Source organism: Pleurodeles waltl, chromosome 12 (genome assembly GCF_031143425.1).
Source record: "Pleurodeles waltl isolate 20211129_DDA chromosome 12, aPleWal1.hap1.20221129, whole genome shotgun sequence".
Lineage (NCBI taxonomy): Eukaryota > Metazoa > Chordata > Amphibia > Caudata > Salamandridae > Pleurodeles > Pleurodeles waltl.
Window position 1 is genome coordinate 27,357,689 of NC_090451.1, and position 72,089 is coordinate 27,429,777.

General features: G+C 47.4%; 1 protein-coding gene across 1 annotated transcript; it reads right to left on the reverse strand.

Annotated features, from left to right (window-relative positions):
- Nucleotides 1-25,777: 25,777 nt before the first annotated feature.
- CDC34 (cell division cycle 34, ubiqiutin conjugating enzyme) lies at nt 25,778-60,379 on the reverse strand. The gene is made up of 5 exons (XM_069215758.1): nt 59,995-60,379; nt 48,807-48,893; nt 41,323-41,420; nt 31,855-31,989; nt 25,778-26,946 (listed from the first exon to the last, which is right to left on the reverse strand). The coding sequence occupies exons 1-5, from the start codon at nt 60,172-60,174 to the stop codon at nt 26,730-26,732; spliced, it is 717 nt and encodes a 238-aa protein (XP_069071859.1). The 5' UTR covers nt 60,175-60,379; the 3' UTR covers nt 25,778-26,729.
- Nucleotides 60,380-72,089: the final 11,710 nt, after the last annotated feature.

A 72,089-nucleotide genomic window follows, 5' to 3' on the forward strand; every position in this document is an offset into this window, starting at 1 on the left:
TTGCACCAGAGCAGGGACTGGGGGTACCTGAACCGGTGTAGACTGGATTATGCAAGGAGGGCAAAGTTTGTGCTCTTCAAAGCATTTACAGAGGCTCTGGGAGGCAACCCCTCCCATGCCTGTAACACCTATTTCCAATGAGAGAGGGAGTAACACCCCTCTCCTAAAGGAAATGCATTGTTCTGCCTTCCTGGGATTGAGGTGCTCAATCTCCAGAAGGGCAGAAACCTGCCTTTGAGGTGGCAGCAGCTGGGGCTACAGTGGAAACTTCAGAGATCTAGTTTGGCAGTACTGAGGGTCCCTGGTGGAGCCCCCAGGGTGCATGAGATTGGCCCCCCAGTACCAGATCTGGACTGGGGGGTCGATTCCATGATCTTAGACACCTCACATGGCCATATTCAGAGTTACCATTGTGAAGCTACATATATGAATTGACATATATGTAGTGCACGCTTATAATGGTATCCCCGCACTCATGAAGTATGGGGAATTGGCCCTGGGTGATGTGGAGGTACCTTTGCTAGTGCACGGGTGCACTTACACACAGTAACTTTGCACCTACCCTTCGGTAGATGAAGGTGAGACATATAGGTGACTTATAAGTTACTTAGTGCAGTGAAAAATGGCTGTGAAATAGCATGTGCACTATTTCACTCAAGCTGCAGTGGCAGTCCTGTGTAAGAATTGTCTGAGCTCCTTATGAATGGCAAAAGAAATGCTGCAGCCCATAAGGGTCTCCTGGAACCCCCAATGCCCTGAGTACCTAGGTACCATATACTAAGGACTTATAAAGGGGGATCTGGTGTGCCAATCAGAATTGGAATATGGAGGCCCTAAAGTGTAGTGACAAATTTGGTAAGTAGAGAGAGCATAAGCAATGGAGTTCTGGTTAGAAGAACTTCAGTGACACAATCAAGCATACTGATAACTTACAAAGGCCACAAACTATGAGCACTAGGACAGTAAAAACACGCTGACAATCACTCACAAACAGGCCAAAAATGGGGGTAACCATGCTAGAAAGAGACTACTTTCTCACACTGCTCATGACTTGCTCATGTTTGGGCTAGTACACCAATGCACTTGACTGATTTCAGTGCCTGTAAGAAAGTCCGCAGGCCTTAAGCAGGAGGCCAGGGATCATGTCCTGTCCCAGCAGGGCTGGTATAGCGCTCCTGCCACCTCTGACCTCTTGAAGTGCTGTGGTGAAAAGGAGAGGGAGGCTGAAGCATGAGAAGAAGAGTGAAGACAATTTTATGGTGGATGGTTGTGTAGTTAAAGCTGATCTTGATGCACTTAAAGCCCTGAGCTGGAGCCCCAGAGGAAAGGGAAATGGGAACAGAATAGAGGCAGATGGGAGAAGGGAGCACGATAGGGAGGAGAGGGTAACTGGATGGAGGTAGAGGGGGGAAGGGAGCACAAGATGGAGGAGAGGTGCCAGAGAGGGTAACTGAATGGAGGTAGAGAGAACAGAACATGAGAGGGAGGAGAGGTGCAGAAGAGGGTAACCAAATGGAGGTAGAGGTGGGAAGGGAACACGAGAGGGAGGAGAGGTGCAGGAGAGGGTAACCAAATGGAGGTAGAGGGAGAGACAAGAAAAGATCATGCTGCTTTGACATCTAAGCCCCCACAAGTCATCTTCTATGATGAACAGCAAAACACCCCCTCGAGCTCCAGGGTGTCGCATTCCTAGGCCTCACTCGTGTTCTTGAATGAATGAATTAATGTCTTCACTCTCTTAAGTGAACTATCTCAAGCTGCCACTCCTAACTGTAGATGTTCAGACGAGCGGAAGGTGGGCACCCTTACTAGTGAGTTCCTTAAATGTGTCTGCGAATTTAAGATGCTTCAGCCCTCGCCTTGTGTGTGATGGAGGAAAGATGCAGAGTTTTGGAGTTCTGGAGCAGAACGCCCTCCTCTGGCAGAAAATCCAAGGGAACCAATCTCTCAGTAAGCTGTGATGGTGTGTTTAAAACCAGGGGTGGGCGGTCGAAGCCACAAACTCTTGCTTCCACCAAGTCCAGTGAGGATCGCCAAGGCGTTCCAACACATGGTCCTTTTCCCAGTCACGGGGGGGCATGTTTGCCTTCTAATAACTGGACTCGCCATTCCTTCCATAAACCAAGACAGGTGAGTCCCAGGCACCTCAGTCAGGACCTTCTGTTGTTAACCAACTGAGGTCACATGGACAAAGAATACCCCTTCCGGGGAGTTTTGACCCCAGCTCCTGCTTCCATAGTGCCAGTGCCTCTGAAGGACAGACCAGGGTCAATGGAGACATTGGGTATCTTGTCATTAGTCGCGAGAATAGCATGAGGCCATCTGGTCGCCCTCCCTTTAGCCAGTTTTCAATCTGATGTTGGAATTGAGTTTCAGTGAAGTGGATGACATCTCTATTGGTCAAGGCAAAGGCTTGACTATAAGTGCAGCATGTTAGTGGGAGAAAACAGTTCTAGATGCAGGTGTAAGCTGTCCCATTGCTATTAGAGGAGTGAGATTTCATTTGTGGATTTATATCGTGCTCCCTCGCGTGAGACATTGGCAGCGAAAATGTACAATTCACAACTGAAAAGAGTGAATGAAATTAGATAACATTATTAAACAGATAGATGCGTCTGGGAAAAGTGCATGTTGGAAATGCATGGCCTGTTAACAAAGTGTACATTGTGGTATGTTTTGAAGTATTCCAAAATGCTATTCTCAAACCTACGTGCGAGTTTACGCCTCAGTCTCTTCTGTCTTTTTCTCTGCTGAGTTCTCCACCCCACACGCTGAGTCTCAGCACAAGCAGGTATACGCTTTTGTAGTAAATGTGGGCAGGACAGACAGAAGTGGGTGGAAAATGAGGAATGCTTACTACTAAAGGGAACTAGGAAGGAGTAAGAAAGGGTTAAATGAGGCTCAGGGAGGGATTTCGGAAGAGACGCCTCCCTGTCCAGAAAAGAATAACTCCATTCCTACTTACAAACTGCACTTCTAAAGTTAATACAGCCAAAAAGGGACCCAAAATAGCAGCAAATGTACTGCAGCCTGGAGCTGGAGTAAGTCCAGTACTACACACTGCCATGCACTAGTACCCGCCACCCCCCTAGAAATCAGTTGTTAGGGACTTAATACTGTTAAATTAAATAATAATGTAATAATGTTAAATTAAATACATTGGAAATAATGTTAAATTAAATTATTAAAAATATAACTAATTGTAATTTAATGTCATTGGGGTGGAGATCTCTGCATGGTAAAATATGGTGAAAAGTTAAAAAAAAAAGTTTAACGTGCAAGACATTTGTTAACATATTTTTATGTTAAATATTAATGTAAATTATTTTAATATATCTTTTGAATGTAGAACTAAAGAAAAAATGATGTAGCACTTTTAACCACAGTAATTAGAAATTACATTATGTAAGCTATTACATTAAAATAATTTTTGCAGGGTTAAATTGAAAAGAAAACAAATTCTCACTTAAAGTAAGAAAACATTTTTTATTAAGCATTAATAAATATTAAGGGATCTATACAGTTATTTTTCCAAATGCAGAAGTTACTAAAAGATGTTATAATAAATGTAAAAATATGTACTATTTTTATATTCTTAACATGAAATGATATGCATTTATATTTTTAAATATTTAAATGAAGTTCTTACATTAGCTTTGTTCCCTGTGGATTTTACATTTAAGTCGCTACCATCATTATCTTCTGTGGGGAGGTGTGCACTTCCAGGGTGCTATGAATGGTGCCAGGCTTGCTACTGTTTTTAAGTTAGCCTTGTAAGTTAGGCTCCACGCCCTTCTTGGAGGGTAGAGATGTGTAAGTCTACACTTCTGACTAACTCCACACTCAGATTTTGTGACTAGTCTAAAGTAAGAAAGCTACTCAGGTGTAGGAGTCATTTATACATGTAAATTACTACAAGTGTATCTTAACCTCATGACTAGCTCCGGTGGTGTCTTCTTCAATATTCCATGTGCCGTACTGGGGGTCTCTGCAGTGACCAGTAGGTGGCGCTAAAGCGCTGCACAAAACACCTACATAAACTCATTGATTTAAAAGAGTGTATGAGATGTCAGGATGTGTGTGCGGTAACAGAAGGGGCTTCGTTAAAGGATGAATATCAAGGGGGCAATGAGGGTGCTTTGGGGGGGACAACTCATTTCTCTTGCTTTTTTTCTTTTTTCTTAAACGTATCAGTGTGCTACAGAGGAACACAGCCAGTCTTGGAGCCCACCTTTGTCTGCGGGCAGCAATGTGCCCCCTTTGCCTCTGCTAGCTTGTCTTGATTCCGGATTCTCTGGTCTGTCCCCCCCTTGTGGGTACCCCCGCGGAGGCTCTTGCGCGTGTCCGAGACACCCACCGGTGGAATCTGTGTTTCTGGTCCTCTGGGTTTGTGGCAGACATTCAGGGGGTGACCCTACATGCCACTGGGTGCAGTGGGATGCTGAGGAGGCCACATGGATGTGCTGGTGTGTGTTTGTGGGGGCTGTGTGTGATCTGGGTCTGAGGGTCAGCAGGGACACGATGTTCCAGGGTGTGAACGCCCAGGGGTCAGGAAGGTCCAGGAGGCAGGTGTCCCTGGTAGGTGAGGTTCCCCCTGGGGCTGCAGCCTCAGGGCTGGGCCAGCAGAGGCAGGTTACTGGGGCTTCACTGGCTCCTGCTGGGCACTGTGCACCGGTGTGGGGGGGCTACTGTGTGATAGGCTCAGGCCCAGGAGGGGGTGATAGGGTGGGACTTGGCAGGGGTCCATCGTCCCCCTTTTTGGGGGGGAAGCAGGTAGTTGATCTTTTCTCAGGGCTTCTGAGAAGTATCCAAGAGTGGAAGTGTTAATGACGTCACTCGAGGGAGAGAAGTTGGTGATGATGGGAGAGGAGTGATGGATCACGTGATGTCTTCCGAGTGCCACGTGCCACTGGTAATGGACCAGGCTAATGGGGAAGAGGGAAGATCTCGGGTGTGCCAGGGCGCTGGAGGGCAGTTATGGATGAGGAGGAGTCAGTCTCTGTCCGGAGCACCTCATTCAGGCCTGGGTGAGCGGGAGAGGCCTCGAGGAGCCCCTGGTCTATCGGGGGGATAATATGATTTCCTTTAGGTAGGGATATCCACCATTTGCATAATCTGCTTTTGCGCAATTCATGACATTTCAGGAAAATTATGCAAAATTACACATAATAATGCACAATGCAAACCTGTCACTCAGCGCTACATGTTAGCACGGAGTGCATCGTTGTTTCATACAAGCGCATTTTTCACTCAAAACAGCGCAGGGAACACAACTGCCGCAAACAACTGCTGCTCACATTCTGGTTGTTCGTTTTGTTCCCACCATAACACACTATAATTTTGGTGCATTCATTCTGCATAATTTATGGAATTTCACATAACAAGCGTGGTGCAAAATTCCCACAATTACGTCCTATTTCTGTCGGCTCCTGTCCGTGTGAAAGATGACCTTAAAAGCCCTTCTCATCGGAGGCCTGAATGAGGCGGTTCTGATGTCTCCTGCAGGGGGCAGTGCCCGCAGCCGGGCCCAGACTCCTCCTGCTGTCTAACACCCTGGCCCGGATGCTTTGTGTGCTCTGTTGTAGTAACCAAGGCATGGGGGGTGTTGGGTGGTGGACCTGTATTGCAAACGAGACTCTGTTTTCCTCATCAGCTTTCTGTCCTGTGTCCACAGGGGGATTCGGGTGACCCAGTGATCTGCAAGAACGGCGTGCTACAAGGCCTCATCTCGTTCAGCTTCAGAGGGTGCAATGACAAATCCAAGCCCCCTGTGGCAACAGCAGTTACCAAGTTCCTTCCCTGGATCAGGAACACAATGGCTTCACCTAAGGCGGACTACAGCAGCTCCAGTGAGAACACTGACTACTAGAGCAAAATCTGCAAATGCAGTCTGCAGAAGCAACACCTAGAACAGCAGTCTGCAGAAGCAACACCTAGAACAGCAGTCTGCAGAAGCAACACCTAGAACAAACATCTACGCAAGCAGCACCTAAAATAGCATCCTACACAAGCAAAACCTAGAACAGCAGCCTGCAGAAGCAACACCTAGAACAGCAGTCTGCAGAAGCAACACCTAGAACAAACATCTACGCAAGCAGCACCTAAAATAGCATCCTACACAAGCAAAACCTAGAACAGCAGTCTGCAGAAGCAACACCTAGAACAGACATCTGCACAAGCATCACCTAAAATAGTAGCCTACACAAGCAGCACCTAGAACAGCAGCCTGCAGAAGCAACACCTAAAACAGGCATCTTCACCAGCAACACCTAAAACAGACGTCTGCAGAAGCAACACCTAGAACAGATGTCTGCACAGGCAACATCTAGAACAGACGTCTGCACAAGCAACACCTAGAACAGACGTCTGCACAAGCAACACCTCAAACAGCAGTCTGCAGAAGCAACACCTAGAACAGACTTCTGCACAAGCAACACCTAGAACAGACATCTGCACAAGCAACACCTAGAACAGCAGCCCGCAGAAGCAACACCTAGAACTGGCATCTTCACCGGCAACACCTAGAACAGACATCTGCACCAGCAACACCTAGAACAGACGTCTGCAGAAGCAACACCTAGAACAGACGTCAGCACAAGCAACACCTAGAACAGACGTCTGCACAAGCAACACCTAGAACAGACGTCTGCACAAGCAACACCTAGAACAGACGTCTGCACAAGCAACACCTCGCACAGGGGTCTGCACAAGCAACACCTCGCACAGGGGTCTGCAGAAGCAACACCTAGAACAGATGTCTGCAGAAGCAACACCTAGAACAGATGTCTGCAGAAGCAACACCTAGAACAGACGTCTGCAAAGGCAACACCTAGAACAGACATCTGCAAAGGCAACACCTAGAACAGACATCTGCAAAGGCAACACCTAGAACAGACGTCTGCAGAAGCAACATCTAGAACATCTGCCTGCAGAAGCAACACCTAGAACAGACGTCTGCAGAAGCAACACCTAAACAGACGTCTGCACAAGCAACACCTAGAACAGACGTCTGCACAAGCAACACCTAGAACAGACGTCTGCACAAGCAACACCTAGAACAGACGTCTGCACAAGCAACACCTCGCACAGGGGTCTGCAGAAGCAACACCTCGCAAAGCGGTCTGCAGAAGCAACACCTAGAACAGATGTCTGCAGAAGCAACACCTAGAACAGATGTCTGCAGAAGCAACACCTAGAACAGATGTCTGCAGAAGCAACACCTAGAACAGATGTCTGCAGAAGCAACACCTAGAACAGACATCTGCAAAGGCAACACCTAGAACAGACGTCTGCAGAAGCAACATCTAGAACATCTGCCTGCAGAAGCAACACCTAGAACAGACGTCTGCAGAAGCAACACCTAAACTAACAGCCTACACAAGCAACACCTAGAACAGCAGCCTGCAGAAGCAACACCTAGAACAAACATCTTCACCAGCAACACCTAAAACAGATGTCTGCAGAAGTAACACCTAGAACAGCAGCCTGCAGAAGCAACACCTACAACTGACGCATGCAGAAGCAACACCTACAACTGACGCCAGCAGAAGCAACACCTATAACTGACGCCAGCAGAAGCAACACCTATAACTGACGCATGCAGAAGCAACACCTACAACTGACGCCAGCAGAAGCAACACCTACAACTCACGCCTGCAGAAGCAACACCTACAACTCACGCCAGCAAAAGCAACACCTACAACAGACGCCTGCAGAAGCAACACCTACAACTCACGCCAGCAGAAGCAACACCTACAACAGATGCCTGCAGAAGCAACACCTACAACAGATGCCTGCAGAAGCAACACCTACAACAGCGGTCCGCAGAGGCAACACCTACAACAGCGGTCCACAGAGGCAACACCTACAACAGCGGTCAGCAGAGGCAACACCTACAACAGCGGTCCGCAGAGGCAACACCTACAACAGCGGTCCGCAGAGGCAACACCTACAACAGCGGTCTGCAGAAGCAACACCTACAACAGGCGTCTGCAGAAGCAACCCCTACAACAGGCGTCTGCAGAAGCAACACCTACAACAGGCGTCTGCAGAAGCAACACCTACAACAGCGGTCCGCAGAGGCAACACCTTGAACAGCGGTCCGCAGAGGCAACACCTAGAACAGCAGTCCGCAGAGGCAACACCTAGAACAGCAGTCCGCAGAGGCAACACCTAGAACAGAAGTCTGCGGAAGTAACACCTAACAGTAGTCTGCACAACACCTAGAACAGCAGTCGATGGAAGCAACACCTAACAGCAGTCTGCAGAAGCAACACCTACAACAGGCGTCTGCAGAAGCAACACCTTGAACAGCGGTCCGCAGAGGCAACACCTAGAACAGCAGTCCGCAGAGGCAACACCTAGAACAGCGGTCCGCAGAGGCAACACCTAGAACAGAAGTCTGCGGAAGTAACACCTAACAGTAGTCTGCACAACACCTAGAACAGCAGTCGATGGAAGCAACACCTAACAGCAGTCTGCAGAAGCAACACCTAGGATGGCGCTCTGCGGACGCAACACCTAGAACGGCAGTCTGCGGAAGCAACACCTAGAACGTCGGTCTGCGGAAGCAACACCTAGAACGGCGGTCTGCGGAAGCAACACCTAGAACGGCAGTCTGCGGAAGCAACACCTAGAACAGACGTCTGCGGAATCAAGACCTAGAACAGACGTCTGCGGAATCAAGACCTAGAACAGCAGTCTGCAGAAGCAACACCTAGGACGGCAGTCTGCGGAAGCAACACCTAGAACGCCGGTCTGCGGAAGCAACGCCTAGAACGGCGGTCTGCGGAAGCAACACCTAGAACAGACGTCTGCGGAATCAAGACCTAGAACAGACGTCTGCGGAATCAAGACCTAGAACAGACGTCTGCAGAATCAAGACCTAGAACAGACGTCCGCAGAACCAAGACCTAGAACAGTCGTCCGCAGAACCAAGACCTAGAACAGTCGTCTGCAGAACCAAGACCTAGAACAGTCGTCTGCAGAAGCAACACCTAGAACAGCAGTCAAGCAACACCTAGAACATCAGTCTGCAGAAGCTACACCTAGAACAGCAGTCTGCAGAAGCTACACCTAGAACAGCAGTCTGCTGAAGCAACACCTAGAACAACAGTCTGCGGAAGCAAAACCTAGAATAGCTGTCTATGGAAGTAAAACCTAGAGCAGCAGTCTGCAAAAGAAACACACAGAACAGTGGTGTGCGGAAGCAACACCTAGATGAGGTAGGTAGATTAGGCAGGTAAGTAAATAGATTAGGTAGGTAGATAAGGTAAGGTAGGTAGAATAGATAGGTAGATTAGACAGATTAGGTAAGTAGAATAGGTAAGGCAGGCAAAATAGGCAAGGTAGGTAGATTAGATAGTATATATGTAGATTAGGAAGGTAGGTTGATTAGGATGCTAGCTAGATTAGATGGGTAGCTAGGTTAGATGGGTAGGTAGATTAGCTAAGGTAGGTAGCTATTTTAGATACGTAGAGTAGGTTGGTAGGTAGATTAGGTGGGAAGGTAGGTATGTAGATTACATAGGTAAAATAGATAAGGTGAGTAGGTAGATTAGTTAAATAGATTAGGAATGTAGGTTGATTAAGATGGTAGGTTGATTGGGAAGGTGGATCAGGTAGGTAGCTCAGATAGGTCGGTAGATGAGACAGGTAGGTAGATAGGTTGGTAGATTAGGTGGGAAGGTAGGTAGGTAGATAGATAAATTAGGTAGGTAATCTACATACCTAATCTAACTTGCCCTACCTACCTACCTACCTAATCTAAATACCTACTCTATTTTATCTAGCCAACTGCCTTCCTATTCTACCTGCCTAATATAATCTACCTAATGTACATACATAGCTAATCTACCTACTGCACCTACCTTATCTACCTACCTGTTTATTCTACCTACCTAATCTGTTTGCCTACCTCTCTAAACTACCCCCTAATCTACTTACCAACTGGTTTTAATAAAGATCCGTGGAAATCTGGGTGTACCCCTATAGACTGAGGTAATTCTAGTTTCATGGCCACCTCATTTTCCTTTTTGATGATTTTGAATAGTCTAATGTATTAGGGTTGACATTTTCTTGAGCCCCGCAAACATATATTCTTAGTGGAAAACTGAACTTCTTGGTCTTCTTGCAGAGCAGGACCTGGTTGACGGTGGTTATCTGCACACGTCTTGTACTAGGCTTTTGCTGTATTTTGACTGTCTTGAACTTTACAATGGGTGGGCTTCAGTTTGTTTGCACGTTCTTGTACTGCTGGGGCAGTGGAAATTGGTATTTGTTTAATTGCAAACATTCTGGTATAAGCACAGATACAAAACAATATATAACGAGAGGAATTATTAGTAGCATTGTTGAATGAAAATTCCTCTACCCAGAGACAATCTGCCCAATCCAAATCACTTTGTACTAAATGACACTGTATTATTCCATACATTTGTTAAACCTTTAAGGCTGTCCATCTGTTTGAGGATGGTGACAAGATGATAAATGGATGTCCATCCCCCAACAGGCTTCAAAGAGCTCTATAGGATTTTGATATGAACTGTGGCCCTCTGTCAGAAATGAGTACTGATGGAAAGCCATGTAGTCAAACCACGACCCGTAGAAACCCTACAGCAAGTTCTTTAGATGTAGGGAGAGCTTTCAAGGGGGTGAAGTGTGCCATTTTGAAAGGTGATCTACAGTGACTAGTCCAATGGTATAACCTTTTACTGTTTTGGGTATTTAAACTACAAAATCAAGGGACTGTGTTTCATGGTGCACGGAGGAGGGGGTAGGGGCGTCAGTACACCAGCTGGAGCTAGATGTGAACTTTTACCCCAAGCGCAGATAACATGATTCAGGACATATTTATTTGTGTCAGTGGAGCTGGTCGGCCACCAAAAATATTGCTTGACCAGCTTGAGGTACCCTTTTGTAGAAAGGATATCCATAGAGGGATGTATCATAAAGCTTTTTATTAAGTCCAACATTGATATCTCATCCACAAAGATTGACCCAGCAGCTCTCAACACATCATCTTCCTTCCAGCCCTCCTCCAGTCTGCTCTTCTCCAGAATCCCATGACACTAACATTCCATGTGCAAATAGACATTCCGTGACTAGAGATGAAAGGGATGCATACACTATAGATGAAGATACCACACACCTCCCCCCCCCCCCCCAAAGAAACAAAGGAAACAGAAACAAACCCAACATATAAAACGATATACATAATCCTAGTAATAGAATAAAAACTACATATAGAAAGGTGATACAGAATAGGAATAAGTGTTTCACTTCGAAAAATCAAACAATTTGTTTTTTTAGAAATAACAATACGACTGAGATTCCAAATCCTGCCATCGCTAACTTTTACAGCATTCTTGAACAATTTAATTACACTGAACAGGCCCCAAAACTTGCTCCCGCTCTTACCTAAAATGGGTTTCTTGATCTAAACTTTATCTCCAATATCGACCTTCACAGCACATGTACGTTTCGTTTTACCAAAGTATTCTTTCCTCTTTTCCACAGATCTCTTTTCATACATCCTTCCACGCTCATCTTGAGACAAAGAGACAGCTTTATTCTTATCCCCAGTAACCCAACCAGGAACAAGCATAGTATTAGCCTTCCTTCCTCTGAACAACTTAAAGGAACAGCTCCTGTGGATGAATGTGGGGTGAAGCGGTAAGATATCAGAAATTTCTTTAGGCCTTCTTTCCAACATCTTCCTGCTGCCACTTCCAACTGCACACACTCCTTTACACACTTGTTGAATCTCTCAACAATACCATTCCCTTCAGGATGATACAGCGAGCATAACTTGGGTTTAATCCCCAATTTCTTCAGATAATCTTCCATTTCTTTGGATACAAATTGCGGACCATTGCCTGTTAGGATAGCATTGGGAAAGCCTTCACGAGCAAAGATTTCTTCAAGCAAACTAATTATCCTTTTGGTTTCAACACTATTGACTATACCAATTTCCACACACCTGGAAAATTGATCAACCAAAACCAAGATGTAACAACTCCCTCCTTTACTATAGATCGGCCCCACAATATCCATAGCCACAACGTCCCACGGTCTGTTTGACGGACTCCTGATACACATCGAAGGTACTCTCATTTTATAGATCTTATCGCTGTTACAACAGTCAGGGCAATCCCTGACCACCCTTTCTATACTCAAATCCATACTCATATCCATACCTGGCCACCAATAGTTCATACGAATCCTAGCTTTGGTTTAACTTATCCCTTGATGCCCAGTATGTCCTAGTTGAATAACTTTCTCAACCAAAGCACTTGGTACCACTAACCTTCCACCTCGAAACAATAATTCTTCAGAAACCGACAACTCATCTTTTACCTTCCAAAATCCCTTCAAAACCTCAGAATTTCTTAAACTTTCAAAATTCCACTTGTCCTTAAGGAAACTGCATACACTTTGTAGAATGGGATCATTGGCAACTGCACACATCCATTCATCCTGACCAATAACCCCTTCTGTAACACTACACACACTGAAATTTTCTTCTTGTTTATTATACTTGTCTCCCTATGAAATTGATGTAAGTCTGGACAAGCAATCAGCAGTGTTATTGTACGCTCCAGGAACATAAAACATTCTGAAATTGAAATCCTGAAGGTTAACTACCCACCTACTTATTCTGGAAGAAATTTGGTCAAGACCCTTTCTCATGAAAACTTCAATCAAAGGTTTGTGATCCGTATAGACATGGAAGAGTCTTCCACACACAAAATTCTTGAACTTGTTAATAGCCCAAGAAACCCCTAGTGCTTCTTTTTCAATTGTAGAGTAGTTCACCTCTGAACCTCTCAAAGTGCGTGAGCAGTACACAACTGGTTTCCATTCATGCCCTTCTCCTTTCTGTAAGAGGACAGCTCCCAAAACTCTAGTGCTTGCATCTGTCATAACACACAACTCATTAGGATTGAAAGATTTTAAACAACCCACTTTGAATAATTCATTCTTAACCACTTTAAACTCGCTCTCACACTTCTCATTCCATATATATTCCACACCTTTTTTCAGCAATTTACGCATGTTTTCAGTTTTGGAAGCAAGATTGGAAAGGAACTTTCCATGAAATTCAACCATACCAAAGAAAGCTTGCAACTCTTCTTTGTTCTCCGGTGAGTGTAGTTTCAAGATATTCTCAATCAAGTCCAGTTTTGGGTACAACCCAGAAGAGGTAATTTTATGTCCCAAATATTCTATTTCTTCTTTACCAAAATGACACTTACTAAGTTTCAATGTAAGCCCGTGATCCCTCAAGATACTCAAACCTTTTTTAACTCTCTTTTCATGTTCCTCTCTAGTTCGTCCAAAAACCAGAATATCATCCTGAAAATATCTTACACCTTCCTCAAAACCAAACAAATCATGCATTAATCGTTGAAATTCAATTTCACACTTTGATTCAAATATTTATCAAACATTTCATTAGACATCAAAGTTAACCATGCCCCTGACTCAAAGAGAACTTCACATTTAATTCCAGCGATGGTCACAATGTCTTTGGGATATTTCTTCTTTGCGCCTTGCTCATCCACCATCAAAATACAGTCTTGTACCATTTTGACAGAAGTAGAAGGTGAATCTTTTTGTGACCTGCAGCATTTCGCAAAATGACCACGTTTCCCACCCAATTTGCAAACCGCACTGACAGCAGGACACTTCTTATACGATGCAAAATGTCCCAAATTTCATGCATTTCTGTCAGTGGAATAGAATATGTGTATAATATGCTGTGTTGATATTGACTTCACTTATTTTCTATTTTCTTTTGTATTAGTAGTATTTAAACACTTTCCTTTACATATCACTTGTTATTTTGTAAAACATGACCATCCTTAGAAAATTATGAAGCAACGAGGTCGGTTTTTACAGGGAGTTCGTCTTGTTTTTTGACCCTGTAAAGATTTAACATACAATCCAGGAGTGAATATTGAGGAGAGAGACCGGTGCTTGAAAATGTTCACGGCAAGAAATTGACTCGCTTGGCACATCGCTGAAGTCTGTGAGTACACGTTATTTTAATAGAGCGCGTATAATTTGTCAAAGCGCTCCGTTCAAGTCTGAGAGCGCAAACTAAAATGGAGAGCACTCGCGCCTGCACGCGCCGATATTCTTTACAATGGAGACTCGAGCGCAAGTAAACAAGCCACTCTCAGCGCTCGCAGCTGCACGTGCTGAAATACTCCTCCATGGAGACTGGAGCGTGAGAATCGCTCGCGGCAATGAAGGAAGTTCAAATTCAAGTTTGAAAATAAACAAGCGTTGAGTGGTTGCATGCGATGTGCCAGAACCGAGTATTTTAATTAGAATTTCTTAAGGACGAAATACAACACACATTTGAAGTGTGTTAACAGAACCATATAACTTCATATTCGTTGTATTTATATAATAGTTTTTTTTAATTTTTTTATAACTAACTCATAGAACTTAAAAGCAAACAACTTACATTAGTAAATTCCGTTCAGGATTGTGAAGAGATTAGAAGAGTTTAAAAGGCTGTAGAAAATCCTTCTCACTTCTTCATGTACTTTTTCCTTTTGATAATTTGATCCAAAAAATATGCCAAGTTAAAAAGTAGAAACACCAATCGACATTGGAACTCCAACGTTGCTGACTGTTGTGTTGAGATATCCTAATGAATCCATCCCATCCTCGTCGCCAGTGTAGAAAGGATATCCATAGAGGAGTGTATCATAAAGCTTTTTATTAAGTCCAAAATTGATATCTCATCCACAAAGATTGACCCAGCAGCTCTCAACACATCATCTTCCTTCCAGCCACTAACATTCCATGTGCAAAGAGACATTCCATGACTATAGATGAAAGGGATGCATACACTATAGATGAAGATACCACACATTTCCCTTGGATGTACTACCAATGACTGTGTGTGACATTATTCTCTAACTCTGCTAATGAAGGGCAGGGGTGGGAAGATACAAAGCTTCTGAATGTATACCATATCATTAATAAATGTTCTATCATAACTGCGGACAAGTTGTGCAACATCCTCTTTCTTCTGTTCCCACTAACACTTAGGTTAATAAAATCTTGCTTTTGAGCAGGGCTCCTTGAATGAGTTTCAAAGGGATTATGGGAGGAGAATCACTAGTTTGATCCACGTGTTCATACCCTAAGCATGAAAGGGCATCAGCTTTACCATGTGGCCTACTAGGTTTTGGATGACAAAATAATTATCACTAAATAAATGAGTCAAAAGCAATTGTCTTGTTGACGAGGATCTAGCAGATTTCAGAAATTTTAAGTTTCTGTGATCAGTTAGTATAGTAACTTTGTACACATTTCCTAACAAGTAGTGAAGCCAATCTTCAAAGGCTTTCTTGATTGCTAGTAGTTCTCTATTGCCCACTGAGTAATTTATTTCTGCTGGAGTCAGTTTATGGGGAAAAATAAGCAACTGGATGTAAGTCACCTGTAACTTCATCTCTTTGTGAAAGCACCCCTCCTACTAGTACTTGTGATGCATCTGCGTTGAAATTCCAATTCTGCTTCCTCAGTCCACTGGAACTTAACACCCTTTCATAACAGTTAAGTGACAGGAGAGAGCAAAGGCGAAAAATGATCAATGAACCTCCAGTAAAAACTGGTGAATCCCAAAAAGATTTGAGCCTTTTTTAAACTCTTGGGTGAGGCTCATTGTACCAGGGCTTTCACCTCAGTGGGTTCCATTTCAATTCCTTGTGTTGATATAACATAACCCAGAAAGGGCACCTCTAGCGCATGGAATGCATATTTTTCAAATTTAATATACAGGTTGTTGTCTCCATTTCTGAAGAATATTTCTAACATGTTGATCATTTTCAACCAGGTAGTTTGAATAGATCAGAATATCATCTATATATGCTACTACATATACATCAAGATAATCCCTAAGGACTTCATTAATGGAATATTGAAATGCTGCAGGGACATTATATATCCTTAAGGGCATAACTAGGTGCTCACTTAGACCATATTTTGTGCAAAAGGGCAGTTTTCCATTTGTCCTTTTCTCCCATGTTCACCAAATGATACGCTCCCCTCAAATCAAGCGTGGGGAATATTGTAGCTCTTTTGATCTGTTCTAGCAGAGAGGGTATCAAATGTAAGGGATACAGTTCTTTATAGTTACAGCATTACCGGGCTCTGTAATCCATACATGCACTGAGACTGCCCTCTTTTTCAAGTACAAAAACCAATGGGGAAGAGGCAGGCAACCAAGAAGGTCTAATACACCAACGGCCAAGATTACCTACAAAGCATAAATCCTGCTACACAGTATTTGCGCACCAAGGTTGTAAGTCGATGTGACAATCATAAGGTTGATGAGGAAGAACACGATCACCTTCTTCTCTACCCCCATCCTCAAAACCTTTGTAACAAATGGATATTTCAGGTATGTTACTGGTATCGCAATCAACAGCGCCTCACAGTGGAGTTAAACTGGAAATGGATCTCCAACGGCTTATTTTACAATACGAAGAATGCAAAGTAATGGTTTGCTCAAACCAACCAATTACAGGACAGAGTTGCAACCAGGGAATTCAAAGAACGGCTCGAAACTGCGGTGCCTTAACTAAATCAAACCCAATCAATTGTATATGGTTTTCTTGTAGGGTTAGGGTCAAGTCTCCTGAAGATTGAATAATGGGATTTGGCACTAATTCACTTCCATCAATAGTTTTTATAACTTCAGGATTTTTTTTTTTTTTTTTTTTAAGAAGGCAGGGTGTATCAGGTTTGGTACCTAGATCAATAAAGAAAATTACATATTATCAATTAACATAATCATAGTTTCGGTACCCCACTCTAATTGTGCAGTAACATAGAAACGTTGCTAAGCCTGTTCTGTACGTGTTTCTGCCAATGTGTTGGAGACTAAGGTATTCACGTCTGCTAAACTTGTCTCAACCACATTAGTTTCCAGATTCCTGTTTTGTTTGGGGTTTGAGCGTGCAATCCCATAGCAAATGTCCTTTCTTACCACAATATAGACAGAGATTCATGTCTCTGCATCACTGTCTTTGTTCTTTACTTAGGGAATCTTGAATGCTAGGAATCTGCATGGATTAAGTAACATCCGACATCTTACTTGATTCAAGCTTCCTCTCTCTCTAATAGCCAATACCCGTGGAATCTGGACGCAAAAGATCAGACCATCTTTCAGACAATCGAGATCCATTTTAACGACCAAGTCCATTAACTGTGCACAAGTCTCTGGAGGATTCACTACATGCGCTAACAAGTCTATTAATATTTCTTTTAACCGCCTGTAAAATAACTAACCCCTTTTCCTTTCCAGCTCTTCACATTCTGCTATCAATTTGTTAAATGCCATAATGTAAGTTAATAGGTCCTTATTTCCCTGTTTTAAATTCAAGAGTTCTTCATCCAGAGATTTCATAAATGCATGCCTATCAAATAACTTCTTCATCTCAGCTTTGAAGCTTGTAATCGTATATAGGATCTTCACTTTCAACCAGGCGTATTGACCAGGATGCAGCAGTTCCACCCAAGTAGGACAAAATAAGTTACTTTGGACTGTTTAATATGGAAATACATAGGCTCACACAAAGTGTAATTCACACTGATTGAGTGTTGCGAATTTTGTTGGTTCTCCTGTATTTCTTTCAGGTGGTCGTAAAGGAAGAGCTGTAGAAACATGAAATATTGGATTCACAGTAGTTTCCTTTGAAGAAGGAGGTTGTAAGAATACAAAGCTAGCTAGTCTGAAACCTTACATATTTCCTTTTTTGAAGAGGTTCTGCCCCACTCTGTTCCGGTAAAGTATCTACTCACTCACTTAGAAATTATGTTTCTTTCCGCTAATTATCTAACATATTAGCTAAATTTGCAGAGGTGACTTATTGCGGTTCAACCTCACTCGGGTAGGAAATAACTCCTGGGCTTTTTGTTCTATCAAGCACTCACCGGATGTTCCCACAGGAGTGAGCTGGACACGTGATGCTGGTTCCCAACTTCACCACCAGGCTCGAGCCAGCCTATTAAAGTAATAGGCAACAAAGCAAACTCGAGCCCAATGGGGGAAAGAGGAATGGAAGAGAAAAGATATGGCTCCAGAACTTGGACCCTCCGGAGAAGACTGTTACCTGGCGAAGTAATTTAAATGGGACAAAGATGTTTAATGTAAAATGAGTCCACTTCCATGACTGTCGAAGACATAATGGAAAAGCAATTTTAAAATCTCTTTAGGTTTTCACACCCATGTTTTGTCTTTCAATACCAGCAATTTTACGAGAAAACATTTTCAGAGATTCTTCTGTGATCGGGTCAGCTTTGGCACATAGTTTATCACTGGTATTTCTCGTGTCATATGTATGTGAAAAAGTACGCTTTAAAGTCAAATGTGCTCATACGGCCCCTTGATACCAGCACCATGAAGATGTCCTACATCAGTGTCCTCTAGGATTTGTGTACTTAACCATATGTTGTGTGTGCGCTTAAGAGTGTTGTTCCTAGATGCAGAAAGTATAGAGGACTATAGTCTTTTGCCACTTTCCACTTTTTTTAATCTCTTTATTGGCATTTTAATTGAAATCATACATTGGTATACACACAGGAGCAATGTAAAGGCATTGTATAGTATCGGGGTAGTTGCACATACGTTACTTTATGTTATTTATATAGCGCATGGCTACCCGTAGGCCTCCCAGCACTGAGAGTGAAACTCTGAGAAATAGGCTTAGAAATTATGCTTTGAATAGCCAAGTTTTTAGTGCTCCCCAAAAGGAAAATTCATGGTTGATGAGGAGAAAGCAGAGAGGTAGAGAATTCCATAACTTGGCCCCATGGTAAGCCAGAGAACATCCACTCCATCTAGACTTCTTTACCTCTACGAGTGAGAGCTAGGGCAGCTGTCGAGGACCTAAGCGTCTAGCAGGTATGTAAAAGGAAGCTAGTGTCCTTAGCAGGTAAGGAATGTATGAGCACAGTATAAACACAGGATATGCCAAAAAACATTGGAACATAACAGTTTGTTGTAACATAACATTACTTTTTTTTGCAGCTAAAGAAACTGTCTGGGCAGTGTGGTACAACGCCAATATCATAAATATAACTTGGTCTAAAATGAAGTGGAGACGTGGGGGTTCCTACGCATGGGAGAGGGACTCCCGGGATGAAGGATGTATCCCTGAGTGAAGAATTACCCCTGTCGGGAAGTTAAACGTATCTATCTCAAAAGCTACTCAAGATGTGTCGAGGGTGGATGTTCAGAGCCATCTAACTGTATGCAAAGTCGCCGTGTGGCGATGTCAAGCGTCTGTAGGAGGGTGAAAATTATTGTGTATGCGAAGAGCATAGAGATCCCAGGCTGTAATGGCAGAATCCCCACCCCAAAAACGACAGTCCTGAGTCATGGCCTTGGCTTTAGCTAGAACCCATTTATAGGTTACTCGAAGCCAGTTATCTATTGTAGGGGGATAAGGTGCCTTCCGCTGCATGGCAATTAGAGGTTTATAAAGCACAGTTGCTACATCAACAAATTTCAAGCAGAGTTTATTGTGTTTTGTACATGGCGGTATTCCAAGAAAGCAACTGAGTGGGTTCGGGGAAATCTGGACCTCCAAAATCTCAGATATCCATGTCATAACCTCAAGCCAAGACCTGCAGCAGTGGGGAACATTCCCAAACCATACGTATAAAAGTGGCTTGTTCGAAGTTGCATCTGGAGTGCATCCCTGGAAACATTTTGCCGAGCCAATAAGGTATAAGATAAGCCTGATGTATATAGTTAAATTGTGTATACTTCAAATGTGCGTTGCAGAGACAAGCTTGACCTGCATGAGGGCCATATCCCATTGTGTATCAGTGAGTTCCAAGCTTAGGGAGTCTTACCACCGTACTTTGCTCTGGGGCGGTGGGCCACCTTTCCCATGAAAAAGTGCCTTGTATAAGGCAGATACATCTCTATGAAACCAAGTCATGAGTAAGAATTAATTGCAGCCCCACGTGCAGCTCATATGTTCCCAGGGGCCAAATGCCTGCAAGCCTCGCTGTAATGGCAGAGTAGGTGAGAAAAAAGCCCACCCCCCACGCCACGCTGCTCCTGTAGATAAAGGAAGGAGAGTAGGACACCTACTCAATATAAACCACCCAGATTTATCAACCCAGCCTCCCCCCACGGGGAGGATCATGTGTATCCTTTAAGCCACTCATAGCCGGCAAGTTCCACATAAGTAGTTCAGGTGCCTATGTGAGCGGTGCCCACCTGACGCTAATGTAGTGTGTCCAAGTGTGCATCAGCAGTCCTGGCTTACAATCCCACCCATTTGGAGAAAAAAGACATTTCAGAAGGCTGTTATTCCCCAGGTCAGTCCCTATCAAGCTCTTCTCCCCCGTTCCAGTGTCTGGCAACCAGCACCCAGGCCACTGAAGCTGCGCCACAGCAAAATACAATTCTAAATCAGGAACACCTGGACCTCCTCCTGAACAAGGCTGGTGTAGGGTCAACAAGGAGGATCTTCTGCGAGTCAACCCCAACACTAGGGCCGCCTCCAGGCTCCCTAGGGAGTCAAAGAAGGATCCAGGCAGAATCACTGGTAGGGCAGAAAAAAGGTACAACAATGGTGGCAGTGCCAGCATCTTGACCATCAATGCCCTGCCCAGGGGTGATAGAGGCAACTGCACCCAGAATTGCACAGAGTGATGTATAGAGGTCAATACTCGTTCACGGTTGCCTCTCAGTAAGTACTTGGTTGTGTGATAAACATTTAGCCCCAAGTAGTGGAAGGTATCGAAGGCCCAGGGTCCCCCATACAACAGGTCACAGTGTTTTTGTACCACCTTCCGCAATGGGTATATACAGGAATTGCCCTAGTTTATCTTAAGGCCTGCAGCCTCTCTGAAATGTGTAAGCCATACAAATGAGGTAGTGTATTGGCATGATTCTGTAAGTATATGAGGACGCCGTCAGCATACAGTGAAAGATGCCAGGCGGGACCCACTTAATGCCCCATTCTGGACCCCAGGAGCATAGCCCAATAGCCAGTAGTTCCTTGGCCAAGGCAAACAGGACCGGTGACGAGGAGCAGCCCTGACGAGTTCCCCGCCCACTAGAAAAGGAGCGTGAGATGCAGTGACCAGTAAGGACCGGCACTCTAAGAGCCGTGTACAGGAGCTCGACACATCGTAGGAAATTAGGTCCTAATCCAAAGGCTTCCAGGGTTGGTAACAAATAGGCCCAGCCAAGCTTGTCAAACGTCTTTTGAAAGTTCAGGGAGACCGCCACTGGGAGAGTGGTCTCCTCGGACAGGGCATCAGTAATATGGCAAAGAATATGTAGCTCTACCTGGGACAAAGCCACTTTGGTCGTCATTAACAAGAATACTTAATATTGGGAGGAGCCTATTCGTAAGGATTTGGCTTAAGATCTTGTAGTCAATTTAAGCATAGACAACAGCCTATAAGAGCCTACTCTTGGGATCCCTCCCAGGCTTCTGCAGCACAACGATCAAGGCCTCCCGAAGCAATTCGGGCAGTATGCCAAGCTGGTGTGCCTCACTGTAGACCTCAAGGAGACGGGGAGCTAAGGAAGCCCTGAAGGACGCGTGATATCGGACAGGGAACCTGTTTGTGCTCGGTGTTCTGGCCCACTCCATCTGCTGAATCGCTAATGTAATTTCCTCAGTCTGGAGGGGTTGTTCCAGCTCTTGTTGCTGTAATGGAGATATGGTGGGAAGCAACCCCGCCTAGAGCAATGCAGACATTAAAGTAGAGCGGAGGTCCCTCAGGGGCGGAGTACAACTGGTCATAATATTTGGTAAATACTTCATTGGTGTTCTGGACAATCCCTGTGTGATCTCTGTATGGCTCCTTTCAGGGTTCTAGGCGTCTCCGTTTTTAGCAGTCATGCTATTATATTCCCTGGCTTGCCTCCGTCTGCGTGTTGGCGGGCCAGGTAGGGTTTATAATCTAGATCCCCCAGCCTACTGAGCTCCTCCCAGTATTGGCGGCACTGGGTCGCCAGTTTCAAACATGCCTTCGGGAGTGTGATTGCTTCTAGTTCCAGCAAACGCAGAACCTTCTCTGAATTGAGTACACTGGCTAAGAGTGGAGCGAATGCCCCATGTCGTGGAGCTACAATGCCCCAGCATGACTACCTTCGAGGCTTCCCATTCCACCCCTCCAGATGTCCCTGCATTTTCCTTTAATTAGGTGGAGATGGCTGTGGCTAATGTGGTGCGATATACTGTGTCCTGAAGGGTTTGGACTCAGACGCCAGAAAGGAATAACTGGACATAACCTTCCCACTGAAATGTGACCTTAAGCGGGTTATGATCTGAGAAAGTTCTACTCAGGTATTCAGAACTGCGCATTAGCAGCCAGCATTCGGAATTGTAAAGGAGATAATCGACGCGTGTGTGCACTTGATGGCCTGATGCATAGTAGGAGTATTCCCTTTCTTCAGGGTGACCTAGTCTCCAAACACCATGCAAGTCTAGGACCTTGGTCCATTGCTGAAAATGTTTTGTTGCGTGGATAACAGCTGTGCCTGGCATGGGGGGGGGGGCCAGTGACCATTCCCAAACTGAAGTGTGTACAATTAAAATCAGCCCCCATATCCCCGGAGCCTGCAGTTGCAACAGCATAGTCGGAGGACAAAGTATCCAGGAAGGCAGCTTGGGCAGTATTGGGGGCATATAAGGAGACTAAGTATAAGGGTCGGCCATCCAAGGTACCCTCCACTATTACATACTGGCCTTCAGCGCCTGTCAGTATCATATTTGTTACAAATGGAACCTCTGGTGCGACCCAAATTAGGACACCTCGGGCATAGGCTGAGTCGCCTGTATCATAAGTTTGACCACCCCATCTTTTACAAACTTGAACCAACTCTCCTTTGGCAAGGTGAGTCTCCTGAAGACAGGTGAAGTGACCATGGCGGTGTCCAAGATACACATAGAATTTATGCCTCCAGACTGGTGTGGCTATACCCCGAACATTCCATGTGAGTGTGTTATAAGTTGCAGCCATGAGAGCAGTGTGTAAATGTCCAAATGCATGGCATTGCCATTGTCCCCCTTCCGATGACCCCCCTCTTTGCCTGCACACCTACACCGCGTTTTCCAGACAGTAATGTATAACACTGTAATACAAACATCATGAACAACTCCCTTTCCCCAGGCCGGAGTGCTTAACAACGCCATGCCAACCCTATTGAAGTAGAACAACAAATAGTTGATCAACGTCCAATGGGCATATAGGTCCCCGCGGAACAGTTCTTCGGGGGTGGGGGTCAAGGATGGAGTAGGAGTGAGCACAGTGTGGGCCCACATAAGATGAGATACAGCTGCTGGGTCCTTGGCCCTATTAATCTTCTCTCTCTTCGAGGCGGAGTCAGGATCTTTCAGTCAAGCACTCTCCAGCCACATGCTGATGTACCGTGTAATAGACAAACAGATTTACAGGTCGCCTGCAGATCTTGGAGTGAACTGTGGCCCTTTATGGAATGGAGTGCCAAATGAGAGCGAGCTACCAGTGTCAGAGCCAGAGTCGGTCATCGACTCAGCACGCAGGGCCACAAACGGGTTTGTATTGCAGGAGGTGGCCTCTGTGACCGCTCTCGCTTGTTCAGCCGCCACTTAATCTCTAGTTGGGTTAGCTCCAGGCAATCTCTTTTTTCGATTCCTGGATTTGAGTGTTATCTAGTCTACGTGTTCTTGATTCTCCGACAATGCACTCACCAAATTCTTGGCGCGGAGCCAAGTCCGTACTTCCTCCAGGGAGGGGAAGACATGACTCATTTAGCCGTTTATTATACAAAGCTCTGCCAGGAGCAGCAGGGCATACATCAGGTAGAGGTTGTTTTACATTAAGGTAAGAGTTTCTTTGTCGCTGTACCGCCATGGTGAAGTCAGGACACGCTGTGATTGGAGTATTTTCATACTGCCAGGGTCCTTTGGTTCGGAACCGCTGCAGTAGCAAGTCTCGGTCCCAATAATTAAGCAACTGGGCTATTACTGGTTTGGGTGGGGCACTGGAGGGCGACCCGGTATGTGGTGCCCTCTCTCAAAGGAAAAGAATTTCGGTGTTATGCTTTCCAGCACCGTTTCTGTGAGCCAGGTTTCAAGGAAAAGTTCTATGCTAGGGCTTTCAGTGCGCATAGGGAAGCCCAGGAGACTAATATTGTTGCGTCTGGAGCACCCTTCCACATCTTCAGCTCTACGTTGCAGTGCAGCCACTTCATCTTCCACTTGCTGTAGTCAAGTGTGAACATCCTGCACTGTTGGCCACACAGTGGCGAGAGTGGACTGTTTTCTCCACGCGTTCCACTAGTTTGCGATGGTCAGCACATAGTAGACTAACTTCTATAGAGATTGTATCAATCCTAGACTCAAGAGGTTTTGGTATCTAGGGTGGCTTGAGGTACCTTGTCAAATTTCACAGAGTGTGTTTGAAGCGTAGTCTCGAGGTGTCGGAGGCTCTCCAAGGTATTGTCCGGGGGACTGGTAGATTGCAACACTTTACATGTCCCCGCCGATGGCAGTCTGAGAGATTTAGACTTTCCCATCATGTTAGGCATGAGCCAGGAGTACAACAGGATGACAAGACACCAAATCTGGTGATAGGCCCCACCTGGATCAGTTATAGAGTGGTATTTTTCCATACAGAGATGTACGTAGCCCACAAGGTACTTCTTCCCCGTGGTCAGTAATGTCCTGCCTTAAGTGTCCCAACCTAAACAAGCAGTATAGTTCCAGGTGCCGGGTCGCGTTGATGGATGCCAAGCAAGGATCGGAGCGCCTCCGTCCCAAGTGGTGAACCCCGCACAACTGCCTCTCCGGCGTAGCCCATCAGCAGAGTCCTGTCTGGCCAGATCTCTTCTGCAGCCTTGAGGAGGTCAGGAGCAGGCCCCGGCGTTCAGACGCAGGTATTTAATGCGCCCGCCGCCTCTGCGTGTTTTTCTCCAGCCCCGGGCCCTGTTACTGTGCACGCTCCGTGGCCCCAGACCCAAGCAGGTCTAGAGGATTCCCGGATCGGAGCACCAGCAGCTCAGCAGGTGCACTCACTGCTGACTCCTGAGCAACCAAGATCAGCTCGCTCCGTCCGGCAGAAGCTCCAGTGTGCGGCAACAAGGACTGTTGGGCTCCCAGGAGGCGGACACCAGCCTTCACTGCAGGATAATTACAGGGCACACCCGGAGCTCTGCTCTCATGTCTAGGGCGGTCACCATCTTGGCCATCCCACTTTCCATTGTTGGCACTTCAATTGTTGCTATGTAGAGCACTAGTCTTTCCTCATTTTGCAGAAATGGTTCATACTCTTTCTACGGTAGAAAGGGTGAATAATGTAATGTAGTAACTGCGCATGTTCTATGTTTATTGCAGTAACAACTAGCAATTGAATAAATGCTCCTTTTGTCATCATACCAGATGTGCAGAAGCACAATGACTGACCTATAAAAAATGTGCATCTTCCACGAGGGACCTCCTGCTGAGCTTTCATGATTAGAAAATGTGTCTTGGACGGGTGATCAGGGCGCAAAGTGAGAGGCTCCTAGAGCTATTCGAGAATGGATACTTACAAACGTCACAGTAGTCACAGAGGGTGCTGGAAAAGATGCAGCTGCTTATATTATTTTCTAACCAGAACAGGGGGATTGTGTCAATCACTTCTCCACCCAAGAGTAAAAGAAGAACACATACCAAACTTTCATAAGTTTGACATATTTTAGCTTACCTCTTCCACCACTACCACTCAGAAATCGTAGCAAGTCACCAGATACTTCCACAAAGTACATTAGTTTTATTTTTTTTAATTAAATAATTTCAAAAAATGAACAAAAACATTCAAAACAATACCTTACACAATAAAATATAAAGACGATAAAGTAACTCCACCCACGACCAAGCAACCAAGAAGGTTAAGACTGCGTTGGTCAAACACCTCCCTGGCCCTCTCGCCAACAGGCACACTGCTACCATGCTCTGCTTTATAGGAAGGGCACAGCCCATGTACCGATGATGCCGAACTAAGCTCTCCATCAAGGATACAGAAATCTCAACACCCAAATTCAATCTGAGCACGGGCATCTGCATGGCAAAGCGAGGAACCCCAGGATTGCAAAACACTGGTGGGGGCGAAGCACATCACAGTACAAGCAAACACCCCTCCACCAGTAAAAGTATTCATTAGTCATCCAATCTGCCCAAGTCTGATTGGCCACTCTAAAGCTCCCTGAAGCAATGCAGGGAAAGAGGAGTCCGATGGCCGACGGGAAACAAAGGTAACATCTAGAAAGTCAACATTAGGGCAGTGAAAGGCATCCAACACAGTGGGTGTTAACTAGACAGACACTTATGCAAAAACCTGCTGTATACCACAAGCCCCTGAGACCGCACACCCACATCCTCGTCCTGCAGCGCCCTAAATGTACAGACTCCATAGTGCCAGCTTTTAAGGGTCCATTCCTCATCGCCATGCAACTAATTCAGGCCAAACAGTACGAGGCTGCTGGAGCCGCGACAACTCTCAAAAGTCTGACGACACGACTGCCTGTTAAAGTTTTTTTTGACAGAAAGCCTTTTTAAGCAGAAGATGCTCCCAGGGTTAAAAGCACCAGTTGTGGTGAAAGGAAATGCATCCAAACCCAAGTACATGTTCTAGATTGTGGGGGACAGTTGGTGTGTGTGGGGAGCTGGGAGTGGCTAGGGATCTCCAGTTTGATGCAGCTGGTGTCAGGACTCCTCATTCCCAGAGTCATCTTCGTCCTCAAAGCAGCTGTCCCCATCCTCGTCCTCCTCCATGTCATCCTCCTCATAGTAGTCATCGTAGAAGAGGTCGGAGCCCTCGTCAGGCGCCGGAGCCTTGGTTTTCACGCAGTACTCTGCCAGAGTGGTGGGCACCTTCACCCCATCGCGGTCGGCGTCAGCCTTGGTGGCCTGCACTTGTTTCCTGGAGATGAGGAGCAGTTTAGAGAAGGGAGGGCGGGAGAAGGGGCAAAAGTACTGATTAATTCACACAACATTGCAGACCGCCTGCTAATAGCAAAGCACATGCAAAACGTCAACTTGGTCAAGATCACATGAGCAGTATCTAGGCACTGGGTCAAAAATATCAGCTTCACACCAAGAAATAGCCTTTACCTGCACTCGCCACAGAGGGTCTCAAGACCCCTTCACTGTGCAAATACCACAGCATGGGTGCAGATCGCCACACAAGAGCATCATCACAAAGCCTTAAGGGCACAGCCAGGTGACAGGTTTAACTGCTCTCATCACTATTTGTTTCATGAATTCTAAGCTGCACCAAACAAAAAGTCCGCACTTTTTGAAATCTACATAAGGTAACAACAGTAAACGGGCACAGACCTGGAACCTGCATTTATACCAACCCATAATTCCCAAGTGCTGCATAATGAGAATCTGAGACTGAAAGGCAATCAGAAGATTTTCTAGAGAGCCTCTTTACCAGTTTTCTTTTTTTCTTTGGCGCAGCATACACAGCCTGTGCATATTTATCTTACAATTAGACATTTCAGTACAAGTTCACCATGAATCTCAGGCCACCTGAAGCCTGGTGCACAAAGCACATGGGCAAAGCTCACTTAAGCATCCATTAGACAGCCAAGTCACATGAGCTTCCGTCTCCTTTTCAAGGTGGGTTTGGATGAAAAGCCGCAAGTGTTGATAGATGTTTAACAAGAGTTAGGAATGGGTTTTCCGGCACAAGACTGGTGCTCAATTGAAGCAGCAATGCACAGTGTGTGCTGGTTTCACAGAGAGCTCCTCCGCATAGATATGCAAATGTGGGTAGATAGCACGAGAAGCAAACGAAACATGGAGGAGCCAGGGCGTGAGCCCCCTCATGTGTACCACCTCAGACAGCCAGGGTACAACTCAGACATGTATTAATCGCCCCTCTGTGAGGAGCAGAGACAGACAGTATGTCAGATGGGCGACTGCTACAGGGAAAGCACGACATACCAACCAATGAGCTGCTGCTTTCTGTGCTGCTAGTCTTGTGCTGACAGACCTACTCGCTGCTTTCTGTGCTGCAAGTCTTGTGTGGACAGACCTACATGTAAACTGTGCTGAAAGTCTTGGGTGGATAGACCTATATGCTGCTGCCTGGGCTGCAAATCTTGCATGGATTGATCTACGTGGTGTTGCTGCCTGTGCTGCAAGTCTTGTGCTGAAAGTCATGTGTGGATAGACCTATGCAGTGCTACTGCAAGTCTTTTGTGAAGAGACCGAAGTGATGCTGCTGTCTGTGCTGCAAGTCTTGCGTGGGCAGCTACGTGCTGCTGGCGTCTGTGCTGCAAGTCTTGATCGGATAGACCTACGCGCTGCTGCCACCTGTGCTGCAAATATAGTGCAGACAGACCTACGTGCTGCTGCATGTGCCGCAAGTCTTGCGTGGAAAGACTTACACGCTAACTGTGCTGCAAGTCTTGCCTGGATAGACCGATGTGCTGCTGCTGCATGGGATGCAAGTCTTGTGTGGATAAATCTACGTGCTGCTGCCTGGGCTACAAGTCGTGTGGATAGACCTATGCAGTGCTACTGCCTGTGCTGCAAGTCTTGTGTTGAGAGACCTAGGTGCTGCTGCTGTCTGTGCTGCAAGTCTTGGCAATAGACCTACGCTTTGATGTTGCCTAGGCTGCAAGTCTTGAGTAGACAGACCTAAGTGCTGCTGCTGCCTTGGCTGCTGTCTTGTGTGAAGAGACCCAAGCGCTACTGCTGCTTGGGCCACAAGTCCTGTGTGAAGAGACCTAAGCGTTGCAGCTGCCTGAGCTGCAAGTCTTGTGTGGATAGATCCACGCACTGCTGCTTGGGCTGCAAGTCTAGTGCGGACAGACCTATGCCCTGCTGTCTTTGCTGCAGTGTTGTGAAGATAGACCTGCCCACTGCTGTTTGGGATGTAAGTCATGTGGACAGACCTACACGCTGCTGCCGTCTGTGCTGCAAGTCTTTTGTGGATAAACCTACATGCTGCTGCTGCCTCAGCTGCAAGACCAGTACGGATAGACCTATGCACTGCTGCCTTGGCTGCAGGTCTTGTGGAGAGAGCTACACAGTGCTGCTGCTTGTGCTGCAAGTCTTGTGTGAATAGGACTTATGCACTGCTGCTCCTTGGGCCGCAAGTCTTGTGCGGATAGACCCGTGTGCTGCTGCTGCCTGTGCTGTAATTGTTGTACAGATAGACCTATGCGCTGCTGCTGCCTGGGCTGCTGTTGTGTGTGAAGAGACCTAAGTGCTCCTTCTGCCTGTGCTGTAAGTCTTGTGTGGACAGACCTAAGCGCTGCTGCAAGCCTTGAGTCGACAGAGCTGTGCGCTGCTGCCTGTGCGGTAAGTTTTGTGCAGACAGACCTACGCGCGCTGCCTGGGGTGCAGGTCTAGTGTGGCTAAACCTTCCCGCTGTTGTCTGTGATGCAATTCTAGAGTGGAAAGACCTACGAGGTGTTCCTGTCTGTACTGCAAGTCTTATGCGGACAGACCTACGCACTGCTGTCTGTGCGGCAAGTCTTGTGCGGATAGATCTATGAGCTGTTTGGGCTGCAAGTCTAATGTGGCTGTACTTGTCATGAGTATGGGTAAGCCTGCAGCGCCGAATGAGCTGTACCTGGTGGTTGGAAATGGAACCTTCTGCAGGGTTATCCCCAAACTTTCTGCCTTTCTCTTCTAATTTTTCAGACCCTCTTTTTGGTGGCTTTAGGACTCTGGGCACTTTACCACTTATAATCAGTCCTAAAACTTGGTATAATTGGTTTACACCAGTTTGGCTTATTTCATTTACCTGTAAGTCCCTTGTAAATTGGTACACCATATACCCCAGAGCCTGTGAATTAAATGCTAATAGTTGTCCTTCGGCACTGATTGCACCACCCACAGAAAAAGCCTTTCAAACTTGTTTCAAGCCTGCCACTACAGGACCTGCATGCACAGTTTACTGGCACACTGATTGGCAAGTCAAACTACCTGCCAAAGACTAAACTTCCTTTTTTTTTTACTACACCTAAGTCACCCCTAAGGTAGGCCCTAGATAGCCCTACGGGCAGGGTATGTATGTAAAAGGTAGGACATATATTTCTATGTGTTATATGTCCTAGTAGTGACAGTCTATTTTGTTTTTCACTGCAGTGAGTGCCGCTCCTCCCATAGGTTTACATTGGGAATTCCCTTCTATATACCCAAGTGGTCATTTCTTATCTTGAAGGAGTAGCGTGGGCATGTTTGGAATGATCGTGAGAAATCCTGCTTACTGGTGTCAGTGGATTTTACATTGGTATTTTATAATTGCCACTTTTGGAAAGTGGGTATTTCTCTGTGCTTCTAAATCTAGTGCTTTGCAGCATGACTCCAATCCACGTCTAGGGCAGAGTGGCAGCTACACTTTGTGCTTACTTTCCAGACAGCCATCACACAGGAGAGGATGGGTGCATCTGCATACCGATAGTCTTCCTGGGCTGGGCGAAAGGGAGGCGGGACGCACTTACATTTGTATAGGCTGTGTCCTGCCTTCACACAAAGGGCTTGTTTAACCCAGACTAAATGTGTGGAGCCAAAGTAGGGCACAAGGAAAACCCCTAGAACTGGTCAGACTTTGCTGGAAACTTCTCCCCTTCTAGAAACAGGGAATCTGGAGTATAAGTAGAGGGGCTTTGACCCCATGAATTTGAGAGCGCACTTTTGGAACTGGGACTGCACCTCTGTCAGAAGAACTGCTGGACTGCATAAAAGACTCATCGGGGCAGCTCTTCAGTTGCTGCCCTGCCACCTGCTGCTGTTGGGTGGCATAAATAACTCACTGGATTGCTTTTCTTCTAGTTGCCCTTCTACCAGCTGCTCCCTGACCTGCCACCCTCCCGTTCAAGGTACTGGGGTACAGTCGGGAGGAACTGGCATTGGGTCTGCTTGTTTGGCTGTGCCTCCCTCCTCCCCCCATTATAACTCAGTGTGTGCCCCCTTCTCTGGCCCCACCAGTGCGATCCCATGCAAGGTGCGGAGCTAAGGATCGCAGGGGCATTGGTGGCAGTCTTCAGAGACCCATGCGTTTCTTTCTGATCTAACCTGCGCAGTTATGCTGCATGTGTGTACTTTCTAGAAAAATGAATTTGCCAGCTCAGGATATCCGCTCAAGGATCTATGGTGCCCTGGGATGAAGTGTGTGTATTTCACTGCACTGATACTAAGTTGCCTGCGGGGACACTTAGCAGTCTGTGTGTGAATATTGTATTACATGCCCCGATGGTTGCAAATGCATGTTGGGTGGGGCCAATAAGGACCTGGACAACTAGTATAAATTCTGTGTTGGCATGATATGCACAGCATTTCTAAACCCTACTACCTGGCTGTACATCCTCAGGGTAATATTATTCAAGAATTGCACCACATGCCCAATGTGTATGACGTTTAATGACTTTGGACTAAGGCTAACTACAATATAGGACATATTTTTGCATAACCCTTAGTGCAGTCTCTTTTGTGGTGTATTTATTGTGTCACTGGTGAGTGTTGCGCAATTACTTTACACATAACCTCCGAGGATAAGCCCGACGGCTCTGTGCCAAGCTACCAGGGGGTGAGCACAGGTTATCGTTGGTGTGTAACTTACTCACCCGGACTAGAGTGTTGGGCTCTGCCTCGCTAAGGTGCGTACCCTACACAACCAGAAACCCCATTTCTAAAACTGGTCTGCATACAAGGATGCCTGCACTTCCATGAATGTGTAACGCAAGAATTAATCGCTTTGAATACTTAAGTCGACAACACATACCAACAAAATGTGATAAAGAAAAGTACTAGACAACCACCATACTGACCGTGCCCTGCATCTAGCAGAGTTTGTTGCTTGCCTCACCTAATGATGTCTGCATACTCGCGATCGCGGCCTTTGCTGTCCTTCCACTTCCTGTACATGACTGAGGCATCTACGTTTGCTGGCGAGAAGGTATTTGGCTCATTCAGTAAAGAGATGACACTAAGCAGGATGGTTCTGGGGGACAGACAGAAGGCAGGGGATGTTAGAGTATTGGAATGTGTGCAAGGAATCAGGCTTTTACTTCTTGTACCCTGAATATCAGACCAAAGTTAGATGTCGAGGAGATTATAAAAATGTGTCTTCAGTGATCAGCCAACCAGGTGCCCTCAATAGACATCATTTCAAATATCCAGTGTAACGCTGCTGTGCATGGAGAATTTAATGCAGTTGGAATGGTTTTACAAACCAAGTTACAGTTAAACGTAAATGCAAAGAGTTCCTCACTGATCTGCCTTAAAACAACGAATGTCTAAGCCCACCTTGCCTGACTCGAAGTTTAAAAGAGTTTGCTTTCCTATACATCCTGAAGATGGCGAAGGCCACCAGGTAGGGCCGGACTTCATCAAGAGGCACTCTGTCACCATGTGCAGCCATAAGTGATCAGACACCGAAGAAGATGAGGGCGTGCAGGAAAGAGGTGCTCTAAACCCTTCTTCACTGTTCTAATCCTTAACTGGTAGGGGTGGCAGAGCTCAGGATTGAAGCACACTGTGAGCCATGCATGGAGATCAGTGCCGGGAATTATTCTTTTAAGGCCTTTCGTAAATACCTTAATCACAGGTATCCTGAACAGTGATAAGTGCTGTCTACTTTATAGATAAGCAGCTACCGCAGCCAGGTGTGGTCGTATTGATGTGTACGCTAACCCACAAGTGTGTGAATGAAGCAAAGAGCAAACAATATTTTGAATAGTTGCGTTGAAGGGGTCAATGTTTGTTTTGAAAATAGAAAACAAATCTTTTCCATTTAGCAGCATAGCATACTCTAGTTGTAGGCCTACGTGCTTCTTTAGGAATCATCATGCATTCTGTAGGTAAGTTCAAATATCTAAACTCTAGGACTTCAGGAGCCAAATCACAAGATTGAGATCTCTGGGACTTGGGTGCCTGATTTCTGAGTGAGAAGGTCAGGACCTAGGGGGAGCTTCTCACGGGGAACTACGGACAGTTCGAGTAGGGTTCTGAACCACAGTTGACGTGCCCAAGTGGGAGCTACTAGAATGAGAAAAAGATCTGCCTGAGCTGCCTCACCACAAATGGAAAGGGGAGTGGTGGAAAAGCGCAGGCAAATATCCCTGACCAGTTAGTTAATCCATAGAGGACTCGAGGATGGAGTTCCTATTTGTGGACTTGTTGCCGCATCCTGCTGTGCAGGTCGTTAAAGTCATTGTCCATCCATGGGAGGTGTTCTACTAACAAGTGAATCTGATATTGAACTGCCCAATGCCAGACTGTCTGAGATAGGTGTGACAACTGTAAAGAGTTGTATGTTGAGGATATAACCTAGCTGGCGAAAATGAAGTGTTGGGGTGTGCTGAAAGCACAGCGGGAGTGAATTGGACTTGATTAGCCAATCGTCCAGATACGTAAAGACATGAATGCTCTGCCTGCGTAGATCTGCTGCAACTACCGCCAGGCATTTCGTGAATACATGAGGTGCAGTTGCTACTCCAAAAGGGAGTACTTCGAACTGATAATGTCTTCCCTGTATTACAAATCTGAAACATTTTCTGTGGGATAGATGTATTAGGATATGGAAATATGCATCCTTTAAATCCAGTGCAGACATGAAGTCTCCTTGTTGTAATAGAGGTATTAGGTCTTGGAGAGTTCCCATATGGAAATGTTCTGATAAAATGTAGCGATTTAACGGTCGGAGATCCTGTATTGGTCGCAGTGATCTGTCCCTTTTGAGAATAAGGAAGTAGAGTGAATACACTCTTGTTACTCTCTGATGAACTGGGGCTATTTCTATTGCCTCTTTTTGAAGGAGAGCTTGCACTTGCCGATTTAGTAATTGTAGGTGTTCTACAGAGTTTGTTTGCGCGAGGTGTTGCTAGAAGTTAAAAGAGCTCTTATGTATTATATTGATAGGACTAAAAGTTTTACAAAATCCAAAAAACTTTTTATAGCATTTTCAATGCCTCACAAAGGCAACCCAATCTCAAAAAACGGGATAGCTAGATGGATAGTCAAGTGTATTCAAACTTGTTACCTACATCACAACCATTCATTAACCACTACTGTGTAGATATTTTACCTCATCAACAAGCAAATGTTGGCTAGGCAGTGCTCAGGACACTTTTTAAAATTACTCCGACTCCTACAGGATAGCCACGCTTACTGGGAGAGGACTGCTTTACAGTCTATGCACAGCATGTGTATCTACAGCCACACATGCCATTGAAGGAAAAATGTCACTTACCCAGTAGACATCTGGTCATGGCATGTCATGCTGTAGATTCACATGCGCCCTCCCATCTCCCCGGAAGCCTGTGGTTGTTGTATGACAATTATTGGACATATGTATATGCACTGCATGGACAACCTTTTCTATTATTTTATATATATATATATATATATATATATATATATATATATATATATATCACATATACACACACACACACACATATGGAAAATGTCACTTACCCAGTGTACATCTGTTCGTGGCATTAGTCGCTGCAGATTCACATGCTGTGCACATCCCGCCATCTGGTGTTGGGCTCGGAGTGTTACAAGTTGTTTTTCTTCGAAGAAGTCTTTTCGAGTCACGAGACTGAGCGACTCCTCCCATTTCGGCTCCATTGCGCATGGGCGTCGACTCCATCTTAGATTGTTTTCCCCCGCAGAGGGTGAGGTAGGAGTTGTGTATGCTAGTAATAGTGCCCATGCAATGGAGTAATATACATAATGTAGTTTAAAGTAATATATTTTCAAATTTACAAATGTTCAAGATCAACTTCTTAACGGCTACAGGCTCCCGGGGAGGCGGGAGGGCGCATGTGAATCTGCAGCGTTTCATGCCACGAACAGATGTACACTGGGTAAGTGACATTTTCCGTTCGATGGCATGTGTAGCTGCAGATACACATGCTGTGCATAGACTAGTAAGCAGTTATCTCCCCAAAAGCGGTGGTTCAGCCTGTAGGAGTTGAAGTTGTTTGAAACAATGTTCGTAGTACTGCTTGACCTACTGTGGCTTGTTGTGCCGTTAACACATCTACACAGTAGTGTTTGGTAAATGTATGAGGCGTAGACCATGTTGCTGCCTTACATATTTCGGTCATTGGAATATTTCCTAGAAAGGCCATGGTAGCACCTTTCTTTCTGGTTGAGTGTGCCTTTGGTGTAATAGGCAGTTCTCTCTTTGCTTTAAGATAGCAGGTTTGAATACACTTAACTATCCATCTAGCAATGCCTTGTTTAGAAATTGGATTACCTGTATGAGGTTTTTGGAAAGCAACAAATAATTGTTTTGTTTTTCGAATTAGTTTTGTTCTGTCAATGTAGTACATTAACGCTCTTTTGATGTCTAATGTATGTAGTGCTCTTTCAGCTACAGAGTCTGGCTGTGGGAAGAACACTGGTAATTCTACTGTTTGATTCAAGTGGAACGGTGATATAACTTTTGGTAAAAATTTAGGATTTGTCCGTAGAACTACTTTATGCTTGTGTATTTGAATAAATGGTTCTTGTATGGTAAATGCTTAAATTTCACTCACTCTTCTTAGAGATGTGATGGCAATTAAAAATGCAACTTTCCATGTTAAGTATTGCATTTCACAAGAGTGCATGGGCTCAAAAGGTGGACCCATGAGTTGTGTTAAGACAATGTTGAGGTTCCATGAAGGAACTGGTGGTGTTCTTGGTGGTGTAATTCTCTTTAGTCCTTCCATAAACGCTTTTATGACTGGTATCCTAAATAGTGAGGTTGAGTGCGTAATTTGCAGGTAAGCTGAAATTGCGGTAAGATGTATCTTTATGGAAGAGAAAGCTAGCTTTGACTTTTGCAAATGTAGTAAGTAACTTACGATGTCTTTGGCAGAAGCGTGTAAGGGTTGAATTTGATTATTATGGCAGTAATAAAAAAATCTTTCCCACTTATTTGCATAGCAATGTCTAGTGGTAGGTTTTCTAGCTTGTTTTATGACCTCCATACATTCCTGTGTAAGGTCTAAGTGTCCGAATTCTAGGACTTCAGGAGCTAAATTGCTAGATTCAGAGATGCTGGATTTGGATGTCTGATCTGTTGTTTGTGTTGTGTTAACAGATCTGGTCTGTTTGGTAGTTTGACATGAGGCACTACAGAGCGGTCTAGTAGTGTTGTGTACCAAGGTTGTCTTGCCCATGTTGGCGCTATCAGTATGAGTTTGAGTTTGTTTTGACTCAATTTGTTTACCAGATATGGAAGGAGTGGGAGAGGGGGAAAAGCGTAAGCAAATATCCCTGACCAGCTCATCCATAACGCATTGCCCTGAGACTGATCTTGTGGGTACCTGGATGCGAAGTTTTGTCATTTTGCGTTTTCCTTTGTTGCAACTAGATCCATTTGTGGTGTTCCCCAATTCTGGAAATATTTGTTTAGTATTTGGGGGTGAATCTCCCATTCGTGGATCTGTTGGTGATCCCGAGAGAGATTGTCTGCTAACTGGTTCTGAATTCCTGGAATAAATTGTGCTATTAGGCGAATGTGGTTGTGAATCGCCCAATGCCATATTTTTTGTGCCAGGAGACACAACTGTGTTGAGTGTGTCCCTCCCTGTTTGTTTAGGTAATACATTGTTGTCATGTTGTCTGTTTTGACAAGAATGTGTTTGTGGCTTATTATGGGTTGAAATGCTTTTAGCGCTAGAAATACTGCCAGTAGTTCTAAGTGATTTATGTGAAACTGTTTTTGCGGAGTGTCCCATTGTCCTTGGATGCTGTGTTGATTGAGGTGTGCTCCCCACCCTATCATGGAGGCATCTGTTGTTATTACATATTGTGACACTGGGTCTTGGAAAGGCCACCCTTGGTTTAAATTTATACTGTTCCACCATAGAAGCGAGATGTATGTTTGGCGGTCTACCAACACCAGATCTAGAAGATGACCCTGTGCCTGTGACCATTGTGATGCTAGGCACTGTTGTAAGGGCCGCATATGCAACCTTGCGTTCGGGACAATGGCTATGCATGAGGACATCATGCCTAGTAGTTTCATCACTATTTTGACTTGTATCTTTTGTTTTGGATACATGGTCTTTATTACATTGTGAAATGCTTGAACCCTTTGTGGGCTTGGAGTGGCAATCCCTTTTGCTGTGTTGATTGTCGCCCCTAAGTATTGCTGTGTTTGACACGGCAGAAGGTGTGACTTTGTGTAGTTGATTGAGAAACCTAGATTGTGGAGGATTTCTATGACGTACTTCGTGTGTTGTGAACACCGTTTTAGCGTGTTGGTTTTGACTAACCAATCGTCTACGTACGGGAACACATGTATTTGCTGCCTTCTGATATGTGCAGCTACTACTGCTAGGCATTTTGTAAAAACTCTTGGCCCAGTTGTTATTCCGAATGGCAACACCTTGAACTGGTAATGTACCCCTTGGAATACAAACCTTAGGTACTTTCTGTGTGAAGGATGTATCGGTATATGGAAATATGCATCCTTTAGGTCTAGTGTTGTCATGTAGTCTTGTTGTTTGAGCAGTGGGATTACGTCCTGTAATGTCACCATGTGAAAGTGATCTGATTTGATGTAGGTATTTAATGTTCTGAGATCTAGTATAGGTCTCAGACTCTTGTCTTTTTTGGGTATGAGAAAGTACAGAGAGTAAACTCCTGTCCCTTTTTGTTGGTTTGGTACTAATTCTATTGCTTCTTTTTGTAGCAATGCCTGAACTTCTAGTCCTAGAAGATCTATATGTTGTTTTGACATATTGTGTGTTTTCGGTGGGACGTTTGGAGGGAATTTGAGAAATTCTATGCAATAACCATGCTGGATAATTGCTGGGACCCAAGTGTCTGTTATTTCCTCCCAATGTTTGTAAAACTTGGTTAGTCTCCCCCCCCCCACAGATGTTATGTGTTGGGGATGTGTGACTTGGAAGTCACTGCTTGTGTTGAGGAGTTTTGGGACTTTGGAACTTTCCTCTATTCTTTTGGAATTGTCCCCCTTTATATTGTCCCCGAAAACGTCCCCGCTGATACTGGCTCTGGTATGTGGGTCTTGTTTGTGAGGTTGTGGGTTCTGTGCTTTGTCCTCGAAACCCCCCTCTAAACTGTGTTTTTCGAAATGTGCCTCTGCTCTGTGGGGAGTAGAGTGCGCCCATGGCTTTGGCCGTGTCAGTGTCAGTGTCTTTCTTAAGTTTTTCGATCGCAGTGTCCACCTCCGGCCCAAACAACTTCTGTCCGTTGAATGGCATATTCAGCACAGCTTGCTGTATTTCTGGTTTAAATCCTGATGTACACAGCCATGCATGTCTCCTTATTGTTACTGCTGTGTTGACAGTTCTAGCAGCTGTGTCTGCAGCATCCATTGCTGACCGTATCTGATTGTTGGAGATACTCTGTCCTTCTTCTACTACCTGCTGCGCTCTCTTTTGGAACTCCTTGGGCAAATGTTCTATAAAGTGTTGCATTTCGTCCCAATGGGCCCTATCGTATCTGGCCAACAAAGCCTGTGAATTGGCAATACGCCACTGGTTTGCTGTTTGTGCCGCCACCCTCTTGCCTGCTGCGTCGAATTTTCGACTTTCTTTATCTGGAGGTGGTGCATCCCCTGAAGTATGTGAGTTCGCTCTTTTGCGCGCTGCCCCTACTACAACTGAGTCCGGTGTTAGCTGTTGTGTGATTTACACGGGGTCTGTTGGTGGCGGTTTATATTTTTTCTCCACCCTTGGAGTAATGGCCCTTCCTTTTACAGGCTCTTTAAACACTTGTTTGGAGTGTTTTAGCATTCCGGGTAGCATAGGAAGACTTTGATACTGGCTGTGTGTGGACGACAGTGTGTTAAAAAGAAAGTCGTCTTCAATGGGCTCAGCATGCAGGCTGACATTATGAAATGCCGCTGCTCTCGACACCACCTGTGCGTAGGCTGTACTATCCTCTGGTGGCGACGGTCTAGCTGGATAACATTCAGGACTATTATCTGACACTGGTGCATCATAAAGGTCCCATGCGTCAGGGTCATCTTGACTCATTCCTGTATGAGTTGGGGATTGCATCATTGGTGGAGTGGCTACCGGTGATGGTTGCGGAGAGCATTGTGGAGATGGTGGCGGGGTTACTTGTTTAGCCACCTTTGCCTGTGGCTGCTTGTCTTTTTCTTGAAAGGCAAGTTTGCGTTTCATTTTAATCGGAGGGAGAGTACTGATCTTCCCTGTTTCTTTTTGGATATGGAGCCTTCTTTGTGTATAGTCTGGCTCTATTGTTTCCAATTCCTGTCCAAATCTATGTGTCTTCATTTGTGTGGACAGTCCTTGTTCCTCAGTGTAGGAACTTGTTTTCGGTTCCGTGGCCGGATGTTTCGGTATCGAAACCTTTTCGGCTGCTTTTTTCGGTTCCGACTAAACCTTTTTTACTTTCGGCGTCGTGGTCGCTCGGTGCCGACCCATTTCGGTGCCGCTATCTCGGTGCCGAACCTGCTCGGAGCCACTATCTCGGGCCCGAGATTGCTGTGTGGCGGTATCTCGACCGGAGTCGGATGACTTCGCCACCAGCGTTCCCTTTTTCAGTGCCGATGATAGGTCACCTATTTTTCGGGTTAAGCCATGGCCTGTTGGCGGTGGCGTCCTCTGGGCTTAAGTGGTTTTTTCGTGAGTTTTGTGTTTCGACGTCTTACTCACGGTTTTCGGCGTTTCTTCGGGATCGATCTCATCCGAGTCAGATTCCTGGATGGAGAATGTTTCTTCCTCCTCCTCGAAACGCTCTTGTCGTGTCGGCGCCGACGCCATTTTCAGTCTCCTTGCTCTTCGGTCTCTTAGTGTCTTCCTGGACCGAAACGCTTGACAGGCTTCACAAGTATCTTCCTTGTGTTCCGGCGACAAACACAAGTTACAGACCAGATACTGATCTGTATATGGATACTTGTTATGGCATTTTGGGCAGAAGCGGAATGGGGTCCGTTCCATCAGCCTTGAAGAGACACGTGGCCGGGCCGACCAGGCCCGACGGGGGATCGAAAAAACCCCAAAGGGCCACCGGAGCTCGTCAAAAGTCGGTGTCGATCTGGTGTAACTAACCCGATACCGAACACAAACAATACAGACGATTTTTCCGAGATTCTAACTAACTTTCCGACCCGAAACACGGAGCGAAAAGGAACACGTCCGAACCAGATGGCAGAAAAAAAACAATCTAAGATGGAGTCGACGCCCATGCGCAATGGAGCCGAAATGGGAGGAGTCCCTCGGTCTTGTGACTCGAAAAGACTTCTTCGAAGAAAAACAACTTGTAACACTCCGAGCCCAACACCAGATGGCGGGATGTGCACAGCATGTGTATATGCAGCTACACATGCCATCGAACACATATATACACACACACACCCAGACACACAAACACACACTCCTTACCTCACCCATCTGCTGGAAAACAATCTAACAAAGGACTCAATGCTCATGCGCAATATCGAGAGGAGGAGTCACTCGATCTTGTGACTCAAAAAGATTTAAACAAAAACAACTTCCAACACTCCGAGCCCAAAACTTGATGGCGGACTTATGCAAATCATGTGTACCTACAGCTACACATGCCATCGAACATGTTTTCTGAAACCCAATTTTCCCAGAATGTTAATACATTGCATAGTTTTATCAGTAAACCTGCAAGTTAGGAGGAAGGGTTTTGGACATTTCTTGGAAATGTTCTGTTTGTAAATAACAGTGTGCAACCACATCAAGCTTTAGTAATATATTCATTAACAGTGAGTGTTTAAAGATAAACTGAGAAACTCCTTCCCTGATGGCAATGCTATTAGTAAACTAAGAGGCAAGTAATGGATCATGTGTTCCCTATATGTGGGCTAGATTATTTTATACATGAAGCAAACGTTTAGTCTATTTAATCAAACAAAGATGTTTTTTGTACAGCAGAAATGCTAAGCTCACATATTTGAAGGCACCCTCATATATGCCAATGAAGAAAAAGGCCACTTTGTAAACTAAAATATTTGACTTAGATCACACATTGTGACCAAGTTACAGGTTAAGTATGTTACAGTTATGGTTGAGTAGATTATTCAAGTTACTCGACCTGCAGGTCTAGTAACATTTGTATGATTTTTCTAGGCCTGTGGGCTGTAAAAGCAGACACTGAGCACAGCAGCAGAGTACAACGAAGAAGTTAAGTCCTCGAGGAGCATTCAGTTCTAAAGGGGAGTGATGACAAGGGGCGGTCTGTGATCCGGCAACACACTGACCAATCAGCCACTCCCTTAGGCAGAAGGCCAGGGGGAGACCTCTGCTAAGAAGAATCATGCTAAAAGGTATCTCTAGCAACCCCACTTCCAAGCGACAGCCCTCACCTGACATTCTGGGTAGGGTTCCACCTTTCAGACGGCAGCTCTCCACTCTGAGGATCATCCACAGGAGGATGCAGGATAGAAATACAAACATCTCCGTTCTGCAAAAAGAACAACAAAGATACATTAACCTTCATAAAAATCACTTGTGGAGGAAAAAACAGCACAAGTGATGAAACTCTGACACAGCCCAACTGGCAACTTGGTGACAATGTAATTTGCACATTGGTTAGCGGGATGTTTAAGAAACACATCTGTCTTGCTGGGTCCATGAGGCGTGAACAGGGGTCCCGTGTGGACAGGGAAAGAGGTGTATATGTCCCGTGTGGACAGGGTGAGCGGTGTATACGTCCCGTGCGGACAGGGTGAGCGGTGTATACGTCCCGTGCGGACAGGGTGAGCGGTGTATACGTCCCGTGCGGACAGGGTGAGCGGTGTATACGTCCCGTGCGGACAAGGGGAAGATCCATGTGTGGATGAAGTGCTCAGAGGTTGCTTGGAGTTCTTATTTCACGGTTTTGGAGAGGGCTGAGTTCTCGGCTGGTGTCTTTTTTCACAAGAGGTGGGTTACGTGTCGTTCTGCGGTGCCTGCTGGCTGAGGTCTCCTTTAAGGTTATTTAATGTGGTGCTCTCTGTGGGGTCATGGAACAGGGCAATTCTCTGGGGCTTTTAGGTGAGGGGTGGCTTAGAGACTTAGGCCGAGTATCTTCTAACATCCTGCTCCTGGTAGGATCTATAAATTCGTACTTATACTTTTTCAGAAGTTCATAATAAATTTACATCTGCACACCGGGTCTGCCCGCTCCCGTGTCAGGCCCTGCTCCCTTGACCCGTCGTGCTCACAGAGATACAGGAGGTGCTGTTAGGTCTCGGGTAAATCCGTGGCACAGACGAAGCCATCATGCCCTGTGGGACAGAGCTAAAACTGAGGCCTCCAACAAAGGTTCATTGATTTGGAGGCCACAAGAATCCAAGGTAGTGTGGCACTCAGTGTGCTCTGCGGGTTTTAAAGCGCCTTGAGGGTCAAAGACAAGGACTCCAAGAGCATCATGTTGTCACATACGAGGACTCTGCCAGGTAGGAGGACAGTCAAAGCAACTGCTGCAAGATGTTCTGCCTCAAGCATCCCAGTGCTTTCAAAACAATGCGGACCTACCTTGTCTATTCACAACAAACCATTCAGTAAACCCATATTAAACGCACTGCAATTCACAATCTAAAGCTTAGATTGGAGAATGCGCCATAGTCCGCAGCAGACTTTGAGGGTATCAGTACATATTACATATGACAAACAGCAATACACTAAATAAATGAAAATCAAGAAACTACTGCTCACAAGAGCCTAGGCGCACCATTTCCATCAGCCCACCTGAGTAGAGCAGGACGGGTGAGTTAAGAGTCACGTCTTATCTATTTCAAGCAAAGTTTCCTGGCGCCACACGTGACATCAGAGTGTGTCAGCTTTTGGAAGCATAATGTGTGATTTATCATTACTGCAGCCCTCCTAGAGACCGTGCCCCGCTCTCGCCCATGAGCAGCAGGGACAGACCACACTGCTGACCGCTGCACATAGTGCTAACGAGAGCCAAGGCTCCTAGAGGGGACAGCGCCGCTGTAAGGTGGATGGACGAGGTGCTTTATCTCTCTCACGGCAGGGGGACAGCGTCCTCCGGGCAGCACGGTCCCGTTTCTGTCTTTAGACGTTCAGAGACCACAGCTCCACTTCCAGGCGAAGGATCTGGAGATACTCCTGCGGGATGATCCCCACCAGAGCATCCAAGGCATTGCCCTGCCGGGAGTAACACAATGTATATTTTAGCACTGCTAAAGGCAAGGCACGTAGAGTGCCTCACCGAGCCCACCTGTGCAGAAGAGGGAAGCCTGGCTTTCCAAGAGTTCACGTGATGGAGATAGAAACCCCGAGAGAGGCACCTCTGGAGAGGACCCGCCACATGCGGGCAGGAAGGAGATGCAGTAATTCCGGTGCTTTCAGGAGTAGCTGAAGCCCTGCCCAGGTGCCTTCGGGGTCTGTGCTGAGAGAGCAGACTGCTTCCAGGTTACTCTGCTAAAGAAAGGACGGCCTGATGGAACCCGACACTTATGATTACACGTTGGTGTGTAATGTACACACCCACAACTCTTCTGAAGAATGCATCCTTCTGCAGAGCCGACCTTAAGTGCACTCCCACATACTGCACAATGTTCCACACATCTCCTGTACGGACAGTGCAACAGGAGCCTTGCTCTAGCCTTAAAGAGAAAAAAAACAGCGACACTTGAAGCTGTACCCAACCTCCTGCGACACATGGAACGGGCCAAGCCTACATGCAAGGAAGGCAGCGGTCAGGGACTGGCTTCTCTGGACTAAGCCCTACTTCTTCGCCCTTGCTCTCAAGGCCATCACCCAACATGTCGCCTGAGTTGACATGCACTTCTAGAATGCCGAACCGGAAGAGCTCTCTATAGCTACATGGTACTTCCACTACTGCTCGGTCAATGGATGACGCCAGTACTCACCACAGTACCGTCCCCATTAAACTACTGCAGTGGCACCAAAGCACCAAGCACGCAACCCCTGCGACTTTGCCCACCACAGCACCAAGCGAGCAACTGTCAGCTACCTCTAGCTTCACAACACCAAGCGTGCAAGCATCCCACAGTACCACACGCACCAACACACCAAGCACGCAACCCCAGAGTACCACAAGCACCAACACCCCAAACACGCAAGCACCCCGGAGGATCAAAACAGCAAGCGTGCATGCAACTCCTGCCTACCAAGAGCACACACAATAAAAATAAAGCCCACAAACTTGCAGTATCGGAATACCACATGCACCAAAACATCAAGCACGAAACCCCAGAGTACCACACGTACCAACATCCCAAACACGCAACCCTGGAAGACCAAAACACCAAGCGTGCAATCAACTCCCGCCTATAAAGAGCACCAAGAAAAGAAAAAGAAAAAAACACACCTGCAACATCAGAGTACCACAAGCACCAACACACCAAGCACGTAACCCCGGAGGACCAAAACATCAAGCGTGCATGCAACTCCTGCCTACCAAGAGCACAAAAAAAAGCTGCATCTGAGTACCACAAGCACCAACACCCCAAACATGCAACCCTGCAACTTCGAGCACCACAACTGCCAGCTACCTCAAGCTTCTAAACACCTAGCATGAAACTCTCAAGAGAACAAAAAAAAAAAATAACAAATTTGCAACACCCAAGTACCACGAGCACCACAACACCAAGCACGAAACACCAGAGTACCACAAGCACTAACACACCAAGCACGCATCCCAGAGCACCACAAGCACCAACACACCTAGCATGCAATCCCAGAGTACCACAAGCACCAAGCATGCAACCCTAGAGTACCCCAAGTACAAAAACACCAACCACACAACCCCAGAGTACCACAAGCACCAACACACTAAGCATGCAACTCCACCAAGGCACCAAGCATGCAACCCCTGCTACTTCGAGCACCACAACACCAAGGAAGCAACTGGCAGCTACCTCCAGCTTCTAAACACCAAGCGTGAAAGACCGGTATATCAAGAGAACAAAAAAACAAAACAAAAAAAAGCTAATTTGCAACAGCAGAGTACCACAAGTACGAAAACACCAAGCATGCAACCCAGAGTACCACAAGCACCAACACACCAAGCATGCAGCACCAACACACCAAGCATGCAACTCCTGCTACTTCGAACACAACACCAAGCAAGCAACTGCCAGCTACCTCTAGCTTCAAAACACCAAGAGTGCATGCAACTCCTACTTATCAAGACAAAAAAATAAATACATAAAATGTGCTCCATTCACCAAACACACAACCCCAAAGTATCACAAACACCAAAACGCTAAGCATGCACCCCCAGAGTACCACAAGCTCCAAAATACCAAGCATGCACCCCCAGAGTACCACAAGCTCCAAAATACCAAGCAGGCAACACTAGAGTATTGCAAGTACCAACACATCAAACAAGCAACCCCAGCGTACCAAAAGTGTAAAAACTCCAAGCATGTAACCGCAGAGTACCACAAGCATCAAAACACCAATTGCATAACCCCAGAGTACCACAAGCATTAAAACACCAAGCTCTTAACCCCCAGAGTACTACAAGCAGCAAAACACCAAGCAATTAACCCCAGAGTACCACAAGCAGCAAAACACCAAGCACTCAACCATAAGCAGCAAAACACCAAGCGCTTAACCCCAGAGTACCAAAAGCAGCAAAACACCAAGCACTTAATCCCAGAGTACCAAAAGCAGCAAACCACCAAGCACACAACCCCAGAGTACCACAAGCAGCAAAACACCAAGCACTCAACCATAAGCAGCAAAACACCAAGCGATAACCCCAGAGTACCACAAGCAGCAAAACACCAAGCACTCAACCATAAGCAGCAAACCACCAAGCGCTTAATCCCAGAGTACCAAAAGCAGCAAAACACCAAGCACTTAATCCCAGAGTACCAAAAGCAGCAAACCACCAAGCACACAACCCCAGAGTACCACAAGCAGCAAACCACCAAGCACACAACCCCAGAGTACCACAAGCAGCAAAACACCAAGCACTCAACCATAAGCAGCAAAACACCAAGCGATAACCCCAGAGTACCACAAGCAGCAAAACACCAAGCGATAACCCCAGAGTACCACAAGCAGCAAAACACCAAGCGATAACCCCAGAGTACCACAAGCAGCAAAACACCAAGCACGCAACCCCAGAGTACCACAAGCAGCAAAACACCAAGCACGCAACCCCAGAGTACCACAAGCAGCAAAACACCAAGCACGCAACCCCAGAGTACCACAAGCAGCAAAACACCAAGCACGCAACCCCAGAGTACCACAAGCAGCAAAACACCAAGCGATAACCCCAGAGTACCACAAGCAGCAAAACACCAAGCACGCAACCCCAGAGTACCACAAGCAGCAAAACACCAAGCACGCAACCCCAGAGTACCACAAGCAGCAAAACACCAAGCACGCAACCCCAGAGTACCACAAGCAGCAAAACACCAAGCACGCAACCCCAGAGTACCACAAGCAGCAAAACACCAAGCACGCAACCCCAGAGTACCACAAGCAGCAAAACACCAAGCACGCAACCCCAGAGTACCACAAGCAGCAAAACACCAAGCATGCAACCCCAGAGTACCACAAGCAGCAAAACACCAAGCACTTAATCCCAAAGTACCAAAAGCAGCAAAACACCAAGCACACAATCCCAGTGTGCCAGAAGCACCAAACCACCAAGCACACAACCCCAGAGTGCCACAAGCAGCAAAACACCAAGCACGCAACTTCCGGCTATCGCGAGCACCAAAACACTAAGAATGGAACTATCAGATACCTCTTTAAGTTACCTCGGAGAAGATCAGCCTGGCAGGCGTCTGTACTAAAACACCCCATGGGTAAGGCCAATTATTTATGAGACTAATTACAGTACTCATTAGGGACAGTGGCTGGGAAGAAATGCTCCTTCGCCACGGTTACTACAGATCTAAACAAACTCCTAGTTCCTTGAAATATGAAACTCCTGACACCAAGCACGTTATAAACAGCAAACTCTAAATATCCACATCACCAAATATAAACACATTTTTTGTTAGGAAACACTTTCACCTTTGGTTAAAAAGAAACATGCAACCTTCTCCGTATTAGGTGGGATCTGCGTCTGACGTGTATACATTCATTCTTCATACATACTGTTTCTGAACAGCGGCTAATACTTGAAAAAAGATTGAGATTGTTTTTCAAACTATGATACTCAATCACAGGACTCCCCGCTCTAGTAAGCCATTTCCCAAGAGATGGACTGAGTCTAGAAGAGGCTTCCATCCCACATGCTCAGGGCTGTGCATGAACCCTTTCTGCAAGCAGGGTAGGTAACCAGAGGCGCCTCTGGGCTCCTTGAATAGAGGAAGCAGAGGGTCCCCATCAAACAATATGCACCAGAAAATGGGAGCCACTAGGGACCCCCTGACTCTCTGGACGGATGTGGGCGAGCCCTGCGTGAGACCATCCAAAGGCGCAGTGTGCCACACAACAGTAAGAAGGTGTGGCTGTCCAGCCAAAGGTTGTATCTCAATAACACTTACAAGACTAACACATCTATTTAATACAGGTACAAGGTATCAACGCAAGCAGATCAGATGGGAAGTAAAAACAATACTAAATAATAGTCAACAATAGAAACAGAAATGGCACTTTGAGCCAGCGATCTCCGTAACCTTCCCACCAAAAGAGGATACTTTGTATCCAACAGGTTAGATCACCCAGTATTCACAACACTATACGTTTGCAAACAGCTAAATAGAACTATGGGGGGGGGGGAACAAAGGATTGTCAAGGGCACCTACAAACAAGCGGACAGTGTTTTGGGCTTCATTATTTCCCCAGTCACACAGACAACAGGCAGCAACGCATGCGGCACAGGGGCTGAGCCGGCTAGATAGCCAGCAGAGTGCTGGAGCGATGCACAGGGCAGGTCAAAGGGAGCCGCAAGGAAACCTGTAGCAATATTTCAAGCCAGGCTGAGCCACCACAGTCCCACATGCACTTCTGGGGGTTGCGCTCTCGGCCGCGGGTCTTCATCAGGTCCCACTAATATCTGCAAAGGATTGACCAGCAATGACTACCTGCAACATCTGCAAACCTTTCCATGAGACGGACACTCTAGAGGCGTAAGCTGAGGACTTTCTTTGCACATCTGCTGCGCGACAGCAAAGTGCCACAGTTAACAACAGAACTCAATGAAAACTGAGGATACCGCCAAGTAAATGAACAGCAGCTGCATTTGTTCAGCGGGGTTTGTATAGTTAAGACAGTACGAGCACTTACAGCGGGAGTGCTGGGAGCCTGAGGAGAGAGGCTGCTCACACTCAGACCCGCTAGCATGCCTCTATGCTGGGCGGCACACAATGGTGGGCTGTGCGACAAGTTCACTATACTGATGCAAGAATTCAAGGCAATCTGGAAGCTTTCGGGAACGTTTCCTCCACTGACAATGGCTTAGAAACACAAGCTTGCAAAAGAATAAGTCATGCGGTAAAACGTTCAAGAACAGTTTGGGATAAACCCTTCTGGAGCTGGTAAGGCAGGGGCAGTGAGCCGCAGCATTCATGTGAAAGACAGTTCATCATGCTTAAACCATCCAGCGGTACCAGTAGTGTGGAAACAGCTCCTCTGGTCAGCTCCAGTTAGAATACTCTAAGAAAACATGGCTTGCGCTTCTCTTCATCCCACCGAATGCCCAAGAGAATCCCTTTCCATAAACTACACACATAATACACACATTCAGCTCAAGGTAAGAAGACAGCTGAAACCGTTTTGCTGGTATTACAATACCTAAGTAGAGTAGAAGAAGCAACATGAGCCTGTCACTGAGGCGACAGGAGCAAAAGTGATAGACACTGCGTCCTAGACCACATCCATGCACACTGTACATTGTTTGCCATCGTACCTCGTAGATGTTGGGGTGCCACATCTTGGTGATGAAGCGGAATCCTGGGGGTGAATAGGGATAGTCCATAGGGAACTTCAGACGAGCCTGCAGACAGAGAACACAGCAAAGTTAGATGTGTGGAGAAGATACTCCACCCCCCTCCCAAATGTGTACACTGCAGTTCACCTCTCACTGCTCCAAGTAACTCACCCCATTCTGTCTAGCCTCTGCTAACCCCAACTCCCCACAAAATGAAGCACCCCATCAAAACATCAAGACAGAACGTAACCCGAGTGTATTAACAGTGAGAGGGGTTCCAGTTTCGTCCTTAGGAGCACAAAGCTTTTCCAGGCTGGGAATAGGTGCCTTCCATAAGTAAAATGTAAGAGTCTTCTGACAGCCCTATCCCCAGTGACCTCACAGAGAGAGGGGAGATGCACAACACCACTGCCACCCAGCTGCCTGTGTCAGAGCCCTGCACAGACCCAGGTTGGAGTTAATGCAAGGTCTGCTGAATCCTTCAGCCAAGAAGGACCATGGAAGGGCCAGTTCAGCAAGACTTTCCAGCCAGTGCTGCTGAATGACATGTCTAGTCTTCGCGACTCCCTACTCTGTGACCATGTTACAGGATCCAGAACCCTGGATCACAGGCTGCACTCGTTCAAGGTCTCCACTGCGCTACAGCTTCTGTCCTAGATGTCAAGCACCCCACCCCCAACCTTCTCCTTGTCGTTCATACTCAGCCGTTTGTAATCTGCAGCCCCAGGGATTCTCAATTTCTACCTGTGCAATACCAGAGCTCATCAGAACTGGACACCTGCTACACTACAAGAGCTCTCTTCTAGGCACTACTGTGCACGGGAGGAGAGACGTGCACATGTGTGTGCTACACACCTCTCGCTGCCAAGCTTTTGGTTCAGCAACTCGGGGGTGCACCACAGAATCAGGTAACCCAAAAGAAATCCTCAAACTTCAATACACAAGAAGAGTTCGCAAGAGGGCTCCTTTACCATCTCTATGCAAGGTACGGGCTAACACAGGCTTCGATTACCAAAACTTCCTAATACCAAGATTATCCCAAACTCTCCCCTCCTGTTATCAACAAGCGTTGTCAAAAAGCAAAGGGTTTTTTCAGAGCCTTAATGCAGAGCTGCAGGACCCCCTGCAATCTAAAAAAAAAAAAAAAAAAAGGCTAAACCCAGAAAGGTTGTTTGGTCTCAAGAAGCAAACATTGCCATAGTAGACACCGGAACGTTGGGGAAGCAGTTTGTGCGAGGACGTGCTCCCGGTGAAAGGATGATGCCGTCACTCACGGTGACATTAGTTAACAGAGACGTGGGCTGAGCCCTTGCCAAGTACTGCAGAGGGAACTGCAAATGGCAGCAGAACAGACCAACTGCATGGACAGGAGTTGTTGAAAGCCGCTATAAGCAGGGCTGCTGCAATTATGCGATTCTGTGCCAGTTGCATTTTCCGCATAGTTATGGATTCACCACATAATCCATGTTCAGCAATATCTATAGATTTTAACAAATAAAGAAATGTTTCTAGCTCAAGTGGGTCAAAAGTCTCAAAAACAGAGCAACGCGTGTTGCTGTGCAGTGGAAGGCGTCACTAAGGTTGACGGGTCCTCTTTCAGTTGCTTATTAATGTGTCTTGGTGTTAAACTGGTACTAGTGAGGGGAAACATTTGCCCATACGCTGGAGACATGACTAAATGCAATAAAACAGTGAAGTAAGAATTTCAAAACGTGCTATATTACACTGCATTATGTAACTTTTCTTGCCAGACAATGTAGTTAACCTGTCACATATGTTGGTCCACCCTGCCACGTAATTCAAGAGGCCTTGCCCATTATTAAGTATATTATACATATAATTGTAGTAACATTAAAAGGTCTTGGCTAAACCCAGACCTGAAAAAAAAAAAAAATACGCTGCAAACCCCACACAATACAGCTGCACAAACCGACAGGATGCTGCAGGACTGCTACAGCTGCCCCCCCCCCCCCCCTCTGAAAGAGGGGCTCGGCCCTGTCCCCGATGAGCGGAGCACTATTCATGCCGCCGCTGGGTGACTGGAAGGAGCCCTTGCTCACTCTGTGCAGGTGCCCAGCACCCCCTCCTGTTACTTGTAAGCAGCCACAAGCGGCTAGTGGGGTCGGTGGTTACAGGTGGGCGCTGGGGGGGGGGGGGGGGGAGGAGGCGGCAGCAAAGCGTCTCAGGAGACAGGTGTCTGTCCTCCTTGTTGCTGGAGTTGAAGGTAAAACATTGAATTTCTCAGTGAGTCAGTTGGGCCTCGGGCATGAGCCTGCGCAGGTCCCTCGCCCCTCCCTGGCCCCTCCCCAGAAGAGGCTGCTAACACAGAGGTAGAAGGCGCAGATGGAGAGCCAGGCGTGCTCACCAAGCCACCAGGGCATGATTCAAGCTATCCCTTCCCCTAGCCGCCCAGTACGCCTACGTGGGGGTGCCCCGCTCCAGGGGCGCAACACCGAAGCCAATACACATTCACCTCCCAGGCAACGCACCTCCAGAGGGCACCGCAGGAGTCGGGGCAGAGCCCCAGCCCTGCTAACACGTCTGGAAAGGCGGCAGGAGGCCAAGGAGCTCTCAGCTCTTCACTCCTGATGAACGGGGGCCCCTCCTGCCCACCCATAATGAAGCGGGGCCTACAGAGAAGCCCCCTCCTGCCCACCCATAATGAAGCGGGCATATAGAGAAGCCCCCTCCTGCCCACCCATAATGAAGCGGGCATACAGAGAAGCCCCCTCCTGCCCACCCATAATGAAGCGGGGCATACACAGAAGCCCCCTCCTGCCCACCCACAATGAAGCGGGGCATACACAGAAGCCCCCTCCTGCCCACCCACAATGAAGCGGGCATACAGATAAGCCCCCTCCTGCCCACCCACAATGAAGCGGGGCATATAGATAAGCCCCCTCCTGCCCACCCACACTGAAGCGGGCATATAGAGAAGCCCCCTCCTGCCCACCCATAATGAAGCGGGGCATACAGAGACGCCCCCTCCTGCCCACCCATAATGAAGGGGCATACAGAGACGCCCCCTCCTGCCCACCCATAATGAAGCTGGCATACAGAGAAGCCCCCTCCTGCCCACCCATAATGAAGCGAGCTTACAGAAAAGACCCCTCCTGCCCACCTACAATGAAGCGGGCCTACAGACAAGCCCCCTCCTGCCCACCCACAATGAAGCGGGGCATACAGAGAAGCCCCTCCTGCCACCCATACTGAAGCGGGTATACAGAGAAGCCCCCTCATAATGAAGCTGGCATACAGAGAAGCCCCCGCCTGCCCACCCATAATGAAGCGGGCCTACAGAGAAGACCCCTTCTGCCCACCTACAATGCAGCGGGGCCTACAGAGAAGACCCCTCCTGCCCACCTACAATGCAGCGGGGCCTACAGAGAAGACCCCTCCTGCCCACCCACAATGAAGCGGGGCATACAGAGAAGCCCCTCCTGCCACCCATACGGAAGCGGGGCATACAGAGAAGCCCCCTCCTGCCCCCCCATACTGAAGCGGACATACAGAGAAGCCCCGCCTGCCCACCCATACGGAAGCGGGGCATACAGAGAAGCCCCCTCCTGCCCACCCACAATGAAGCGGGGCATACAGAGAAGCCCCACCTGCCCACCCATAATGAACCAGGGCCTACAGAGAAGCCCCCGCCTGCCCATCCATAATGAAGCAGGGCATACAGAGAAGCACCCTCCTGCCCACCCATAATGAAGTAGGCCATACAGAGGAGCCCCCTCCTGCCCACCTACAATGAAGCGGGCATTACAGAGAAGCCCCCTCCTCCCCACCCATAATGAAGCGGGGCATACAGAGAAGCCCCCTCCTGCCCACCCACAATGAAGCAGGAAGGCCCGGGTGCACCAGTCCAAGCCTCTGCCCCTTAATGGGCCGGGGAAGTTCACTCGTCACAGATGACTGTGTGTGCCGCCATGTACACACTGGTGCAGGGTCCGCTAACAGGCCTTCTGCGTCTGCACACTCAGGGTCAATCAGGACCTACCCTCCTCATCCTTCGGGTTAAAAGAGACCAGGATACACATCTCTTAGAGTAAAATATCGCGTAAGTAAGAGCCCAAACAATCGTATCTAAAGGCAGGCATCGCATGGTGTGCACCCTGGCACTGGAGGCGGCGCGGAAGGGCACATTAGGCAAGTGCGGAATGCCCTCGCTCGCAGTCAGGTCAGCCAATGGCTGAAGTGGGCTGACCCTGTGCCATCTGCTGTGACGAGGAGAAACAAAAGGTGAAGGACACTGCAGGAGGCCAATGAGTGACTGACTGGAGGTCCCTTTAAGTACGCATGTAAAGTATATTTTTATTAACAACAAACGGTCTTGGCTCTCACCAGACATAAAAAGAAACCACCGTTCCGGACTGTAAATACAATGAATTATCAGTGGAGGCGGTGCTCCAGCCCGTGGCCGCCATCGAGCACCTGCTGGTCCACACCAACAGGGGCCCAACACCGAACCGAAGGACACCCTCACCCGCTCCCCATGAACTAAGCCCGACTGCTCGAGGATTCCAATCAAAGCAACTCGTTCACAAGACACAACCACAGACAAGCCCCAGGCTGGCCCCCAAACCAGGCGGCTGCCCATCGGCTGGCCCCCAAACCAGGCGGCTGCCCATCGGCTGGCACCCAAACCAGGCGGCTGGCCCATCGGCTGGCCCCCAAACCAGGCGGCTGGCCCATCGGCTGGCCCCCAAACCAGGCGGCTGGCCCCCAAACCAGGCTGTCACGTCAGCTGGCACCCAAAGACGACGATTGGCCCATCGGCACAGAATACAATCAGACTGGTTTCGTTGTTTATACGCCCCTGTAAGACCTGCCCAAGTCGTTTTTTTAAACAGTGACGCATCGTCTGGTTACCTATGTTTCAGGTCCGCCTTCACGTTCCACCACCGGGATCGTCATTAGCTTAATAACATCCGAGTATAGTCTTTTACAAGCAAGTGTCAGACACGGAGCTATGACTTGTGCAAGTGACTCAGTTCCTGATCACAAGCACAGGGTTCTTAAGTCAGTAGCTCAAAAAAGGTTCTTCACACAAAATGTGATAAAACTCCTCGTCTTCAAAATCGAAGGAGGAGTAAACATGTAGCAACTCCAGAAGGCACACATTTATCGACAAAGAAAGATGTGCATCTCCTGTTTCAATGTACACAATCTGCCTCTCCAAGGTACTAAAACCTGCTCCAATGCCTCGGCCAAAATTGTAATCACTGCACTGGTCAGGTTCTGGCTGACTGGTGCTGCAGTCTAACCAGGGGAGGCCCCTTTAGCCCCGTCTCCCTGGCCACCACCCACAAAACAAGGTGGCAGTCATTAAAAATACTAGAGTTGGGTGATCGACTCCGCTCCGCTGGCAGAGTTTTGGACAGTGTTACGCATGCATCGCAGAGTTCCGGCCAAATTCCGCCAACCACAGCGTGGAGGAGATTTTTTTCTTGATCGTGACTCACCAGCGGGCTAGCGAGAACTGGCGCCCCCTATCATGATTTTCAGGCACTACGAGGGCACCCGGCGAGATTTCCTAACGTGCGATCGCGGCCAGTCACATTAGGAAAGCTGCTGCTCGAGTAGAAAATCTACTCGAGCTGCAGTAAAACCAATGTGAACAGCAGCGCCCTCCGGCACGCAGCGTAGTGCCATCTCAACACTTTACTCATTGAGGAACAACTTCCTGGTGCTAAAAATCAGTGCAACATACCGATGTCTGCCCCCTTTCAGGACCCTGCGGAATTTTGCTGAGTTTTTATGTAACCCTGCGGAGTGAAATTCTGCAAGTTCCGCCCACCCGCCCTAAAAACACTTCTGATTCTTCATCACTACCTGACAATACTTTTTAGGACTGTCAGCCAATTGCCCAAAACAAGCTTCTTGTAAACCCCTTATCGCGCCCAAGTCCCCATCTCACCAGCATGTGACATCCTACCACCAGAGACTACCGGCAGGGTGCGGAATGACACACCAACAGATGTGATGGCTACACCGCTGCCGACTTCTTTTATCAATTATTAAACGCCCTGCTATTTTAATAATACTGTATTCCTTCACCTGGCTGCCAAGGGCAAAGCCGCCCTATTGGCTTCTCAGTGCTATATAAATGTGAGGTGACCCAAGCCCTTGGTTCAGACACTCACACTGACAGACCCCTTCAATACATGCTGTACCCTCTGGGCAAGAACTGCACCCACCAGACAGAACCCATAAGGAGCCCTATGGGCCAGCCCCTCATATCCACATCCTCTGCTCAGTCACTGTAGCATCGGCCCTGGTCCTAAAGAAGGACTCAAGCACAGCTTTGTCATTTACTCAAAGTCTAATTGGAGCCACAGATAACCAAAGTAGCTTTTAGTGCGAGCTGGAAAAAACGCGGTCTTGTGAAGGACTATTTTGTGGGACTTGGCCATCTCCACCACCATCCAAGATAAACCTGCTACAACACACACGTCGTACAGCACGTAAGCTCCAATGCACTGTGCGGCTCGTCTCCAGCGACCTACAAATGCACTACACTACCTGGTCGCTGTGCGAGAGGCAGCCTTCTGTCGGGTCAAAACCTGCTCCTTTCAGGAAGGAAACCATTCCAAATATATAAACATTAACTGCCCTCCAACTGAAATATTAGTAGGAAACTAGAGTGGCAGGATAAACAACACAGTCTGTTTGCTCCCCTTTGGCCACTATAAAGTCCATTCCAACAACTTGAACCCACAACGGAGCTAGGGAGGGGAAGCGTTCCAACACACCAGCTGCAGCAGAAAGTGCCGATACCGAAAGATGGAAAATGTGAATTTGTGTAAAGTCCACTAAACTACATTTTTATTTAAGAGACTTAGGTGCACAAGCTAATCAACAAATGTTAAACTCCTACTCGGCCCGAAATGAAGCTTATGTACCACCCCATCCTCTCCTCAGTCCGCCTCCCTCCTGCCCATGCTTTTGGGAGCCAGGTTTCCCCATCTGCTTCATCCTCACGCCTCTGCCCTCGGCACATCCCCCGCTAGCTGGTACTTGGCAGGTTCTAGCAGGTGAAAGCGATGCTTGGATCTCAGCTACTTCACGACTTACGGCCAGAACTCCCAATGCTGCTGGAAACGAACTGACAAGGAGCCAGGAGGAGGCGCACACCAAGAAGCAAGCAGGCCACATGTTACATATAAGGCAGTGTGGGGTGCGCTTCCACACTGGGAAATCAAGCATCTGCAATGCAAGAAGTCTTGCATTTACTTGAGTCAGACCTTTTGGCGTTGTAAATGCATAACTGGGCTTTTCTTACCACACAGAACTGGGCAAGCCAGCCGCGTAATTTGGTTCTCTCTGCCACATATTTCCAGGAGCCCTGCATATAACTAAAGCACTCCAGTTTACCTTCTTCCTCTATCAGCAGCAAAAAATGAAACTATTGCCTCAATTATATTTATATTGTTATTATTTTGCCCTCCCCCACACACACATCTAGTGTGGGAACCCAGAGATGATAGACAGAAAGAGCACGTCTGCTGACCGTTTTGATTGTCTTCCCAGTATCCTAGGACAGCCACACAGGGAGGTATTATGGGGCACGTTTTCGAGTACAGCGAATACTGTAGTATCTCGACTGTAATGCTCAAAACAGCCCCTACAGGACACTGCAGTAAAAATAGCATTTGTAAGAAACAGTCATGTAACCATATAGTCAGCCCCTATAGAGCAAAACCACATGAGAACAGAATGGCAGAACGTGAAGTAGTGTAACCATATATTTATCCCTTAGAGGGCACAGTGCATTACGTATTTTCATGCCTAGCAGGCCTACTAGAATAATATTACAAACAAGGCCCTTAAAACACAAACTACTCCCAGTTGTAAAACAAAAGTTCCAGCCATGAGAGAACTTAAATATATATATATTTTTTTTAAGCTGAACTGTGGGAGGGGTTATTGCTTTGGCACAACCCTCCCCCCCTCCCTCCCAACCTACTGTGAGACACAGAGATGACCTAGAGGGAAAGAGCACATCGTGCTGACAATTTTGATGGTGGTCTCATTGTCCTCTGACCACCACATAGTGAGTTTTGGGCAAAAATGATCTGTAAAAGGAATGTCCTGCAAAGCATTATGGAGCGAGTTTCAGAGTGCAGGAAACATTGTGGTATCTTGACTGTAATTGTCAAAACTGGCCCTAGATGACACAATAAAAATAGCATTTGGAAGAAACATGGTCACGTAACCAGTCATCCCCAGAGAACATAATCACAAGAGAAAAGAATGGCAGAAAGTAATGCAGTGCAACCATGTATTTAGCCCCTAGAGGGCGTAGTGCCTTACACATTTTCAGGCCTATTGCACTTATAATACAAACAAGGCCCTTAAAAACACAAAGTACTCCCAGCTGTGAAAAAAGTTCTAGCCATGAGAGCTTAAAGACAGTGGGAGAGGTTACTATTTTGGGGTCCCTCTAACCTAGCCTAGTGTGGGGAATCAGATGACCTAGACAGAAAAAGTGTGTTGTGCTGAATGGTGTGGTAGTGGTCCCATTGTCATAGGACCACAACAGACTGAGTTATGGGACAAAATATTTTGTAAAAGGAATGCTCTGCAAATCATTATGGGGTGAGTTTCCCAAGTGCAGTGAATATTGTAGAATCGGCTCTCCTAGTGTGCAAGGAGAGCCGCGTTGAGGATTTCTCTGTTTCTTCTGTCTAAATGCGCCAGTTTGTATAGGTCTCAATTGCTGAACTTGTACTTAAGTGGCACTCATGTAAGGCGCTCCTCCAATCGAGTTTGCGATATATGAAACTTCCCAAAAATACATAAATTAAAAAAAGTAAAAAAGAACTCAAACCCCGCCCCCCCCCCCCCCGCTTGCAACCTTTGGGCGCCGACACCACAAGGAAACAAAGGCATGCCCAAAAACAAGAAAAAGGAAGAAACAACATACGGACATGGAGCACAAAATGGAGTGGCGAAAGAAAAAAGTAGTGCAACTCACTAAGGTATATGGCGGATCGTGCGGTAATCCATGTAACAGGGTCCGCCTCCAAGGTGGTAACGAAGCAGCCTCAAGGCGGGGCAAACGTAAAGCTTTTACCTAAACAATCAAGGGAATTTTGAAAGGCAGGCCAAGGAACGATTGAAAGTGATGGCCGTGAGATGGACGTGGTGAAAGCCCACAAGAGAAGATTACACGTCGAAAACAGCGCATGTCTATGCTCGACCGGAAAACAGAACAAGGAAAAAAGTGACTAGAGGGAGTAAGGGAAAGGCAGTGACTGGAAGGAGTAAGGAAAAGGCAGTGACAAGCTAAGGAATCCACTGGCATCTGAGTCTAGATGAAAGAGCAAGCAAACAAGAGTGACTGCTCACGTCACCCAGAGAGGTGAGCAGCCAGAAGATGTCCATAGCAGCTAACAGAAGAACGCAGGAGCAGGCATGTGTAACCTCAACAAGGGGCCAGCAGGGAAAGAATACAAGATACAAACAAAATGCTCCCATGATGGGGATGCAAACAGACTATAAGAGCACAAACACCCATAAAGATGAATGGAACACTTGCATCTACCGGAGGAAAAGTAGGCAAACTAAGAATACCAATGGTAAGACTGACTGGAGAGAGAAAAAAAAAAAACACAGAAGCAGACCAATGCATACCCTGCACAAGAAAGGGACTTAAAGTAAACCATGATGCATGTAGTTCAAAAGAAGAAAAAAAGGTCAAATTATGAAGCCGGGTATATTTAAATTAAGAAAGAGGCTTCAATCATTTAATTTGAAAACAGCAAATGGAAGGAGGGCTTTACTGATCTAATATGAAGCACGAGAATGGTTCAATGAATAAGGAAGCCTGTTAAGTTAAGGGTTGAATTAAACGAATAACCATGTTAAGCACAGATGAGAGCCATTACTAACAGGGCAAGAGCAGCACTGGAGGATCCAGCATATTACTGAGTAAGCAAGCATATGAGAGCCAAGTATTTAAATACACGTAATACGGGACGCCTAGAAGCCCTAAATAGCACAACAGACGCACATTCGTCCAGCAGGAGGCTTTAACTGTATAAAGATACAAAACCAGGGCATATCCAGTACACATTAAAGACACGTGCAGTCGAAAGCTGCCGATGGAGCTTGAGTAGGTTAAGTTTCCAGGGAGAGGTGAAGATGATCAATGCCCTTTTTAGGTCTTGCTTGTAAACAGATTCCAAGTGTCTGTAGGCAAAAGTCCTTCGTGGACTACATGGGGCAAAACTTAGAGAAGGCTCAGAGTCCTTCCACTGTTTACAACAATCTTGTCAATTGTGTTTGCTTGCCTCCTGTTTGAACGATTGTCTCCCTCTCCTTCTGTGAGCCCCGGTCTGGAGCAAAGTCTCTTTACCACCCTTTTGAGAGGCTGACTTGTATCCTTCTTACGTTTAAAGAAATACTGTGTTTTCGCCTTTCAACACTCCATGAGATTACAGGTATTTTTTACCTATCACCCCTAGCTTGCTGCTTTCCCCCACCAAATACACTTTTGTCCTATGTTCCACGCTGTTAAAAAATATATAATATGTCCCCCCAGTGCTGCTTTTGCACTCCTTTTTTCCTCACCGCACCTCACCACATAATTGATTTTCAATTAAACCATCCACCACCCTGGCCTCCCATGGCCTAAATCTTGCCAAGTGCCCCCCAGCGCCCCCCTCCCCCAATTGCTCATCCACCTTTCACAATCCTTAATATGCTTCTTTTTTAAATACTTTTAATTGGAGGACCCGGTAGGTTCTATTTGCTACCAGCAAGCCTACTTTAAGAAAATGAGTTTTGCGCAAGTGAATTCCGTTCACCGCGCCAAGTTATGTTGGATCACTAAATAAGCAGGAAATGTTCACTGCACCATTTAGGTTGGTGTGCACGAGCTGTGATGCATGAGAGAGTTGTAACGCATGAGCGCATCGAATGAAAAACACGAAGGCATGCCGTCATGAAAAGTATGGCTTCAAAGACGTACACGTCATTTTGCGTAAGTTATTGTTCTTCCGTCTTTGTTGGTGATGCACAGCATCGGAAATAATGCGGTTTCACCAAAAACAGAGATAAAAAGTCAATAAAGTACGAAAGCAAGAACTAGTGCTTTTGGCAACGTCTGTTTTAGGTAGCTGCGGGTCATTATAGAAGGTGACACTGTCCCTCTCCATACCTTGAAGTAGCCACCCTGGTAAGCGGTGTTGGGGGGCCCGAAGATGGCCACCTCCCAGCTGTAGAGGTCCGCCTCTTCCACCAGGGACACCCGGAAACCCTCCACCGGCTCCTCCTGCAGCGACTTCAGCTCCAGCAGCAGCGCCTTGGACGAGCCACGCACGGGGCCAGCGCGGGCCATGGTGGGGACAGGGGGTGAAAGGAGCTAGTCAAGGGGAACAATGGGGCTTCCGGGTCTAGGAGGCACAATCCTCAGGGGGGTCTCCGGGCAACAACCACAAGGAGACCCTCGGCGGCTGATGTCTGAGAGGGGCTACACTTTCAGGGGGTCTGCAGGCGACAACCGCAAGAAGACCCTCGGTGGCTGGGGTCGGGGGGTTCTACACTTTCAGGGGGTCTGCAGGCGACAACCGCAATGAGACCCTCGGGAGCTCTACACTTTCAGGGGGGAAAGGGGGTCCTCCGGGCAACAACCACAGGGAGACCCTCGGTGTCTGGGGTCGGGGGGTTCTACAGTTTTAGTGGGGGTCTCTAGGCAACAACCGCAATGAGACCCTCGGGAGCTCTACACTTTCAGGGGGGTCCTCCAGGCAACAACCACAGGGAGACCCTCGGGAGCTCTACACTTTCAGGGGGGTCCTCCAGGCAACAACCACAGGGAGACCCTCGGGAGCTCTACACTTTCAGGGGGGGTCCTCCAGGCAACAACCACAGGGAGACCCTCGGTGGCTGGGGTCACTGTCAGAGTCTCTAGGCGACAACCACCGGGAGGCTCTCGGTGGCCGGGTCTGCGAGCTACACTTGCGGGGGGTCTGCCCTCGGGGCGAGCGTGTTCGGGGCTGTGGAGCTCTAGATCTCGGTGGGTTCCTCCCGTGAGTAGGGGGCTCTGGGGAGCACGGGGGGCAGGGGGTCCTGGATTCCAAGCTTTGGGGGGGGCACTGCCGGGCTCCTTCGTATCTGTAGGCGGACGGGCGCTGGTCTCCTCAGAGCCGGGTTTTGGGGTGTCTGCTACCCTGAGGGTGGCGAGGGTTGGGGTCCTGGGTCTAACGGGTAGTTTCAGGTGGGGGTCGGTTGTTGTCTGGATACGGTGAGGTTCAGGGGGGCTTTGGGACTGAGCTCGGCCCCGGGCACTGCTGGGGCACCGGAGAGGGGGGTCCCGGGCAGAGCCTGAGCTCCACAGAGTGGGGGGGGGGGTCCCGGGCAGAGCCTGAGCTCCACAGAGAGGGGGGGGGGGGGTCCCGGGCAGAGCCTGAGCTCCACAGAGAGGGGGGGGGGGGTCCCGGGCAGAGCCTGAGCTCCACGGGAGGGGTCTGTCCCGCAGCTGGGTGGGGGCGCGGACAGCCCCGGGGTGCTGGGGGTCCCTGGGCTTCGAAGCACGGGGCTGGGCTCCGGCAGAGGGCCGGGGCTCGGGCTCAGGCCTCGGACGGGGGGGTCCTTCGCGGGCGGAGGGGCCTCGGGCTCCGGCTCCTTGTTCTGCTCTCTGTCTCCTGCCACTTCCGGCCTGCCGCAGACACAAAGAGCGGACTACAAAAGTAGCGCCGCTGACGCCACCGCGCCATCTTGGATCGGTCTGCGGCGTCATTGCGCATGCGCTCACCTCCTACGCCTACTACAGGTAATTTGGAAAAAGGGAATCAAAGGCAACGCACTGGACGCCTGTCACATGCCTGTCACCCAGGGGCACCGCACGGACAACCACGCTAGGGTGACATTTACACAAGCTTCGAGTGAATAAACAGTCTTTCCCACTATGAAGCACCGACGTCAGCCCAATTAAAGATGGCTACCTTGTCTTTCAACAAAACAAAAAAGACTAGAACGAGCTGTCGGGACTGCTCCCGCAGTGGCCATCTTGGAGAGGTCACGTGCAATAGGAACCAATCCCAGTCATGCCTCCGGCAGTCAACGGCAACCCTTCCCTTGCCTGTGTGAACAGTGACACATTACTAAAAATGTTTCATGCTCAAAATTGCAGTACACCCAGTCTTGTGAAACAAACAGCTGAACAGTTACTCATTTAAATAATCTTGCCATGTGATTGTGAGTGACACAAACAGCCCAAGTTGTTTTTGTCATGTATATTTTAAAAATCGACCTTTTCATTTTGCTTCTCGGGTTTTATATATTTTTTAACACCCTGTCTGTATTTGTACATATTCATTTTTTTGCTAATTTTATCTGTACTTATCCATATTTATTTTGGGTATTGAGAACATAATGAAGCAGCACGTAGTGTATTTCCACATTTATTTAATCAATAAATGTATGGTCTTAATTGGATGCCTGACATGTTTCAATTACATGAACACCCACCTATGATAAATCAATACACTCATATGTAAACATGAACACTCTAGTGTCAATCTGGTGCATATCTGCTACAGTTAGAATTTCATTACTTTTATTCCTCTAGTTTTTAATCCCTTTTACCTGTTAATCCGCACAGCCACTGGTCTGGTAGTCATTTAAAATCACTGAAAAAAACAACATAATTTCCATTTTTATTCACAGTTAAAAATGAATACAGACAGGAAAATAAATGGTTTTCTTTATTTATCTGTAAAAAATAATCAGTAACAACAGAAAACAGGGAGCCTTAATTATTATACTGGGCCTTCCATACACAAGGGTATTGTCCAGTTCAAAGTACCTCAAATTACCACAGGAATCAGGCTTTGACACAGCCCTGCAATCCACATTGCTGTCCAGTAGGCTCCCTTCAACCTCTAACATACCACTACCATACAAGACATCCAGAATGTGTGTTATATACCAGAATAGCACAGCACATAGGCTCAGGCTACCACACACAAGTAGGTTGAAGATACACGTAGGGCTTTGCAAAGATGGAGGAGCAATAAGTCACTGGACTCAGTAGGGCCTAAGGGAAGGCAAACGTAGAAGAGATGGCGCACAGTTCAATGGAAATTCTACTGTTCAGCCCTTAACACTGCATTTCCCAGAGTCAGAGTTGCAGCTCTTGACCTGGGAGGACAAGCACAAGCTGACACGTTTCCACAACAATAGTGGAAGCAACAGTATTCAGACTAGACTCACATTGACCTCACGTTTCTCGACTCAGCGGCTGCTGTGACTCCTTACATTAATTCAAACTGGCTTGACTTGTTTCTTAATTTTTGTTTCTCCACATTTGGTACCCTTGGTTTCCTTGTGGCCTCTCCAGCTGTTCGTTATTTTTCCTTTCACATATTCTTTTGTTGAGTTTGTATTTCCCATGCAGTCTCCTTCCCTAACAGTGCTGCAGGGGTCTCTATCTTCAGCTCCTACATTGGTTTCATGGAACACCTGTGGCTAGTCACAGTCTTCAGTCGGCTTACCACCACCTGTGGTGTTTGTTTCTCATACTTACCTTGGGTGTTTATACTTCCTGGTGATTTGTGTTCTCTCACCCGTGGGGGAAGGCATAGTCTAGAAACTTTTCATGCGCTCCTTGTGTGCGCTGCACTGAGCTCTGTGTCCTGTACATAGCATGAGTGCTGAGATCCGTGTGTGCGCTGCATTGAGCTGTGTGTGCTATACCTAGCATGAGTGCTGAGCTCCGTGTGTGTGCTGCACTGAGCTGTGTGTGCTATGCCTAGCATGAGTGCTGAGCTCCGTGTGTGTGCTGCACTGAGCTGTGTGTGCTATACCTAGCATGAGTGCTGAGCTCCGTGTGTGTGCTGCACTGAGCTATGTGTGCTATACCTAGCATGAGTGCTGAGCTCCGTGTGTGTGCTGCACTGAGCTATGTGTGCTATACCTAGCATGAGTGCTGAGCTCCGTGTGTTCTGCATTGAGCTGTGTGTGCTATACCTAGCATGAGTGCTGAGCTCCGTGTGTTCTGCACTGAGCATGGGTGCTGTATCTAGCATGAGTGCTGAGCTCCATGACTGTTTTGCACTGAGCTCTGTGTGCTCTACTTCGTTTGAGTGCTGAGCTCCCTGTGTGCCCTGTACTAAGCACGGGTGCTGTACCTCGCATTAGTTCTGAGCTACATTTGTGCACTGCACTGAGCATGGGTGCTGTACCTAGCATGAGTACTGAGCTCCGTGTGTGTGTTGCAATGAGCACGGGTGGTGTACCTAGCATGAGTGTTGGGCTCCTTGTGTGCGCTGCACTAAGCTCTGTGTGCTGGATCTAGCATGAGTGCCGAGCTCCGTGTGTGCCCTGCACTACGCTCAGTGTGCTGTACCTAGCATGAGTGCTGAGCTCTGTGTGTATTCTGCACTGAGCATGGGTGCTGTACCTAGCATGAGTGTTGGGCTCCGTGTGTGTGCTGCACTGAGCTCTGCGTGCTGTACCTAGCATGAGCACTGAGCTCTGTGTGTACGCTGCACTGAGCAGAGGTACTGTACCTAGCTCCTGCGCTGAGCTCCATGTGTACTCTGCACAGAGCTCTGTACCTAATATGAGTGCTGAGATCCATGTGTGCGCTGCACCTAGCAGGTGTGCTGTACCTTGCTTGAGTGCTGAGCTCTGTGGGTGCGCTGTACTGAGCATGAGGGCTGTACCTAGCATGACTGCTGAGCTCTGTGTGTGTTGCACTGAGTACAGGTGTTTTACCCAGCATGAGTACCTCAGTATGTGCACTGCACAGGTGCTGTACCTTGCTTGTGTGCTGAGCTCCGTGTGTGCGTTGCACTGAGCTCTGTGTGCTGAACCTAGCATGAGTGCTGAGCTCTGTGTGCTGTATCTAGTATGAGTGCTGAGCTCTGTGTGTGTGTTGCACTGAGCACGGGTGCTGTGCCTAGCATGAGTGTTGAACTCCGCGTGTGCGCTGCACTGAGCACGGGCGCTGTACCTAGAATGAATGCTGAGCTCTGTATGTGCGCTGCCATGAGCTCTGTGTGCTGTACCTAGCATGAGTTCTGGGCTCCCTATGTGTGCAGCACTGAGCATGAGTGCTGTACCTAGCATGAGTGCTGAGCTCCGTGTGTGTGCTGCACTGAGTACGGTTGCTGTACCTAGCTTGTGTGTGTGCTGCACTAACCTCTGTGTGCTGTACCTAGCATGAGTGCTGAGCTCTGTGTGTGCACTGCACTGAGCTCTGTGTGCTGGACCTAGCATGAGTGCTGGGTTCCGTGTGTGTGCTGTAGGAGGCTGGCTCTCTATGTAGTGTGCAAAACCAGGTACACTGTGTAGAGGGTCCGGGCAACCACTTGCTAGTTTACGGAGGTAAAAACTGGACCACCTAATGCTCCAATTTGTAAGGAAGCTGGTGGAGCAGCTATGCTAATCTTTGAGAAGTGCAAAGCATTTGTTGAACTCACAGTATCAATAAAACAAAACACACACTCAAAGGAATAATTAGAGACTGGTTTACAAAAATTCCTCAGATTTTTAGAACATTTTTAAGACCAAAAGGGTCAAAATCAAGTACGTACATTTTTACTTACATCTTTTTTAAGTTTAGAAAATGTCCCAGTTCTGTGTGTAGCTACACACCGTAGGAATCAATGGAGAAGTACTTCAAAAATGCATATAAAATCAGGCAATGCATTTACCAACGTCTCCTTCTCTGGTGCAAGGCCACTGCGGGAGACCACTTGGAAAAGCACTACGCAGGTGGACTTCAAGGCGAGTCCAGTGGGTCCCCTTGAAGTGCTGAGGTCATAAGGAGTAGAGGACCCTTAGGGCACAGCTGAATCTTCAGAGCAGGGCACAAGGTGGCCGGGTGCTGAGTGAATCGGTGAGCCAGGAGCTGTGTTCAAAGGTACCTTTGGAAGCCGGAGGTATGTCGTGTTGAGGGTCGCTTGCAGGTCAGCAGGGGCACTCTGGTGGGAGGTCCTGGTGATTTCTGAAGTCACTCAAAGGGCTTACGGAATCTCTGACTCCAAACAGAAGCAGGAGAAAACTACTATCACAAGACTACACCATATTAGGAGAGAGTTATCTGTGGGCGTGGCATTGGGAGGGCGGGGTCCAAATTTCTGGCATTCTTTGTTCCAGTGACGACCTGAGGCCGCTATTTTTGCAAGACACTGTGTGATCGGGCAGCCACGATCACGGCGCACGAAGAAACAACCTACGACGTGTCGGGGAACCCCGACACGTCAGATCCGTGTTTAGCCGTTCCCATAGGAACGGCTGCGGCGTCCTGGGGGCGTTTCCCTGTTGCTGGGGAAACGCACAACGCCTTCCGGGCCGTCAAGGGTGAAAAGGAGGACATGACCATTGAGCGAGACGAGCGGGAAGAGAAAAGGACGGAGACGAGTGGAAGCAGAGAGGAGGAGATCACGACGAGACCAAGGACCGGTTACCCCGACGACGAAGTGGAGAAGGAGAGTATATCTCACGCGGCGCCGGAGACGGGGAGCCCCAGAGCCAGCCACGACCCCGGAGGGTCGTGGCTTACAAAGGTACGGTTCCTATTTGGTAGAACCGACGGGAAAAGGGAAACCTCACAGGGGAAGGGAGCTGGGAGGAGCGAGAGGGAGAGGAGGGAGGAGGAAAGAAGGGAAGGCTCCCTACCTAACGAAAGAGCCTGACTATCCCCTCAAGCCTGGGAGCACAGTGTGTTTAAACCCTAGACACATCGCCACGGTTGTTTTCATAGTGCACGGGTGTCTCTGCACTCCTTCTCTATAACCCACTTGCCCTCCCTTCTTCCTACTTGAAAGATAAACCCCAGAAAATAACCAATTACTTACCGTGGGTTTTTCCATGTGTTTTTTTTGCCGGTCTTCTCCCGGGAGCCGCTCGCCTTTCCGGAGGACAGTAACCTGAAGAAAGAAAGGAAGAAAACGACAAGACTAAGGAAGAGAAGCACTAAATAATAGACTATACCAATACTTACCAAGTGGGACTTTAAATAGAAAGGAAATAAGAGATAAGAAAAGACACTAATACAATAAAATTCTATTTACTCACCTCCTTACGCCGTTTCTAGTCTGGTTTATACCGCATAGCCTGTCACAGTGGTGTCAGAAGTGGGATTTTATTCCCCTAAAAACAGGCTAAGAAACGGTATAGACGATGAGTGAAGCTCCTACTTTAGAGGACATGATCAAACAACTGGCCGAAGGCCAACGCCATTTACAGTTGGTGTGGGAAGCGCACCAACGTGAAGCCAAAGAGGATAGGGAAGCCCTGCAGTCTGCCTTGAAAAGTCAAGCCACTATCCTGGCGAACAATCAACTTGTACATGAAACCGCGATGAAAACGTTAACAGAGACAATAGCCTCTAGTAAAGTACACCCGAATGTCCCCAGTTCAGTCCTACAAAAATATCAGGAGGGGGAAGACCCGGACTCATTCTTCACTAATTTTGAACGGGTAGCATCTTCTGCTCAATGGCCGGAAGAAAGATGGGGACAATATATTGCTCCTCTACTCACAGGATTTATGCAAACGGCTTACCAGGCGGCCAATCCCGGTGGTACCACCTCCTACCAGGACATCAAAAGGAGCATTTTGGAACGGGTGGGTCACGATACAGAGTACTACAGAGTAAAATTCCGGAAAGTAAAATGGGGACACAATGAGGACCCCCGCACCTTCTACTTCAGGGTCCAGGATTTGGCACTGAAGTGGCTGGGGCCGATAGGAACTAATAGAGAAGATATAATAAAAACGATCATCCTCGAACAATACTTGGAGTCCCTCCCTTTCAGTACTAAAAACTGGATAAGGCAGCATCCTAAGGTAGATACAGACCTAGCCATAGACTTGGCGTGTGCCTATCACAGGTCCACCGATGTGAGAACACTACCATCACGACCCAACGTAAAGACACTCCCTACTCCATCAAAACCCATTCCACGATTTCCTTTAGAGGAGTCCTTCCAACGTAGACATGGGGAAGTCCCTCCCATTCAAGGACCTCAATGTTTTAACTGTGGGGAGTGGGGTCATATAGCCCGGGCCTGCCCCAGGAAAACCGAGGGAGTTGAGCCTATGGAGATAGGGGTAACCCGACGCCGAGTTTTGTGTACAGGAGGGGGAGATACCAAATTTAAGCAGATCGTAAAAATCAATGGCCGCCCTCTCTCTGCCCTTATAGATTCAGGCTGTAGTCAATCAGTCATACGACAAGATCTGGTAGAGCCGGTTGACAGGAACGCCAACAGATGGGTAACTATCTGCTGTATACACGGCGACAAGGAACACTACCCTCTTAGCACTGTAGAGATAGAATGGGATAAGCACCGAGACTTGCTTCCCATGGGTATCATGGACCAACTGATCGAAGATTGTATTATAGGTACTGACTACATACATTTTCAACAACTCTTAAATGAGGTCCAGACCCAGAGGGAAAAACATCAGTGGCTGAACGAGGCTCCCTTCTGTGATAGTATCATTGAGTGTCCCCCATACCGCAGGAAACTTTCTCGACGAGAAAAAAGAGAAGAGAGATTTAAGTTTAGGTCAGTTAAAGACAATAATCTACCCATAAGAGTTATAGCAGAAACTCGTAGCGCTCCTATCAGTTTCCGTCAACATCAGAGAGAAGACCCTACTCTCACTCATGCCTGGAGAGATGCAAAAACTGAGGAAACCAATGAGGTGGGTCCCTATTTTTTGGTACAAAGAAACCTTCTTTATAGAATAAGCACTACACAGGCAGGAGAACGCAAGCGCCAACTAGTAGTCCCAGAATCCTATAGAGACCAAGTACTCTTCCTAGCACATAATCAGCCAGGTGGGGTCATTTCGGCAGAGAGAAAGCGGAGGAATATCTCCTCAGGAAATTCTACTGGCCCGGTGTTTTTGCCCACATTAGAAAATATTGCTTGCAATGTCCCCGATGTCAACTCACCGACCCAAATCGACCCCGGAAAGCACCTCTCCTACCCCTGCCCATCATTGATATTCCGTTTAGCAGGGTGGGGATGGATTTGATCGGGCCCCTACTTCCCTCCTCTAAAGGCCATACCTATATCTTGGTTATCATAGACTATGCTACCCGTTACCCCGAGGCCCTTCCTCTGTCAAGCATAACCACTAAAACAGTAGCACAGGCCATGATAACGGTATTCACTCGGACCGGGTTTCCCAGTGAGATACTTACTGACCAGGGTACGCCATTCATGTCCAACCTCATGAAACAAATATGTAAGGTATTAGGAATTGTACAAATCAAGACTGCAGTTTATCATCCACAGACAGACGGACTAGTAGAGCGCTATAACAGAACCATTAAATCACTGTTAAAAAAAATTGTTGACGAAATAGGGAGGGACTGGGACCTGAAATTGCCCTTAGCCCTTTATGCCATTAGAACCCACGAACAGGCTTCAACGGGCCACAGTCCATTCGAACTGGTGTTTGGCAGGCAACCCCGTTCTCTGTTGGATATGGCCGTTGAGACCTGGGAAGAAGATGAGGAAAAAGAGGGACGACCACTGTTAGAATATGTCCAAAAACTGAAAGCACACTTACAGGATCTGTGGGAAGATGTACGACAACATCTTGAAAAGGCACAAGAGACTCAAAAGCATTATTATGATAAAGGAAGTAAGTTGCGTACATTCCTCCCGAACGATCAAGTTCTGATCATGCGGCCCACGTCTGAACACAAATTATTGGCTAGATGGCAAGGGCCATATAAAGTGATTAGAGCCGTCTCCCCTGTCACTTATCTCATAGAACTCAGTGTCAACCCGAGGAAGACCCAAATCTATCACGTAAATCTCCTAAAAAAATGGGAACCCGTAGATGAGGGTCCAGACCCCGTTGGGATGGGTCGTTTTGTATCCCCCTACAAAGAATTAGACATCAAATTATTTCCCGTTGAAACACCACAACAAGAGACAAGACCCTGTATCAACGCTTCCCTAACAGCGTCAGAGAAGCAGCAATTGTATGCCCTGTTACGCCAATATCCACAGGTCTTCTCCGACATACCGGGAAGAACATCCTTGATTTATCACCAAATAAGAACGCCTCCAGGACAAACTGTCCGACTACGACCTTATCGTGTCCCTGAGGCACGAAAACACCTCATAGAGGAGGAAATAAGCAAAATGTTAAACTTAGGGGTAATTGAACCCTCCGTTAGTCCCTGGTGTTCTCCCGTGGTCCTGGTTCCAAAACCCGACGGATCAGTACGGTTTTGTATAGACTTCCGAAAACTCAACTCAATATCCTTGTTTGACACTTACCCTATTCCCCGGGTAGATGATGTCCTGGAGAAGATAGGTAAAGCTAACTATGGGGGTCATTCTGACGGTCAACGACCGCGGGAGCACCGCCAACAGGCTGGCGGTGCTCCCAAGGGCAATCTGACCGCGGCGGTCCCGCCGCGGTCAGAAACGGAAAACCGGCGGTCTCCCGCCGGTTTTCCGCTGCCCTGAGGAATCCTCCATGGCGGCGCAGCTTGCTGCGCCGCCATGGGGATTCCGACCCCCTCACCGCCATCCTGTTCCTGGCGGTTGTGACCGCCAGGAACAGGATGGCGGTGAGGGGTGTCTTGGGGCCCCTGGGGGCCCCTGCAGTGCCCATGCCAATGGCAGGGGCACTGCAGGGGCCCCGTAAGAGGGCCCCCAAAAGATTTTCAGTGTCTGCCATGCAGACACTGAAAATCGCGACGGGTGCTACTGCACCCATCGCACCCTTCCCACTCCGCCGGCTCCATTCGGAGCCGGCTTCCTCGTGGGAAGGGGTTTCCTGCTGGGCTGGCGGGCGGCCTTCTGGCGGTCGCCCACCAGCCCAGCGGGAAACAGCGAATAACCGCGGCGGTCTTCTGGCGGCTCCCGCCGGCACTGCGGTTACCGCGGCCGGCGGGAGTCAGAATGACCCCCTATATGTCTACACTGGACCTCACAAAAGGGTATTGGCAGATTCCTCTCCTCCCCGAAGACAAAGAGAAAACAGCCTTTTCTACTCAATCTGGCCTTTATCAATTCACGGTGCTACCCTTTGGGCTCCACGGAGCCCCGGCCACATTTCAGAGATTAATGGATCGACTATTGAAACCCTTCCATACCTTCTCCGCTGCTTATCTAGACGATGTCGTTATTTTTAGCGACACCTGGGTAGAGCATCTAGACCACCTACGTCAAATCTTGGCCACTCTGGCAGAGGCAAGATTGACCGCTAATCCAAAGAAGTGTATATTAGGAAAAACGGACATATCATACTTAGGCTATACAATAGGCAACGGCAGGCTACAACCCCAAATTACAAAGGTCGAAGCCATTAGTAACGCCCCCACCCCAAAAACAAAAACAAAAACACGTTCCTTCCTGGGTTTAGTGGGCTACTACCGTAGATTCATACCTGCCTACTCCACTATCGCAGCCCCTCTTAGAGATCTGTTAGCTAAGCATCATCCTACCAAGTTGGCACTTTTACCGGGGTTCAGAGGGCTAGTTTTGACCATCTGCGATCCATTCTTACAACAGAACCTGTTTTACAATGCCCTGATTTCTCTAAGCCCTTCCATCTGTATACTGATGCTTCCGATGTGGGCCTGGGGGGAGTAGTTGCCCAACCTGATTTGGAGGGTAGGGATCACCCGATTGTTTTTATTAGTAGGAAACTGCTTCCCCGGGAGTGTCATTACCCCATCATCGAAAAAGAGTGTTTGGCCATTAAATGGGCGATTGAAAATCTGCAGTATTACCTTTTAGGCAGACCTTTCGTTCTATATACAGATCACGCTCCTCTTACTTGGCTAGCCTCTCACAAGGACTCCAATTCTAGGATCTTACGCTGGTTCCTTGAACTACAGCCTTTTTCCTTCCAGGTCCGCCACATTCCAGGGTCTTGCCAAGGCCCTGCGGATTACTTATCGCGCTTTCCCACCTCGTCCTCAATCCTCGAGCAGGATCGCTCTTGGGATGGGGTGTGTGATCGGGCAGCCACGATCACGGCGCACGAAGAAACAACCTACGACGTGTCGGGGAACCCCGACACGTCAGATCCGCGTTTAGCCGTTCCCATAGGAACGGGCGCGGCGTCCTGGGGGCGTTTCCCTGTTGCTGGGGAAACGCACAACGCCTTCCGGGCCGTCAAGGGTGAAAAGGAGAGCATGACCATTGAGCGAGACGAGCGGGAAGAGAAAAGGACGGAGACGAGTGGAAGCAGAGAGGAGGAGATCACGACGAGACCAAGGACCGGTTACCCCGACGACGCGGCACCGGAGACGGG

Excerpts from the sequence above, each read along its gene's own strand:
- CDC34 (XM_069215758.1), bottom strand. The coding sequence starts at position 60,174 with ATGGCCCGCGCTGGCCCCGTGCGTGGCTCGTCCAAGGCGCTGCTGCTG. Across the intron at positions 48,894-59,994 it reads ACCAGGGTGGCTACTTCAAG|GCTCGTCTGAAGTTCCCTAT; the intron begins GTATGGAGAGGG and ends CTCTGTCTGCAG. Across the intron at positions 31,990-41,322 it reads AACCCTACCCAGAATGTCAG|AACCATCCTGCTTAGTGTCA; the intron begins GTGAGGGCTGTC and ends TCTGTCCCCCAG.